We start from the raw sequence: 72,089 nt of genomic DNA, 5'->3' as shown, positions 1-72,089 counted from the left end.
GCTGTGCTGGGTGGGTAGCCTTCGGTCCCCATCACTCAGAATTTGAACCCCTTGAGGTTTGTATTACTGGGAGTTGGGGAACTGAGGATTTTTCTTTCAGCGCTGGACAGTCCTTTTTCCAATGTCCCCACTTCTTGCAATATGCACACTGGTCCTTCTCCATAGGAGAAGCTTTCTTGGATGACTTTTCCTGAGTAGCCTTCTTACTAGGTTGAGATATAACTCTTTCAGGTGGGCGCCTATCTCAAAACACTTTCCAGGCAACTTCTAGCAATTTATCTGTCTCGAACTCCTTCTATCTTCTGCAGCTTTCTTCTTATATCATTTGAAGCCTGACCCATAAACAACAAAACCAGATGTGCTTTACCATCATTTGATTCAGGGTCTAGATCTGTATATTTGGTGGCAGTTTCTCTTAGCCTGTTTAAAAAATCAGTGGGTGATTCATCATAATTTTGCCTCACATCATAAATCTTTGAGAGAGAAGGTGGGGAGAAGAAGAAGCACAAAGTTTGTTATGAGAGACTGCACTCACTCCTTCACATTCTGCCCTGAGACTGTGTTGTCTGGGCACGGATGGAGCAGAACAGAGCACTCCTTTGCTTTTTAGTTAGTTTATCTATATGAGGCAGAGAAGTTTTCCCTGGACTTGTTTTCCTTCCCTTTTCTTGGAACCGTTCAAACCTGCTCCGGCCTGGGACCCGGGGAAGCACAGAGAGCTTGATCTTTGTGGCCCACAGGGGCCTACTCTGGGCAGCAGCCTTTCCCAGTGCCAGAGGGACTGATAAGAGAGCAACCACCCACAGGAGAGACTTTCTGAATTTGTCATCTCTTCAGAGCAGTGAATGAGTTTTGTCATCCGGTATTGTTCATTTTTTGTGCTGGGGAGTGCTTTGCCTGTTAAATAAAAAGGATTTTTCCACTTCTCTCAGAGGAAATTTTTCCCAGACCAGTTGGTGGGAGAGGCTGTGTGGGTTTGCTTTCTGGGAGAGCCCCCTTTTGGGGGTTTTCTCCCAAATTTGCCCTAAACCAGGAGAAATATTGGCACCCAACGTGTGGCTCGAGGGAGTGGAAGAAACCCTGTTCTAATTGTATTTTGGTTGCAATTATTCTGTATTGGGATAAAGCAGTTAGTAGCCATGTTGTCTGAATTCATAATGTCTCTTGGGGTGGAGGCCTGAATGTGTTTCTGGTCCCTAGGTTTTTTTGAGGTCTTAATACCTCTATGGTCCCTAGGTTTATTTTCTTATCCAGAAATAGTTCTGATATTGTCCCTAATACATAGTTTTTGCAGTAGAGGAGCACAGACTAGAATAGCTATTGGGCTGGGCTTGGTGGTAATGACTTGTAGGAAGTTTATAAAGGTGCTGGGGTCTGTTCCAGGTATGTATGGTTCATGGTTATGGTTATGCACTGTCCTGGGTTGACTATATGATGCTTTTATCCCCAATTGTCTTGTTCTGTTTATGCTGAAAAATAAGTTTTGCACCTTTAAGACTTGTTCCAGAGAGTGAAGGGGGAAAATAAGAAGTGCGCAGTTTGTTTTCAGACACTGCACTCACTCCTACACATTCCTCCTCCTGAACTGTTGTTGTCTGCAGATGGACAGACAGTGGGACAGAGCTCTCCTTTGTTTTAGTTAGTTTTACCTAGCTGAGGCAAAGAAGTTCCCTAGACTGTAGTTTGGGGTTTTTTTCCTTTTTCTTTGGACCTGTTTAAACCTAGTCTAGACTGAACACCCAGAAGAGCACCGGCAGCTCACACCTGAGGCCCACCGGGCCAGGCCTGGGCCATGACATTTCCAGCACCGGAGGCACTGATAAAAGATTGAGTGAGCCAAGCTACAACCTGGAGAGGGGACTTCTCTGAGTTTGTCATCTTTTAAAGCAGCAAGAGGTTTTATTGTTTAATGTTGTTTAGGTTTTATTGTTTAATAAACAGGTTTTTCCACTTTTCTCCAAGGAAGTATTTTCTCCTGAACCAGTTAGGGGGAGGGGCCAATTGAATCTGCTTTTCTAGAGGAACCCCTTTGGGCATTCTCTCCCAAATCTGCCCTGAACCAGAACAAATACATTTAGTGGCACCCAACGCGTGGCCCGAGAAAGTGGAAAAAAACTTTATTGATTGCATGTTGGTTGTGCTTGCTCTGTAGTGGGTTAAAGAAAGCAGTCAGTAGCCATGTTGCTTGAATTCATAATGTCTCTTGGGGTGGAGGCCATCATGTGGTTCTAGTCTCTATGTTTTTTGAGGTTTCAATACCTTTCTGGTCGCTAGGATTATTGTCCCTAACATGTAGTTTTTACAGTAGAGGGGCACAGATTAGAATAGCTATTGTGCTGGGCTTGGTGATAATGATTTATAGGGCATTTTCAAGGGTACTAAAGTCTGTTCAAGATATGTATGGTTTATGGTTTCTTCGTTCTACCCTGCATCCCAGTTCTAGTAGTATGTTTTGGGAATTTATTAGTAATTGCACCTGGTTTGTTAGAGGAGGAGCAGGGAATGAGGTTTCCCAGCCTTTTCTTTCCTTCTTCTCCTTTGAATCTGTTAAGTCAATTTTTGAGAATCTTCAGTTTCCCCTGAATGTTAAAGAGACCATCTTTCTGGTATTTAGATTAAAGCTTCCTCTATACAGTCTGCAGCTTGTCTAGAATGAGTGCTGAGATGTCCAGAGGAGCTGATGAGACCCCTGACCCAGAAGAAGACCCAAGCATGGAATATCCTGAGTGGCGTGGAGAATGGGAAAATATGGGCCAAACCCTAAAAGAAGTTTCTGACTCTGTAGACTGGGATTTTACACATGAAGAAATTCAGAACCCAGCTGAGATGGGGAAATACCTGAAAGAGAAGTGCCATATGACCCTAAGGATAAAAAGATCATTGCAATAAGCTAGGCCCTGGCATATGCTTATTGCACACTGCTAGATACTGTAGGGCAGCAGATAGAGGAAAGGGGGGCAGGGAGATAAATCAACAATTACCCCAGTCACTCGGGCTGCAACCAACACCTCAGTAACAAAGCCAGTAGCTAAAACAGACAGTAAGCCTCAACCAATGGCTGTTGCTACTAGCAGGAGAAGCAGAAAGTGCACAGAGAAGACCAATCAACCAGTAGGTGATAATGATGCAGGAGAAGGACCCTCAACGCTTCCTGACCTAAAATCAGGAGTCAAAGTAACTGGCACATGATCAGAAGCCAATACTGAGTCCTTTTCCCTGAAGGACCTTTGTGACCTAAGGAACAATTAGACTCGATGACCTGATGAATCTCTAATTAGTTGGTTAGTCCATCTTTGGGATGCTGCAGGTGAGGCTATGTAGTGGTGGATGCTCCAAGTGTGGGGACACGAGGCTTGACTCCATTTTCATCAGAAGGCTGATTTATTATGTTATATATTATATTAAAATACTACATTACAACTATACTAAAAGAACAGAGAGAAGAAGATCAGAAGGCTACAAAGACCAAGAATAGAATAGGAATCAATAACAAAATCTTGTGACTGCTCACAGCCTTGGCACAGGTGGCTGTGATTGGTCACTAATTGAAAACAATCCACATGGACCAATGAAAGATGCACCTGTTGCCTTCCACAGCAGCAGATAGTTATTGTTTACATTTCTTTCCTGAGGCTCTCAACTCCTCAGGACAGGAAAAATCCTAGCAGAGGATTTTTCACTAAAATATCATGGCTACACAGCCCCATTTGGCCTGTGCACAAATCTGAAGGAGAATGGAGATTAACTCTAGACTGTCATGCCTTGAATGAAGTGACTCCACCACTAAGCGCTGTTGTGACAGAGATGTTGGAGCTCCAGTATGAGCTGGAGTCCAAGGCAGAAAATGGTATGCCACTATTCACATTGCCAATACATTTTTCTCCATTCCTTTGGCAGCAAAATGCAGGCCTTAGTTTGCCTTCATGAAGAGGGGAGTGCAGTATACCAGAAAGCAATTGCCCCAGGGGTGAAAGCACAGTCCTACCATCTGCCACTTGAAAAGGTTGAAGGTTAGGTGAAGCATGATTTTAAAAGGTTAATATTTCAGCTGAGGGTTAGAGGCAATTCAAAATGATTAGGATGTAAGTTAGGTAAATAGACAATAGGTTAATGATTATTAAATGTTCAAGATAGAGCTGATTGTTATAGTGTTTGCTATTGTGAGCTTGTTTATAGAAGAAAGTGGAGTAAGTGAACCATTATAAGAACATATTGAAACTAGTAGAACAATGGTTAGCACCTGGGCTTTATGTCAATCAATCACAAAGCAGGGGGCCTTGGATTGTTCCAGAGGGTCACAGAGACCCGATGAAGACATTCCTGACTTCATCCCTTAAGACCACTGACCCAATTCAAGACCACCAACTCAAGAGAAGAATTGAGCATGCATGAAGGACTAATAACCTCATTTTAATACAGAGAGAGGATGGGAGGTACTGGGGTTATGCATATGTATTGTATGTAAGATCTTGGGAAATAAATAGAGGGTTTAAGAACCTTGTAGAGCGCAGTCACGCTTTTTGGGGATGACTCCCCGTACTGCCTGCCGGTGTTAATAAACATACCACTTTCTAACTTTGATTAGTTAGAGAGTCTTTGTCCATGATCTTCGATTTTAACGACTCAATTGGCGAACCAGCTAGGAGGAGACTCTGCTCGGCTGTGAGACCAGCTTGGGTCACAGACCCCCCTTGGGGTGTCTCCAGGATATTCCTAGAAGAGTGGGCTCTGCTGCCTGTACTGTTCCTCCAGCAGCAGACAAGGACCCATGACTACTAAAACTCCGGACAAAACGGTATGTTTAAAAAATTGAAACAGTTTTAAATAGTGACCTGTAAGACATACATGTGTTCAGGAAAAGCCATTTGATAAGTTGTGGGAGATGTCCCACGTGCAACTTGTGCCTCTGGAGTGTGCTTGCAAGCTGAAGTTGCAGCTGGTATCTGGTCAGTGGTATTTGGTTGCCAGCAGAAAGATCTGTTGAACTGTTGTACTGGGTCAGGCAAGCTTGGGTTTGGTTGCTGGCAGAAGGGGATTTTGCCATTTGTTGTGCCATAGAGGGTTCAGTTTGCCAGCAATTTGGGGCTAGCAGTCATAAGGGCAAATCCTGGTCTAAGGTTGTTATAACTGTGTTGTGTGTGTGTGTTTTGGTTACAGGGGACGGCATTTACTGTAACACCCAGTGTTCATGTTAAAAGGGTCCGGACTCCAAGAGATTATAGAGGCAGTGTTTTGCTGTTTGGGTGTTTATGCCTGTGGAATTTGAAATATAGAAGTTGAGTGCTTTAGTATAGTGTTTTTGTGTTTCCCCCCTGGAATAATAAGATTGTGGTGCTGCCAGTTTGTTCGTGTGTGGGCTGAGTTGTGTTTTGGAGCTGTGGTGCCTTTTTAAGGCAGCACTGCTATCTTGGGTCAAAAGTTAAAAATGCAGTGCATGTTGAGTGTGAAACAGTAAAACTGGTCTGCTTAAAAGAGTTGATGAGTCTCTGAGAGCTGAGATGTGAACGTTTTGAAGTAGATTGGGGACAGATAAAGGACAGGACCAGTTTGATAAAGAATAGAAGCCTTTGATAAGAACTTACTTGTGATTTTAGGCGCAAAGGTTGTGTTTGTGGATGCTGATTGCTAGAATTATAATAGGGGTTGTTTTAGTCTGAGAATGCAATCTAGCCAGATGGATAAAGGGAACTTCTTTGCCTCAGTGGTTTGGGCTCAATTCGTGGGAGTTAGTGAACCCAGTAAACTGGTGGACAGGGGAAATGAGAGAATATATAGAGAATGTTTATATTGGGTGTCTGCTGGGAGTGGCTTTGGATTGGGAGCAACAGGCTGTGGAGAATTTAGAAAGCTAAGGAGGAGTGAATTGAATAGCTTGTATTTGTAGGTATTGTCCTGCAACTTTTGGTGCATTTAGAGGTTGGCATAGTGTGTGGGTGTTATTGCAGTGTAAGATTTGTGCAGGATGTTATTATTGTTCTTCTGCTAACTGGTACAGAGAGTGTGCCAAGTGTGAGCAGCTCCCTGACTGAGCTGATTTAGAACCAATGATTTTAAAGCTGGTGTGTGGAAAGTCACATTTAATACCTGAGCTGTGGGCTGTGTGAGAAGGAGACTGGGAAAGGACTGTACAAGTCTATGAAGCCAGGTTTGGGTGGAAGCGAGACAGGAAGCCAAGAAGAAGATAAAATAATTAAAATGATGGTTTTGTTAAGGAGAAGAGTGATGGGAACTAATCAGAGTAAAGAGATTCCTGAAAGTAGTCCTTTAGGGTATATCTTGGCACACTGATTGGAACTAGTAGGGTATGGTGGGGTAGACAATAAAAAGGCAATCTTGAAATTCTGTACACAGTGGTGGCCACTTTACAGGCTTGGAGAAGGGGCCAGGTGGCCCCCAGCTGGATTGTTACACTATGAGACTTTGTTAACACTTATGTTCTTGAGACGGGAGCAGAAATGGGAAGAAGTGATGTATGATGACATATTTTTCTCCCTCCAGAACCATCCTGAGCGGCAGAGAGACTGTGGAATTAGGGCACCCTCTGACCCCTTGGTATTTGCCCTGGAAAAAGATAATAAGGCTAGTAGAGGGAGGCTGAAACAATGTTGTAGTACATGTTCCATAAATCAATGCTGCACACATACGGACAAGGTGTACCCAGCTGAGTCACTGGAGCAAGACTTGGGGGATCTGTTTAAACCACCCCCTAGAAGGCAAGGGGCGCTAGGGGGGAAACAAATTTGAGACAGCTATTAACCTCAACTCCAATTCCAGCTCTTATCCCACCTCTTGACATCTCTGTCCAAACTCCAGCTCACATTCCATCCCCCACTCCAATTAAAGCTATTTCTATTTCAATTCCAGATCCAGCTCTAAACAAAGCTATTACTATTTCAACTCCAGCTCCAGTTTTAAGCTCAGCTGAATCAACTCTGGTTTTTATTTCAAGTTCAGCTCCAGCTTCTACTCCATCCCCCACTTCTACTACTCCACTTACTCCTAAATCTCTCCCACTATCCAACAGTGACAGCGAGGAAGAGGAGCCTTCTCCAAAGGGTCCTACAGCATCCCAGACTCGGAAACAAACCAGGGAAATTATACAAGCACCTTTGAATTGCAGAAAAAGAAAACAAAATGCACAACTTTGTAAAAGTTGTAAATCCGGTGTGTTTATTACAGTGCTGGATGCATGTGGGGATCATTCCCCCTTCAAAGACATAGGTACCTCTGGGAACTCCATATCCTTTTTTATCTCCCTTACTGATCCATATGCATGCAATTTCCCAATAGGTTCATACATATTCATTTTACTGATTTCGCGTTACATTTGCAGCTAGTTACACTTGCAGCTAGTTTTTTATCAGAAAGTACAGAAAGAACTCCTGGGTCATCTTGCCCTGCCTCCCGCAGTCTCTTCATCTGTTTGTCCTTCGGCTGAAGCAGTTTCTTCAAGCATGGGTTTTCTTCGAGAACAGGCAATCAGACCAAACAGCTATGTTTGCAAGTTACAGACTTCAAAGTTCAAGCCCCCCCCCCCAATCTCTAATTCAAAGATGAACATTTTACCTAAATCGAAATGGATTTCTACTCTGGATAATTTCCACTGTCTTATTCCCCCCCTTTCCTAAAAAAATAAGCAAATTCTTTTACTTAATGCAAATCCTTACGCTAATAAGTGTCGCTTAATGCTTTACCATTTGATAAGGAGGTTAACACAGCCACACACTGCAGTATTTTCCAGTTCCAAATTAGCAATATAAATAATAACCCTAAACTTACTCCAACTAATATTAACAAAACTACAGTGGGGTGACACAACTTATTAAAGATCCCATTTGCAGTTAGTGTCCACCCAAAGATTACATCCCACCAGTGATGATCTGCATTTTGTTTTATTTTTTTGCAGAATTATGGTTATTTCTTTTGTATCATGTTGGACATGGGTTTTTCTCCACTTTTTTTGATTTTCTTCAAGATCTCTAATAGGTAATTGTTTTACCAATGTGAGGTCCATTCCAATAGGAGTAGGTGATAGTCTGTGATACATTGTGTAATTGGTTTTAATCAGCTGGTGGGATGTCACTGGGGCCAAATACGAAAAATCACACCCAATAATTGTAGCAGGCACAGGGCCTGCACGGCCTCCTTGGCGATCAGAGGCCTAAGAGCTAGGAAACACCGAGTCAGCATGACTGGGCCTTAGAAGCCCCTCTCTTCCGCCTTTCGGACCCTGCTTATCTCCCTGTAAATCCATAGGTCACTTTCCCCTGACCCTTACTATTGGACAGTTTTCAAAACCCCTGTAGGGTATAAAAACCCCTAATTCTGCCCGGTTCGGCAGAAGAGCTGTCACTGGACCCTTCGCGGAGACCCGAATAAAAGAATCCTGCGGAACGTCATACAGCTTCTTCTCCTCTCTCCCCCTGCGTCTGCTGCCTCGGCACCTAGCAAGCTAAAGAGCTGGATATCACAAAAGAGCTGATTATCACTAAGAGCTGCAAATCACTCTATCTTGCCTAGGCTGCCTGAGCCCCCACTGAGCTATCCTGGCCGGCAGGCATTCCCTGCTGGGCTCCTGCCCTGAGGGTAATGACCCGGCCATAAATAATCTTAAAAAAATTACAAATACAAAAATTATAATGATTTTTACTAGACAAAATAACATTGTTGTTATCAATTTTTACAATAGCACAAGCAGTTCTCAAGCATACACAACCTTTACCAGTATATACAAGCACAGTTTTCTGATCAGTGACTGGATGAATCTCGAAGTGGCAAATACTTTGTTCAGTGTCAAGACACACATTCTAAGTTTACTCTTTGCCACTTTTCATTCACCTTTTGTGCCCACACCCCATGTTCTGAAGGGTAGAGCACCATTTTTTCATTATTTAATCCTAGGGCAATGATGGGGTGGATAACATAAACAGTGGCATTACGTATAGTAAGCACAAAGGCAGTGGCCACATTAGAAGCAGGATCATAGGAGAAATTTACCATAGTCCACCAGGTTTGAAACTTCCTTTCAAAATCAATAGCATTATCCCAGAGAATCTTTTGAATTTCAGCTGGAAAATCACCTTCACCCCCTTCCTGTATGATGAAAGTTGCTGTTGCCTGCATCCATAACTGTGCTTGTATACAACTGAAAGATAAATGAAATTACAAACTACCCCCGGCCACAATATACTCATTTTGCCCAAGTAAGTTTTAGTCTCAGTTCATGGTCTCCTGGTGTCACTCTCCAAGGAGCTTCTGGGGCCTTCTCCACTCGAGAGTGGTGGTCCAGGCATTATGCTCCTTGATCTTGATTGAGGTGAAGGTGGTGAGAAGCACCTGGAATGGTCCTTCCCACTGTGGTTCAGAAGTCTTTTCTGTAAGACACTTAACATATGCATAATCCCCAGGCTGTATGTTATGCATTGGTCCATCTAGCTCCCTGTTCCGAGTTCCAGCCACATGTTTCTCAATTTCTCTGAGCTGAGACAGACTGGAAATTTTCCAGAGTAGAAATCCGTTTTGATTTATGTGAAATGTGCATCTTTGAATTAAGTCTGTAGTTTGCAAACATAGCTGTTTAGTCTGACTGCCTGTTCTCGCAAAAACCCTATGCTCGAAGAAACTGCTTCAGCTGAAGGACAGAGATGAGGGAGGGCCCCTTGAACTCTGAAACAGATGGAGAGGCTGCTGCAGGAGACAGGGCAAGATGACCCAGGAGTTCTTTCTGATGAAAAAATAAAAACTAGTGGCAAATGTAACGTGAAATCAGTAAAATGAATATGTATGAACCTATTGTGAAATTGCATGCATATGGATTAGTAAGGGAGATAAAAAAGGATATGGAGTTCCCAGAGGTATGCACGTCCAGCGGTGTAATAAACATACCACCGGCTTTACAACTTTCACTAAAGTTGTGGAGTTTGTTTGTTTCCGCAAATCAGAGCTGTTTGATTAAAGCCACCATGTAGGTGGCCAATGTTACCTCCCCAATGTGGGTGGACATTCCCTTTTGTATTCCATATGGTTTTCCATAAAGCATTTCAAAGGGACTCTGCCTTTCTTTAGTTCTAGGTTTACTTCGAATTCACAACAGTGCTAGTGGAAGAGCTTGGGGCCAGGGCAGATTAACTTCCTGCCCCAGTCTTACAATTTGCTGCTTAATGAAATGATTCATTTTCTCCACTTTGCCATTCGATTGGGGGCGGTATGGAATGTGTAGTTCCCAATCTATGCCCAGGTGGCTACTAATCCGTCGCACTATTCTGGAAATGAAATGTAATCCTCTATTTGAGGATATTGTGGCTGGAACTCTGAAGTGTGGTATTATTTATTGTAATAATACCCTGGTCACCTCTCGAGCCTTGACAGCTCTGGTGGGGAACACTTCTGGCCACTCTGAAAATATATCTGTCAATACTAATAAATACCGATACCCCCCTTTCCTTGGGAGTTCTGAAAAGTCAATTTGCCACTGCTGTCCAGGCCCACGGCTCCTGCCAATCTGACCAAGTTTTGGTCTGGAGATATTTTTGGGGTTAGTCTGGAGGCAAAGATCACACTGTTGGGTCACTTGAGTAATAGAGGCATATAAGTTCCTGGCAATGATTCTTTCAATCAAGTAGGTGTTCGGGGCATCTATTCTCTAGTGTGCTTTCTGGTGCTCCTCCCTTACTAGTGACCATAACAAATGGGAAGGGATTGCCAGCTTCCCTTCAATGGCAGCCTACCCTTCTTGGTTGTATGTCCCTTTTTGATATTTGATTAGTTTTCTATCTTTTTTATTATATTCTGGCTTACCTGGAATTATCGCTCGGTCAATAGTTGCCTCACCTTTCACTGCTTCCTTTGCCTCTCTATCTGCTAGCTCATTTCCTTCTTCCAGTTCTGAGCTCACTCTCTGGTGTGCCTTAGTATGCATAACTGCTAACTTTTCAGGCAGCTGAACTGCTTCCAGCAGCTGGATTATCTCTTGCACATGTTTGATGTTCTTTCCTTGTGAGGTTAGCAGTCCCCTCTCTCTCCAGATGGTTCCATGTGCATGCACAACTCTGAATGCATACCTCGAGTCTGTATAGATCCTTTTGCCATTTCCAAGGCATGGGTCAGTGCAATTATCTTGGCCTTCTGCACAGAGGTGCCTGTTGGTAAGGGTCCGGATTCTTTTACGTCTCTGCATGTAGTCACTTTGTATCCAGCATGTCGCTTTCCATTGACAACAGCTACTCCAGTCAGTGAACCAGGTCTCTGCATCGTCCAAAGGAGTGTCCTTTAAGTCTGACAACTGGAGTAAGTAGCTTCAATGGTCTCCAGGGAATCACGGTGTACTGCTTCTCCTTGATTTCCACTGAGAAAGGAAGCTGGGTTGACAATATTAGTCACCACTATCTCTACATCATCTTTTTCTACAGTGATGGCCTGGAATTTCAGGAACCTCTGTGGTGAAAGCCAGTGGCCGCCCTTTACTTCCAGTACTGCGGACACTGTGTGGGACACTAGCACAGTCATTTTCTGTCCCAGGGTAAACTTGTGTTCCTCTTGAATATTCAGCACGACTGCTGCTACAGTTCTGAGGCAACCTGGCCATCCTTTGGCTGTTGCATCTAGTTGCTTGGAAAAGTAAGCAACTGCCCTCTGATATGGACCCAAGTCCTGAGCCAATGTTCCCAGGGAAATTCCCTGTTTTTTCATGGGAAAATAGAAATAATGGTTTACTTACATCTGGAAGTCCCAAAGCTGGGGCTGACAGGGGGGTACTCTTCAGCTGGTGAAAGGCCCCTGTGGCTTCCTTCGTCCACTGGAGATCTCTATTTCCATTGGCAATAAGAGCATAGAGGGGTCTGACAATCAGTCTGTAATTATAAACCCACAGCCAGCACTGCCCTGCCACGCCTAAGAAGGTTCAGAGTTCCTTTATTGTCTGGGGTTTCGGGGTTTGGCATATGGCTTCCTTGTGTGCCTGCCCTAAAGTCCCTTGCCCAGAACTGACCTCGTACCCCAGGTAGATTACTTTCTGTTTCACTACCTGTGCCTTTTTCTTTGTATCCTTGGAGCCCTAGGAAATTCAAAAGGCTTACCATCCAGGCCACACATGCTTCCCTTGTCCGAGTGGCTACTAGAAGATCATCCATGTACTACAATAGCCTTCCTTCTTCCTGTGGAGCTTCCCAGGATTCCAGATATTTTGCAAGTTGTTCCCCAAACACAGTAGGGGAATTTTGAAGCCTTGAAGGCATTGAGGCATCACAATCCATTTGAGCTGGGTTTTGGCCCGCTTTTAGGGCTTTCCCATTCAAATGCAAACATTTTCTGGCTAGCTTCATGGATAGGGAGGCAAAAGAAGGCATCTTTCATATCTAAAACAGTAAACTAGGTTAGTTCAAGTGCCAAACATGTTATCAAGGTGTATGGGTTTGCCACCACTGGGTGCAGAGCTGTGGGATTCACATTCTCTGAACCTGAGAGAAGCAGTGAAAGGAGCACAGAAGAGAATGATCAAAACAATTCTTATCTCATTTGCTGCTCCTGTGTTTGTGCTAAGTGGAATGTATCATGGTAAATTGTTTACCCAAAAGGATTTGGTAATTGGATTCTGGTGTGAGTGTTTTGTTTTCTTGACCAATCTCTGCAAGCTGTGTCCTGAGAGTCGGTCAGGAGACAGTCATGAGATTTGGTGGAGTGCTTGTTCAGTTTCAGTTTAGATGTAGTGTAATATAGTGTAATATAGTATAATAAAGTAATTAACTTGCCTTCTGATATCATGGAGTCCTGCTCAGCATTCTTCCCACATGGGGAATTGCCTGCTTTTATGATACAGATCAGGCTTTTACTGCCTGACCCTAGCTGGTTGTTTTCCTTAACTTGCACAGCACATGTCTTCTCTGCCCTCCCTGGTATGTTAGAGGTTCATACCCCAGGAAACACCGGATCCATTACTTTCTTGTTAATTTTATCCTTATTTTCAATTTCAGTTTCACTAATTCTTAAAATTAAGTCTAGTATGTCTACAAATTGTTGATCCTTTACCAAAATAATTTCCCCATCTTTAAATGTGATCTTTGCTTCCACTTCCAGCTGCTCCAATAAGTTTTTACCCAACAGGGTCTTTGGAGAGTTGGGCATATACAAAACCTATGAATATTTTGATGGCTTGCAAAATATGCTTTTTCAGATAGGCCAATTGCACCCTTACCATAACATAATCATCTCTTATAGGTATCGAGGCTTTATTTAATACTGAGTATGTTGCCCCCATGTCTACTAAAAACTCCATTTTCTTAGTTCCCATCTTTCTACTCCATCCCAACTCTTTGCCTTAATTCAAAGTGTTGGGGTATAAAATAGGCTGAGCACACTCAACTTTAATTATTTCTGCTGGGTTTATTAAATTACTTGAAACTCTCTTTTCTAATAATTCAAACATCCTGTTACTTCTTTGCTTCTCGGGACTGATTGCTACTAAAATCCTTATAGCTCTCTGAGTAGCCTTTGTTTCCTTAGAATAACACAAATGACAAAGTGCCTGTCCTGGTTTCCTCCACCTAAACTCTGCTTTACGAAATCTTAGTATTTTCCATTTCTCTTCCCGCATAATCTAATTAAAGCATTGTTTCCACTGGCACTCACTTCGCTGCCTTGCAAAGGCTGTGCCTGTTACAGCAAAAACTTTTATATGCCCACAAACACAGATGCCCCCCCCATCTCAAATTCACAAGAGTCAGGGCTTAAATTCCTGTGGGAGGGGAATTCCTGGAATTCCTTTAATTCGTTTTACCACAGTTAAACATAAATCACCATACTGTAGTTCTGTGCAAAATGCTACACTTGTTGAAAACAAAATCCTAAAATCTCCACAAACACAACCATACAATCCTGAGAATCAAATTGCCACAATGCGGGGGAGGAACCACACAAACTCACCGCGAAAGGGGGTGGACATGAGCTGGCAATGTACGCTTGTTGCCAAGAAAGCCAATTGTATCCTGGGTTACATCCAAAGCAGTGTAGCCAGCAGGGCGAGGGAGGTGATTCTGTCCCTCTTCTACTCCATTCTGGTGAGACCCCACCTGGAGTGCTGCATCCAGCTCTGGAGTCCCCAGTGCAGTAAGGGCATGGACCCATTGGAGTGGATCCAGAGGAAGGCCACCAAGTAGATTAGAGGGATGCAGCACTTTTCCTGTGAGGAAAGGCTGAGACAATTTGGATTATTCAACCTGGAAAAGAGATGTCTATCTTGTACTGAGGAGCCCAGAACTGGACACAGCACTCTAGATGCGCCTCACCAGGGCTGAGTAGAGGGGCAAAATCATCTCCCTCAGCCTGCTGGCAATGCTCTTCCTAATGCATGCCAGGATACCATTGGCCTTCTTGGCCACAAGGGCACACTGCTGACTCATGGACTGCTTATTGTCCATCAGGACCCCCAGGTCCTTCTCCACAGAGCTGCTTTCCAGCAGGCCAGCTCACAGCCTGTACTGTTGCATGGGGTTATTCATCCCCAGGTATAGGACTCTGTACATGCATTTGTTGAATTTCAGACAGTTCTTTTCTGCCTGTCTCTTCAACATGTTGAGGTCCTTCTGAAGGGCTGCGCAGCCCTTTGGGGTATTGGCCACTCCTCCCAGTTTTGTGTCATCAGCGAACTTGCTGAGAAAGCATCTGCCCCTTTGTCCAAGTCATTGATGAATAACTTAAACAATAATGGGCCTGGTATTGAACCTATTGAACCTGGAGGCTATTGGCAGGCCTCCAACTAGGCCCTGTGCCACAAATTACAACCCTCTGGAATCTCCTATTCAGACTGTTCTCAATCCACCTCACTGTCTACTCATCCAGTCCATACTTTCCAAATTTGCCTATGAGTATGCTGTGTTTTGACAGTGTCAAAAACCTGGCTGAAGTTGAGGTAGACAATACATGTTGGGAAGGATGAAAGTTTGACAAGAAAGTCTCACAGATATGTATGCTTAGCAGAAAGATTTTTGAATGTAGAAGCTGAGGAAGGAATAGAGATGGAAGCAAGTTTTCATATAGAAGAAAAGAATTGCTGAGCCAGTCTTACTGGATAACCAAGGAGGCAAAGGGTATGTTAGTTAGAAGGGGGTTTTTATGACTTAGAACAAAGGATAAACCCACCTCAAAAAGAAGATGTTTTTACCAAGCAGAAAGATAGCACAGGCAAACAAGTCAGCAAATGTTGCAAGTAGAAAAAAGGTCTCAGAATTTTCCACTGCAAGAAAACTGAAAAACAACTTCTAGCTTAAACTGTAATGTACTAACATTTAGTGATTGGAGAATACTAACATGAATATGGTAATTGTAGTAGTTATGATAGGCTATAGATAAAAGTTAAGGTATAGATTGGTTCTACTGTATTAAGATGCTCAGCAAAGAAAAGTATATAATGCATTTGCAACCTAAACTAAGGGTCTCCAGGCCTGCCTGCAGCTGCAGCTGACAGCTGTAGGCACAGGCTCTGTCGTCCACGACCCTGGACTGCTGTAACATCTTGCATGTAATAAAGTGCGTTTTGGAAGAGCCGCCTGGAGTCCTGCATCTCTCATTTAGGCTCTTACAAATACCCACTGCTCTCCCCTCATCCATCCATGTAGTTGTTTCATTGTAGAAGGTAATCATGTTGGTCATGCATGATTGCCCTTTAGTGAGTCCATGGTGACTACTCCTGATCACCTTCTTGTCATCCATCTGGAGAGATGGCTCCAGAATGAGGCACTTCATCACCTTTCTAGGAATTGATGTGAGGCTGACTGGATGGTAGTTCCCTGGGTCCTCCTTGCCCTTTTTGAAGACTGGAGTGACATTTGCTTTTTTCCAGTCATTAGGCACCTCTCCTGATCACCATGACCTTCCAAAGATGATAATGAGTGGCCTAGCTATGATGTCCACCAGTTCGCTCAGCACTCTTGAATGCATCCTGTCAGGGCCCATGGACTTGTGGATGTCAAGTTTGCCTAGGTGTTCTCTGACCCAATATTCCTTGACCAAGGGGAAGTCTTCCTTCCAAGATTCCTTTACCCTGCTCTCCTGGGACAGAGATCCCTGAGGGCTGGTCTTGTCAGTGAAGACTGATGCAAAGAAGGTATTCAGTAACTCTGCTTTCTCTGCATCCTCTGTTACCAGGGTCCTGCCTCCATTTAGTAACAGGTCCATATTGTCATTTGTTTTCCTTTTGTTATTCATGTACTTGAAGCAGCCCTTCTTGCTGTCCTTGACATCACTGACCAGATTTAATTCCAGATGGGTATTTGCCTTCTTTGTCTCATTTCTACTTACTCTGACAACCTCTCTATATTCAGTCCAAGTGACCTGTCCCTGCTTCTATCTCCTGTGTGTTTCCTGCTTACACTTTTGTAATGACAGGGGTTCTTTATTTATCCACGCAGGTCTCTTGCCCCTTATTTCTTTGCCTGGAGGAAGTGATCCTTGAATACCAACCAACTCTCTTGGACCTCTTTTCCCTGCAGGGCCTGTTCCCATGTGTCATGGCATGAGTGGAAACTTCAGACAAGCCCTCCCTTAGCCTCAGATTTGGCAAGAGTTTAAATTTAAGGAATCACTCTGGCCTAATGATGTGTTCTAATGATGGCAAATCAGATTTATTTATAAAAAATGAGTTATTTAATTAACAGACAAGAGGTAACGGATGAAAGATCTTAATCAGAATTACTACACAGATTAAAACTAAAGAACTACCAGTAGATTACAGCATAACATAAAACAGTACATGATATCAAGGTACCTGTATTAAAGCTAACAAAGGAAATAGTATTGATTAGGAGTTCAAAGTAACTTGCCACCAAAATGACCATAGTGCATACAGAGTCCTTTCACTTAACCTCTGGAGAGTAACTGTAAATCAGGCATCCCTACTCCTGGGAGAAAGTCCACACGTTTCCAGGAAAATGTATAGATTTCCGCTTTGTGAAAGTCTAGTGTGGCTTTTATAGTTTGTAAAGTCAGATGTTTGTCAGTCAGAAATCCAGCTCATCTTTCCAGATGTTACTTCAACAGTAAGATGTTTATTGGCAGTTGGGAGATGCCAGACCGTTGTTAACTCCATGGCACCAAAATAACTCACTACAAGACAGCTTGTCCTGTTTGAGTCATCTGACCTGTTAACAAACAACAGATAAGCTGTTGGGGGCGGGGGGGGGGGGGGGGGGTGAGATGCCCTGCTACACTGTGGGATTCTTCCAAGAAGCTCCCTGAAAAGGCTAAAGTTAGCTCTCCTGAAGTCCATGGTTACAGTATTACTTGCTGCCTTGTGTTGTGGCTTGAACACTGGCCAGATGCCAGGCACCCATGAAAGTGACTCAGCCACTCCCCTCTGGATCTGGACAGAGGAGAGAAATTATAACGGAGGATTCATGAGTTGACATAAGGACCAGGAGAGATCACTTACCAAATACTGTCAAAGGCAAAACAGGCTCAACTTAGAGATACAACTTGAATTTATTACTAACAAAATCAGAGCAGTATAATGAGAAGTAAAATAAGACCCTTAAAAACACCTTCCCCCACCCCTCCCTCCTTCCCAGCTCTATCTCCTATCCCAGTGGTGCACGGAGACAGGGAACGGGGGTTATGGTCAGTCCATCACCCATAGCTTCTCCCACTGCTCAGGGAGAGAAGTCGTTCTCCTGCTCCATTGTGGGGTCCCTCCCATGGGAGACAGTTCTCCGCAAACTTCTCTCATGTGAGTCCATCCCATGGGCAGCAGTCCTCCTCAAACTGCTCCAACATGGGTCATTCTTCCATGGGGTCCAGTCCTTCAAGGACGGGCTGCTCCAGCATGGGAGCAGGGCCCCTCTCTCCACAAGTCTCCCACAGGATCACAGCCTCCTCCCAAGCATCCACCCACTCTGGCGTGGGACTCCTCCACGGGCTGCGGTTGGACATCTGCTTCCCTGTGGACCTCCATGGGCTGCAGGGGGACAGCCTGCTTTGCCATGGTCAGCACCACAGCCTGCAGAGGAATCTCAGCTCCGATACCTGGAGCACTTCTGTCCCCTCCTTCACTGACCTTTGTGTCTGCATAGTTGTTCTTTTTGGTATTCACATGCCCTCTGAACAGAGAGAAGCTGTGAGACAAGCAGAGAAGAAAGAAAACATAATTATTATCCCGCTTGCTGTGCCAAAGTAGAATGCAATATGGAGATTGTTTATCCAAAGTGAGGATGTTTTGTTCCTTTGGCCTATCAGGGCCAAGAAGCATGTGTGTGTTAGACTGTCACGAGTCAGTCACGAGAGAATCAGAGATGAGTGCAGTTCTGTGCAGTTGTGAGCAAGGGTGAGTGCAAGGCAGATTCACTTTAGATGCAATGTATTTTGTATAGCATAATAAAGTAATTCTTTAGCCTTCTGATAAGACAGAGTCCTCCTTATCATTCTCTCCCCTTCGTCGGGGGTCACCTGTGCTTTGATAGTTCTTCTTACATGTTCCCACCCCACTCTTCTCTGGCTGCAGTTACAACTGTGCAATAACTTTTTTTCCTTTCCTCTTAAATGTATTATCACAGAGGGGTTACCACCATTTCTAATTGGCCCAGCCTTTACCAGCCACATGTCCATCTTCAGAGCCACCAGGAATTGACTCTTCTGAACATGGAGGAAGCTTTTAGCAGCTTTTCATAGAAGGCACTCCTGTAGCCCTCCTGCTACCAAAACCAAGCCATGCAAACCCAATACACCCTTCATGACAACAGTCCAGTCATATGAGCTATCCCACCACGTCTCTAACTGCAATGAGATCAAAGCCCTGTGACTGCACACAGATCTCTAGTTCCTCCTGTTTGTTCCCCATACTGTGTGCATAGGTGTACAGGCAGTTTATAGAAGTGGAATTTTGTGTCAATATCCCAGTAGGGTGCAAGGAATTCCCCATAGTCCTGTCTTGTGATTACATCTTTGGCTGCTTGCACTTGCTGGAGGTATCCCCTCTTAAGCATTCTTTTGCTACTTGGGTGAACACTATAGTTCTCCCCCTCCCACATCTTATCCCTGCCAAGCCTGGCTGTGTCCCTGTTCCCCTTCAAATCTAGTTTAAAGCTCTCTCAACAATCCCTGCTAACTCCTGAGCCAGGATCCTTTTATCCATTTGAGACAGGTGGACATAATTTGTTGCCAGCAGGCTCAGTGTCGTATAAACTAACCCATGATCAAAACCCCCAAAATTCTGCTGGTAACACCAGTCTCAAAGCCAGGTATTCATCTGCATGATTTTCCCATTTCTTGCCCCACCATTCCCTGCAAATGGCGGGACAGAAGAGAACACAACTTGTGCTTCAGATCCCTTGACCTGCTGTTTCAGGGCCCCTGAGGTCACTCTTGATTGTCTGCAGCCTTCTTGTTGCGACTTGGTCAGTACACACCTGGAAAACCAGTAGGGAGTAATAGTCAGTGGGCTGTACCAGGCTGGGAAGTTTCTAGGTGATGTCTCTCACCGAGACCCTAGGGGCACAGCACATCTCCCTATGGGTTGGGTGTAGCCATGATATTTTAGTGAAAAATCCTCTGCTAGGATTTTTCCTGTCCTAAGGAGCTGAGAGCCTCAGGAAAGAAATGTAAACAATAACTGCTGCTGTGGAAGGCCACAGGTGCATCTTTCATTGGTCCATGTGGATTGTTTTCAATTAGTGACCAATCACAGCCACCTGTGCCAAGGCTGTGAGCAGTCACAGGATTTTGTTATTGATTCCTATTCTATTCTTGTCTTGGTAGTCTTCTGATCTTCTTCTCTCTGTTCTTTTAGTATAGTTTTAATGTAGTATTTTAGTATAATATATAACATAATAAATCAGCCTTCTGATTGTTATGAATAGAAAGTTGTATTTTTTTTAAAGTTTCAGAGTTAAAAAAAAACCAAGCCAGACCGAGTCAGCCTCCTTTAGTTTCGCTGCCGAAGGAAAGCTTTTCAAATACCTGTTAATGGCAGGTGATTAACTGATTGTTTCCCTGATGCTGGCTGCATGCCAAGAAGATACCAAGGGAAACCCTCCAGGGTAAAGAGATGAACAGTGACACCAGAGACAACATGCAAATGAGAAACGCAGTGCACCCTGGATTTTTACAGTTTTACAGTTTTTATAAGAAAAACCCCTAAAATCACGAGCCAACAAGTGACTTAAAGTGACGTCTAAGGATGGGAGAATTGTCCCGTACCTGCTTGTATCTTTTTATTTCTCACCCTAACCTGAAAAGAAACTGATGAAAGAGACCCCCCGGGTTTCTAAACCAACAAACTAAGGACTCAACGACTCTCCCGTGAGGACAGAGTCCCCAGTTCTGTCTGCAGACCAGCGGACAAAACTGCATCATCCTCCTGCTTCGTGCCACGCCTGGGAGCAACGGCGGCGAGGGCGCAACCCGTCGATTTCTTCCCACCTGAGCTGATTCTTCTTAAAAAAGGCATTAAAAAGGAGAAAGATCTCCTGCCCATTTATTTCATGATGAAAATGGAGTCAAGCCTCGTGTCCTCGCACAAGGGGTCTCAGCCTAAACAAGAATTGGTGACCCCTGGACATGTGGAATTGATGGTCACCCCAGGAGTGACCACAGAGTCCAGCCTGGAGCTGAAGAAACGAGACCCTGAAGATGGGCAGAGTTCACAGCCAAGGCAAACAGGAGAACCTGTTGGACTTTCCTGGACATTGTGTCCACAGACCGCAGAGCAGCAGAGCTGCACAGCTGGATCCACAAGGACACTGTCTAAAGGTACTGTTATTTTTTCCCTTCCTGAAGATCCTGCCATTCGCAGAAGGTGGGAGGAAAGTTGGGAAAATGTACCTTCGGAAGCTCAGGTTCAGTTTACTGAGTCAGAGGAGAAAGTTATTAAACTCTGGCACAGATGGGGACGCGAGGACGCAGTTAATAGCCTGTGGGAGAGACTGTGTTGTGAGTTTTTCAGATGGGCAAAATTTCATAGATTTTTTACAAATGTGGCATACTCCCTCGATTTAGATCTTTGGGAGTTCATGACGGCTGCTGTTGAGTGGACAGTGCACCAGGGTGTTAAATGCCTGATGATGTATACAGTGTCCCGATTCGTCTTCTGTGTTTTGAGAAAAAGGGAGGCTGCAGGGGACGTCGTGGCCTGGCGCGGTCACGCTCCATTCCCACCAGGTTCGGCACGAGAGGAGCCTCTCAAAGAAGACGAACCGCAGGTTCGCAGGCCCCGCACATCGCCCACGGCTGAGCAAAAGATTTCCTCTGCTCCCTTGGAGCATGAGCAGGCAGAGCTGCCTTTCCCCCCCACTCTTTCTCTTGGGGGGGATGGGGAGCCGGCCCCGCCACTTTCCGGGCCGGCCCCGCCCGCTTCGCCGCGGCATTCTCCGCTTCTCCCACTGCAAGGGGGCGTGGACCCAGTTCCGCCGCCTCCCGGGCCGGCGGCTCCACCTCACCGGGCCCCGCGGGAGGTGCCGGACCCCGCGGCTCCGCCTCAGCCAATCCCGCGGGAGGCACCGTTCCCCGCGGCTCCGCCTCAGCCAGCCCCGTGGGAGGTGCTGGACCCTGCGGCTCCGCCCACGGCCCTGCCGCCGCTCGGGCCAGCTCCGCCGGCTCTGATGACTGCGCCTGCGCTGCAGTGTCCGGACCCCGAAGGAGACTCGGCTGCTGCGCCCAGCCCGGCGGGGGATGTGCCCGCGCCGCCCATGCCGAGCCCGCCGCTCCCTGCCGACCCAATTGCAGTGCAAGAGCATGCCGAGAATGGTGCTGAGCCCACGGGACCGCCTCAAGAGCCGACACCAGCGCCCGTGCTGCCCGCACCGCCCACCCCAGCTGTCCCGCCAGTTTCCGAAGCTCCGTCATTCGCATCAGACCCTGCGAAGAGCTTGTCCTTCCGTGGAGGTGGCATGGCCCACCAGCTGACCGCAGGAGCAGTTCAGCTGGCTGTGTTCAAAATCAGTGTGGTTCGCGGGTCATTTCACGTGTGGTCGGGGGCTTCTCCCTGGGGGTTGGGGTGCCTGCCTTCCCCCGAGCGCCCCAGTGGCGTGGGGCAGTTGGCTCCTGTGGTATCTGCCTCTGGTTCCCAGCCCGGAGGGGATGGTGGGGCCGAGAGGCAGAAAGCAGGAGCAGTTGCGTTTGCACTGCGGGAGCAAGAGACACAGAGCAAAGCAAGCATTGCTCGCTTGCTCTGGGGACAAGAAACCCTCAGATCTGGGATGAAAATTCCTGAGAATGCTTCTCTTCCCCAGCTGCCGGTGTGCACCGGTGGTGCTTCTGGGAAGAGGAAGTGTTTGGTCATTTCTGCTCTCAAGACGCTGGCAGCATGGTCCTGCCAGGTTGTGAGCACACAGAGCCCGCCTCACGGGCTGGTTCTGGGCCGTTTGGTTCATTTCCCTGGGCCGGGGCCTCCGCCCCGTCCCGTGCTGGGTTTGGGGATTTGCTTTCCCCACAGGGACCTGGGCCACCGTTCTGTGGGCCAGGTCTGGGGTCTCTGGTCCGCCCACCAGGACCAGGGCCACCCAAGGGTCCTAGAGACCCTCTGCTGCTGCTGCTCTTCTTTTGGAAAAAAAAAATTAATAAAGAAAAGTGGAAAGAGCTAGCAGCTCAAAAGTATTGAAAACCCAAAAATTAGCCTCAGCCCAAGTGGTTCAATGAAGGGCTGTGGCCAGGGCATTCCAGAAATTCTCTCTGAATTGTTTGATGACTGTCAATGAATTGTTTGATAATTCTTGTTCTCTTTAGCAGTTCTTTGTTTCAGAATTCTGCAAGCCTGTTTCAGGACCAAAGGGGACTTCCAGAGATGTCAAAGACGAACATCTTCAGTCCATGGACTCTGTCCTGAAACTCAGCTGTTTGGACTTGAAACAATGAACTTTCTTTGCATGAGTTTTTGCATTTTCTTATTTTTTAAGATTGTTTTAGTGATATGATAGAATTTGATGTTTGATAAGTGAAGAATTTCCCTGAATGTTCTACAGGTGAAGAATTTCCCTGACCATTCCACATCAGCAGTTGATTGAGATTTTGATTGGCAACAGATGAACCTCAAGAGGTGTTTGTTCTCTCTTCTGCAAGGGCCCAGTAGAAGAGATTACAAACATTCATTTTTCTATTTAATTTAATAAATTTAAAAGGGTGAAATGTAGCCATGATATATTATGAAAAATCCTCTGCTAGGATTTTTCCTGTCCTGAGGAGCTGAGAGCCTCAGGAAAGAAATGTAAACAATAACTATCTGCTGCTGTGGAAAGCCACAGGTGCATCTTTCATTGGTCCATGTGGATTGTTTTCAATTAGTGACCAATCACAGCCACCTGTGCCAAGGCTGTGAGCAGTCACAGGATTTTGTTATTGATTCCTATTCTATTCTTGTCTTGGTAGCCTTCTGATCTTCTTCTCTCTGTTCTTTTAGTATAGTTTTAATGTAGTATTTTAATATAATATATAACATAATAAATCAGCCTTCTGATCAAAATGGAGTCAAGCCTCGTGTCCTCACACAAGGGGATGCCTAAACAAGAGGTTGGGTCCAGTTGGCATATCAGGCCCTCAATTCCTTTTAAAAAGGAGTTACTGATGACTACTATCTTACTTTTTTCTTAACTGTGGACGTCATGATGCCCTAAGTGACCTCTCCAAGCTGGATGGACCTTTATCTACTTCCTCATTTCCCTGGTCCTCAAATTCCAGGGCCTCATATTTATTGTGTAAGGGCACCTGGGGAAGTGAGGCAGGTTGGGAGGGGATTTGTCTGCCACCCGGAGCAGTAACCCCATTTCTATTCCCCTCTGTCTCTAAGGTCCCCTCCGTCTGCCTAGTGGTAAGAGGGTAGGGGATCCATTGATTCTTGTGAAGTGGATGGCAGGTCTGTTTGTCTGAGACTTGGTAGAGTGAGGCTTCACCAGTCAATCTCTTCTTCAGAGTCCCTAATACTTCTTAGTCTTTTTACTTCACCTCTCAGTTTGGCCACTAGGCTAAGTAGACTGTTGACCTGATTGTACCTCACACAGCTGTTCTTTCTGCTGCCCTCTGAGAGCAGCACCAGGCTCTGGAACTCCCTGAAACCTGAGATGTGGACCCCTGCATGCTTTCATGGGCATTCTGTCTGAGTTGCCACATCCTTTCTGGTATGCACAGAGGAAACAACTTTTGTCCGAGTGTACACCATACCTGACCTCTCTTTGCAAGGGTGATGACCACTAACTGAGCTAACTGAGCTGGTAACACCTCAGCAACCTTCCTGCTCTGCCTGCTTGCATGAACGTCCACGCTCCTGGTCACTCTTGCTCCCTGGGGGTGGCTTATCTATGAGGGGCTGGGGCACCTCTCTCTGCTCTGGTATCAAGGTCTTGCTGGGTAGGAAAGCTCACCTTCCTCCCTCGGCACGATCCTGAGCTCCAGAGCACATCTGTCCGTGCAAATTGCCTTGGAGTCTTCACTGACACTGGTCACACATTTTCATGTACTTTTAAAAGGGCAGAGTTAAAAGGTGGCCACATACTTAAATATAATGCATCTGTGTCAGAAGGTACATTTATGGTTTTTCATGTACTAGAAATCAAACTTTGATTTATTTAACTTACAATAAAAAACCATCTGATTGAAAGCAGTATTGACAAAACTGCTACATGAATGATTAAAATATTAAGCTTATGGACACTTCTTCTCTCAAAACCTAAAATTTCTAACAAAAGAAAGAGAAAAGGAGGAAAAGCTATCCACGCCTTTGCCTAGTGCTCCTCCCATACAGAGAAACTCCTTAAAACTGCAAAAATATTGTCAAAACCCAGGCCATCCCTCTGGATACCCTGCATGTCTCAAAGCCCTGGCAGGGGTTCGGAGACCCTGGCAGGAAGCCAAAGACACCTGGGAATTCGATCTCAACCCATGGAGCAAATTACCAACCTTATATGAAGAATTACAAGTCACAAAAGTTTAAGTAGCATAACAGTAGTTGTTACAGGGTGAAAGGTGGAATTTTGAAGAATTTGACTATGGGGGTCTAGGGGGACAAGATGGAGGGATTTGGGCATTGTCCTGTCCTTCTTCCTTCTTCTTCCGAGCCTCCATTTTGTTGGTGATGGTGGCACTTTGGGATTGGTTTAGAATAGAAAGTCACTGTCTAACATAGGTGATAGGTATTGGGACACAACTGTAAATATCGAATACGTAGTTTGTAGTATAAAAGACAACACCAGCCCCGTGGGCGGGGAGTGTGCCTCAGACCGACCTGTAGAACAGACCTTGTCAGGCCAGACAGAAAATGTTTTAGATAAGAAATAATAAACAGCCTTGAGAACGACAGCCAAAGACTTCTGATTTCTTCCTGGACAGCTGGGTTGGGGAAAAAAGACTTTTCACACCTCGGGATCATCTCTCAACCAGAGAGAAAACCCTGAGAAAATATCTCTATTTGTCTCCTATCAGAAAGTAGTGTTGGGGAAACTAGACCAGGGATTTGAACTGCAAGAGGCCATAGTAAGTGATAAATTAAAAACTGTTTTCCTCAGAGATACTGGAACACAATCATTCATGGTTAAAGCAGAATCATGTCCCGAAGTCATCCCTCTGACACACCAGAAAATATTAGTGAATTGATTAAATGGAGTAGTAGTTCCTTACCCAATAGTTAAGGTATGATTGGAATTTCCTTTTTTCACTCATAGTCATCCCTGCGCCCCCTCCCCCCAGTAGTGAATGATGCTAAGAAACCTAAATATAATGTGTACAGATATTCTGTGAGGCAAAAGCTGGATACAGGGCAAAACTAAACAGGCTTTTGAAACAACTGAAAAAGAAAAAAATGCTTGTTACCTTTTTCAGCATCAAATGATTAGGGGATATGAAATAAGTCCTCATGTCCAGTTGGCAAATTGATTATGTTAAACCTTTCCTTCAAATACCTGAGAAGTGATGTTATATCCTTACTGAAGTTGAAATAATATTGGGCTCAGAGAATGTTTTTCCATGCAGGAAAGTTGATGGTCTAACTACTGTGGCAGGATTTAATGGATAGTTTTCTGACACTCCCATGCCTTCTGCTGTGCAGTCTGACAATGGCTCTCATTTAAAAAATAAAATTGTACAAGAGTGGTGTGAACATAATGGAGTTGCCCGAGTATTCCACCTGCCCTACAGACTCCAAAGTAATGGCGTGGTTGAGAGATGGAATGATCTACTAAAATGAACTCTAGAGCTAAATTTATATACAGAAAAACAAAGTAAAGCCCTACCTGAAGCTGTCTGATGCTTAAATAACTGACAGACACCCACCAGATGCCCAGTGGAATGAGCTCATTTTTCTGGTCTCCAAACAACAAAACTTTTAAAACCCCTGCTGTCAGCCTGTTGCTTTTCTCAGGGTGATGCTGTTCTTGACTGGAACAATAATCATGTCATTCAGTTCATGAACATTATCTCTCAAATGGGTAATGAATCAAAATTTTGGTACTGTTTATACCATTCTCAGTCTTTACATGCTAATTCTGCATGGTTAGCTGAATCTGTTCCTGAAACATCTTGGTATCAATCTAAACTGGTATACTTACTTCCCAAGCCTCCAACTTATAAAGCCCAAACTTTCAAGGCACATTCATATGATAAAACCCCATGGTACATTACAATGTCCAAACACATAAATACAGTGTGGGAGAAACAAGCCTTTGTGACTAAGTACTAACAACAATTGGACCACCTGTAACTGGCATACCATGACAAGCTCTACATATGCAAATTCCTTTTCATACTATTTGAACAAACCACACTTGCCTACTCAAATTTCATCATCCTGACAATGAAAAGGAGACTTATCAATGGTGTGAGGAATATTTTCCTCGATATCCTTACGAAATCAAATTGGTGGCCTACCATTCTAGCATGTGGATAGTTCTGGCTCTGTAGCAGAAACACGTATAAAAGTCTTCCACCACAATGGAAAAGAAGTACTTGAACCATAGCACATCTTTCTTCCTGTGCATTTCAAACCAAAAATGTAACTATTCTCTTTTCACACAACCATTAGCCTGTATGCCATAAGCATTTTGTGATTAAACCCCTGGTAAAAACACCTATTTACACCTATATCACAATTAGCTATTCAAAACCATTAGGCCATAGACTATCTTCTAGCATCACAAGGAGGTGTATGTGAACTGCCAAACACCATTTGTTTTTATACTAATGAATCTAAACAAATCAAATATCATATAAACATAATTCAAAGACTGATGCCTTGAGAGGCTACCTAGAACAAAGGCTAGACAGAGTTAAAGGATAAAGTAGGTATTTATTAAAAAGGCCTTCAAAGGAAACACCTTGAGCACTACAAGAACCTGGCCGAGGCTACACCCAAAATGGATAACAGGTCACGAGTTTTCACACTTTTATAAGTTTGGTCCATTTGCATATTGGGGTTAATTGTCCAATTACAGCTTCAGGTAATGAAGTCACATTCTCCCAGATTGCTCCCCCCAATTCACTTTTGTTTATACTTTTGGGGCCTGAGGCTGCAATGGTGACCTTGGTTCACAGGCTGGAAAAGGATTGTTTTGTCTAACTAAACTGTGAAGAGAACTTGCTAACACTCTATATAAAGTTCAGAGTTGTATACTAATGCAGTACAGAATCTGAAAAATATGAGAGCTAAAACTTAAGGCATCAAGGCAAGTTCATACCTTTCACCAAATAACTCGAGCAACTCTTGTCAGAAGGTCTATGAACTTCCTGATTTTGGCAGTGGTCTTGGTTACCTTACTTCAGACCATGGGCCTGTCATATTCTGTTAATATTAGCTATTACTATGGCTGTTGGAATTATGTTATTTTGTATTATATCTTGCTTTAAATCTTTATGCATATTGGTTTCTAAAAATTAATGTTTTATAGTCTCCTTCCTCCTCGAATGAACAGCCTTCAGACAACAAGCAGCCCATTACTGCCGTGGAGTCCTCTTTATGACCCAATTACTAAGTTGCAGGTCATGGGCAAGAGGTGATGGTGCCACCACCACTGGTGTCCTTCCCTGTTTGTGATGGTGTTGGGGGTGGGGTGTGACTGGTGCCCCCTGGTAATATGGTTAGCATAACTAATGTCATTTTATAAGGCAAACAGACATTCTCTGTGACCAACCTGGTTACATATTAGCCCCCTTTCTCCTCATTATCAGGCCCTGAAGGTCCTGTGAACCAAGCAGATGAATCAGATTTATTCTTTCCCACCCTACTGGCCTCAAGATTCCTGGGTGCCAGGCTAACTACTCCCCTCCTTACTGGCCTTGAAAGCCCTGGGCACCCAGATAACCAGGTGTTGTTGGTGACTCCGTCACAGAATAGGGAAGCATAACAGAGCAATTACAAGTTCTAAGTGGGAACTTGGACCAGAACTGCTGCTCGTTAGTGAGACCTGTGACCTCCCAGTGGCCAGGGGTGCCTCCACTGTCACCTGCTTCCTCCAAGGATTGAGTGACAAGTGTTCTTTTGTATGTTTTTCAAATCTAGATTATGATTGTTATGTTGATATAGTAAACCAAGTATTAAGATGTGACCTGATCTGCAGAGGGTCCAGGTGATTAGAAACCATAAGCTAAGTGGTGCTATAAAATTCTGTACTACTCTTGCCAGATGAAAAATTGTCTACACCTGGTGAGATAATGCAATGCTTATTCTTCAGAAAACACTGGTCCGTGGAACTGCACAATGTCCATTGTGTAAGAAGAACTGGAAAGCAACCAGACCACTCGTGCCAGTTTTACCAGTTCACTGGGTAGTCAATTATGACTTTGAGGTCACTAACCACCTTCACTGGGTAGTCAAGTATGACTTTAGGGTCACTGACCACCAGGGACCACCAAAGAGACCTCAAAGACAGAAGAACGCATGCGTAAAGGGGAGGGAATGTATGTCAATGATTTCAGGGAAATAGTTATCATATGTATGTTTATTTTGGGAAAATCAATGAATATGTATGTAAAATATCATATCTAAACAGGAACTTTCCTGTACTCAGCATGCGTGACTTTAGGAGGAGCTATCCCCTCATGCATCCAGCCAAATAAAGAATGCCTGCTTTCTAATGCTACATTGGTGTTAAGGTGTTTTTATTTTTACTGATTTTTTGGTAACACTATGCTACTTTATAAAATTGTACTACACTGATTCTGCTTATAGGAATCTTGTATTATTCTGATTTATAAATTATATTCTATACTAATAATAAAATCCTGTTAAGTAAAATAAATCTTCAACTGTAACTATGACTTAGTGCTGTCATCATTCTGCCAAAGATCCCTGAAAAAACCTGTCTGTCCCCTTGGTTTCAGGTGACACCATGTGATCTAGATACATTTATCGATGTCTACTGTAGCATATCACTCATTAGTTATGCTATTAAATCTCTGCAAGAAAAAAAATCCATGCTAATCAATACAGTAACTTTCAAGTTCAGTGGAAGGTATGATATATATTTTTTATAAAATTAAAAACAGATATACGGATATACCAGAAATACTAGAGCAATTTAAACAATAAGGTAGCATTAGAAGACTTTTGCATTGAAATTTACTGCAAAACTATTTGCTAGTTAAGACTTTTGACGTACTAAGTTCCTGTTTCATTAACATTTTCTAAAGCTCTAAGCACTTAGGCTCATGCAGTCATGTAAAAGTCAAGCTACCTTTTTTATGGCAGACTAATGCTTCAACACTGGCATGAAGTTTCCTAAGTTGCTGATCCAGATTCTCAAATTGCTCCTGTTTTTCTTCAAACCACTGACAAAAGAGGAAAAGGTCTAGCATTATAATTTAGATTACCAACAGCATTCCTTCTTTTAAAGAAGCAAATGATTCATTTATTGCTAGGATGGTCAATTGATACAGCTAAGAATCCAAGCCAATAAAGCAGATTACTATCATATTTTCTATGTCTACAGCTTTAAAATGCAATTCTTGAGCTTCATTAATTTGATTCATTCATTATTTAAGTTTAAAAAATGAGGTCTTACTGCATCTGATTCATTCATCTTAATTGTCATTTTGTTGATAGCATCAACAGCCTTGTTTACTATCCTCAATATTCCTGCTCCACTCAGAGCCTGGGTGTTAACCACTCTAGGTAGCTGGAAATTAATGACAAATAAGGGCAAATTGGTTAAAAGGCTGAAGGTTTAACTGGGTGCAAGGGGGAGAAAAGGGTAAACTATTTTCTGTACTCCTATGTGTTACAATTTAGTGAAATCCAATTTCTCAGTTTTACTATTTTTACATTCTCAGAGGAAAACTTAACAATACAAACTATTTACTTTACTTCTACACCTTTATATTTAAATGGAACAAACAACATTCTTTTCAGAAGTTATGAACTGGCCAAAGGCCATAACTAGTCAGCTATATACTACAAAGAACAAACTGCCACTATAGCAACAGAAAAGCTTAGATTTATAATTACATACAGAAATTCTGTAAACCACTTCATTATAATGCACGATTCACACTGCATACAGTTCATAGAAAGTTGATGTCTTTTTGCATTTAAATATAGGCCAGGTTTCAAAACCTACCTCATGAGTATTGAGAGAACTGTGCATTTTGAGGTACTTAGAAATCCTCATTAATAAGTTAACAAACTTGAAATCTATATTATTCTTTGTTAACATTAGTCTGAATATATCAGTCCATTTACCCTTCATATCTGATATTTTGTGTCAGCAGCATTGACACTTTTAAGTTATCTATCAATTATGCTTCTGTCAGTAATGAGGCCTCTGTGACTTATTAGCATAGCTAAGATACTGACTGACATTGGCCAAAAGACAATCCGCTATTACAGCAAATCAACTCTGTACATTTATAGATGTGTTTTTGGAGACATAACAGACAACCACAATATATTTCATTTTGTGAAAGGGGCCAGATTGATAGTACTGGTGACTGAAGTCCTCAGAACGTCTAGTGGGGCCAGCAGCACTGCATGCCTGTTCATGTTATGCCAATAAACATCAAGCTTGACTTCTAGAGGCAAGAACTGCTTCCAAACCAGTTAAATTCATTATTTTAATTAACTCTCAGTAGCACTGATTATGGAATTTTATTCTGTGTATGATGAGCTGCACACAGAACCAGAAAGACCAACTCACTTGGCAGAAGTCATTGAACAGCAGATAGCTTTCGGTCACTACTAATCTAAGATTTATCAAAGGCAGAGGGAGCAGGCTTTGTACACAATTACCTAAGTAGCCTTTTGTCACTTTGTCCCATGAACGGTACAATCCAATTTGATTTCATATTAGTTTAGGAGATTAGGTCTCAATACAAAGAGTGCATTACTTGGTACATTACCACATCTGGGAACAAATAAAGAACTTAAAAGACTGTAAATACCTCAGAACTTTCCAAGAATAGCCTTAAATCTGGATCTTGCAAAAAGGTAGGGTGTTTTACTGTTCTTTGTAGATACCTATGATTTTAAAAAGTTCAGATATTAGATAACAAAATGGACTTTATGTGCCTGAAAGCATTGGAAAGTATCCTTTAGCTAAAGAATGGGTACAATGCAGGCAGCATGTAACTTTTTTTATTATCTAACGAGGTTTGAACAGTTGTAGTCATCTCTAGAGACAAGTTGTTGGCAGTGGTTTCTAACCTAGTTTGTTTATATGAAATTTAAGGTGTCATAATCTGCCATAAATCTATGTTGCACAGTATTAAAATACTATACCTGATATTTTTAACACCTTGGTGAAGGCTTCCTGTTCTAACAACAACCAATTTAAATGAACTATTTATTCATTGACTAGACAGCCTTCTACCTGTATTAGTTCTAAAGGACTCATCCACTCAGAAGTTAAATTAGTGTAAGTCTTTCAGCAATTTTTTGCATTTCTGCTTGGATCTAAAAAACATTGATTGTACAAATGAGTTGAAGATGGAAATTTCTACATTTCTAATTCACTAAAAACTGCTGCAAGTTTGTCTAAAGTGTTTTTAATATTATATATTAACAGAAAGTGTCTGACATTTAGAAGAATGCTTTACAGAAACTTAATACCTCAAAATACCATGGCAGGATGGGAAAGTATTCAATATTGCCAATTAAGATGCAATAACAGAACATCATTACCAGCATTTGTATTTTTTGCAGAGCTTTAGGTTTGCTCAAGCCTCAGCTGTAAAGTACCAAAACTGACCCAGTACAGGCACAAATTGCTTGGAAACTGTCCTGGAAAGTTATATAGACTGGGACTTAACTGAAAGTTGGAGTACATCGATATTGTTAACACACTGTATTGTCTCTATCCTTCATTAGATATGGCCACCAGATCCTTATTTTCTTTCCTAAAGAAGCTAAGAGTTGTAGCAAAACTTTTTCATACATTAGATTGCTCAACCTTTCCTTGCTTGTTATGATAGTTAATTGTAGGCACACAGTTTGTGTAAATTGGGAGTAGAGCTGTGGCCGAGCCTCATCTCTAATGGGTTACAACTGTGTAGGACAGGTGACCAGTATTGAAGGTAATGAGACATGGAGTGCCCAGGTGTACTGACCAATCACAAAAGGGTACAGAGGGCACACAGGTGTAATACATGTAAGATGAAGGGTATAAAAGTTTGTACTGAAGAACAATGAAGTCTGGATGCTCAGAACTTTCTTTGTTGTCAATTGTACCTCCACCGTCAGTCAATAACAAGTACTATCTGACATGGCAAATAGTTTTTTCTTTTGAACTTTGCTACTAGAGAATAGCACTTACTGCAAGGGTAATAACTAACATTTTCACTGGAGACAGCTACAGGTATGCTTGAAGACACCTGTCAGGCTTCTAATACTTAAGTTCACTATTCTAAGGCATAGGCTTCAATGAATTTAAAAAAAGGGCAAATTGCTTTTCACCCACTTTCCCCATGATATCAAAAGGGTTAATTCAATTTTTCCTGTTTCCATGAAACTTTAAGCAGAGAAAAAAGGCATGCAAAAGCTGCTTTCAGCAAGAACTGTTGGAAGATCAGAAGAAGACATCTGGCTCAAGAATGCTATGACAGACAAAACAAAGGACTGAATCTCTGGGAACTTGGGATGGGATTTATGGTAATGGGTAAACTGTAATATGTATTTAGAGATTGTATATAAGCCACACACTTGTAGAATCATGTGTCCACATGGGGTTAGAATGTCCTTTGTGAACCTCAGGCCTGAATAAATGATGCTCTCTTTTAATGCCAAACTGATTTTTACCTTTTTGCTTTGGTATATTCTTTATATATTCTTCATATATATTTGTAGCTCTGTAGCCGATTATTGTATAACTATATAGATTAATAGCTAGCATTTCACCAACTCTGTTAGACAGAAAGACAAAACACATTCCTAAAGACCCTAATCCTAATCTTGCTTCCTCTGAGAACCAAGGTTAAACCAGCTTCTTGAGACACTTCCATAAACAAAGTTTTGTTAGTATCTAAAAGGGATGTACAGAAGAGGGTTGAACCAAGGGAGGAATTACCTCATCACCTGTGTCTCTAATTGGGGATTCTTGCTAGTTATGCTAATTTGGTAAACTCAGAAAATTGTACCCACTTTATATCATGGGGCGTACCTTCAGTGAATTTTCAGTGTGTATCTCAGCATGTTGTGCACCAGAAAGGATTCTTTATAAAGGTAACCACATTTTATCACATAACTGTGTCTGACACTAACACAACTTCAGTGTTGGAGACTTTTATTCCAATATTTCAAACATTTGGCAGTGGGAGGAGCTATCACCCCATGCATCCAGCAGAATAAAGAATGCCTGCTTCTTAATGCTACATTGGTGTTAAGGAGTTTTTTTATTTTACAGAATTATTGGTAACAGTTTTGGCCACCCAGGTGAAACATACTCCTGAATTTCAAGGGATCTGAGCCGTCATCAAGGGATTTTCAGAGAGAACCTTTGATCCCTGGTAAGAAGGAAATTGGAGCAAGACCCCTGGTAAGGTAAAGGCATTCTTTATTTTAAAGGTGTTAACTGTTAACCTGCCTGTAAGGTGCAGCAAAAGCTATGCAGGTTTCAGTTTAAAGGTAGCTAAGGTGGGAACAGGGAAGGGTTAGAGTCCCTTCTAGGAGTTCCTAAATGGTAATTGGTTATAATGTGAAACAAAACCTCAAAAGAGGCATCACAGATGTCACCATGGGAATGTATCTTGAAACATCAGAAAAAAATTAAGGGTGATCCCCTTACACGAGAAAAACTAAAAAATATTGTACTCAGTGGTGACCACTTTATACATTGGAAAATCAAGAGAAGTGGCATAAGGATGGAACATTACAGTATACCATATTGCAATTAATGTTGTTTTGCAGAAGGGAGAATAAGTGGGATGATGTTCCCTGTGTTGACTAGTTTTTCACCCTAAGAAATCATCCAGAGTGGCTGTCCTGGGGTGATTTTATGATGCTTGTATCCCCATTCGTCTGTTTAGCCCAGAAATAAGTTTTGAACCTTTAAGACTAGTTCTGAGAGCGAAGGGGGGGGGGGGGAGAGAGAAAAAGCAGTCAGTTTGTTTTCAGAAACTGCACTCACTCCTACACGTTCCTTCTCCTAGACTGTGTTGTCTGTGGATGGACAAACAGCAGGACAGAGCTCTCCTTTGCTTCTCAGTTAGTTTTTAGCTAGCTGAGGCAGAAAAGTTCCCTAGGCCGTGGTTTTTCCTTTTCTTGGAACTGTTCAAACCTGCTCTGGACTAAAGACCCAGAAAAACACCAAGAGCTCACACCTGTGGCCCACTGGGCCTGGCTTAGGCCGCAGCATTTACAGCACCCGAGGGACTGATAACTGTCTGAGTTAGCCGAGCTACAACCCACGAAGGGGATTTTCTGAGTTTATCATCTCTTCAGAGCGGCAAGAAGTTTTATTGTTAAATATTGTTAATTTTTTTTTTTTTTTTTTGGTGCTGGTGAATGCTTTGCCTGTTAAATAAACAGATTATTTTCAACTTTTCTCCAAGGATATATTTTCCTGAATCAGTTGGTGGAGGGGCCATTTGAATCTGCTTTCTAGAGGGACCCCTTTAGAGGTTTTCTCCCAAATTTGCCCTAAACCAAGACAAATATGTTTTTTGGCGCCCAAAGTAGGGCTTGAGAAAGTGGAAAAAACCTGTACTGATTGCATTTTAGTTGTACTTACTCTCTATTGGGATAAAGCAGTCAGTAATGTTGCTTGAATTCATAATGTCTCTCAGGGTGGAGACCTTCATGTGTTTCTGGTCCCTAGGCTTTTCTGAGGTTTTAATACCTTTCTGGTCCCTAAGTTTATTTTCTTATCCAGAAATATCTCAAATATTGTCCCTAACATGTAGTTTTTACAGTAGAGGGGAACAGATTAGAATAGCTGTTGTGTTGGGCTCGGTGATAATGATTTATAGGGAGTTGACAAAGGTACTGGAGTCTGTTCAAGATATGTATGGTTTATGGTTTCTTCGTCCTACCCCTACGTCCCAGTAGCATGCTTTAGAAGTTTATTAGTAATTGCACCCAGTTTGTTAGAGGAAGAGCAGGGGATGAGGCTTTTCAGCCTTTCCTTTCCTTCTTCTCCTTTGAATCTGTTACATCAGTTTTTGAGAATATTCAATTTCCCCTATATGCCAAAGATACCACCTTCCTGGTATTTCAGCCGGTAAGCTTCATCTATACAGTCTACAGCTTCTCTAGAATGAGGGCTGAAATTTCTAGATGAGTCTTGTTTAGGCAAGGACCCCTTGTGTGAGGACACGAGGCTTGACTCCATTTTGATCAGAAGGCTGATTTATTATGTTATATATTATATTAAAATACTACATTAAAACTATACTAAAAGAACAGAGAGAAGAAGATCAGAAGGCTACCAAGACAAGAATAGAATAGGAATCAATAACAAAATCCTGTGACTGCTCACAGCCTTGGCACAGGTGGCTGTGATTGGTCACTAATTGAAAACAATCCACATGGACCAATGAAAGATGCACCTGTGGCCTTCCACAGCAGCAGATAGTTATTGTTTACATTTCTTTCCTGAGGCTCTCAGCTCCTCAGGACAGGAAAAATCCTAGCAGAGGATTTTTCACTAAAATATCATGGCTACAGATGAGCTGATGAGACCCCTGACCCAGAAGAAGACCCAGGAGTGGAAAATCCTGAGTGGTGTAGAGAATGAGAGAGAATGGGTCAAATCCTGAAATAATTTTCTGATCCCCCAGCCTGGAAAATTTCTCATAAACAAATTCAGAACCAAGATGAGGTGGGGAAATATCTGGAAGAGAACTGCCATAATGACTCTAAATAGAAAAAAAACATTGCAATAAGCTGAGCCCTGGCATATGCTTATTGCACACTACAAAATACTGTAGGGCAACAGACAGAGGAAGGGGGGCAGGGGGATAAATCAGCAGCTACTCCAGTCATTGAGTCTAGAGCAAACACCCCAGCTACTCAGGCTGTAGCTAAACCAGACAGTGAGCCTCAACCAATGGTTGTTGCTCCTACCACAAGAGGTGGAAAACATACAACCAAAACCGATCAGCCAGTAGACAATGATGTACCAGGGGAAGGACCCTCAAAGCCAATGACTGACACAAAATCACAAGTCACTATTGAGTCCTTTTCCCTGAAGGACCTTCATGGCCTAAGAAAAGATTACACTTGATGACCTGATGAATCTATAACTAGTTAGTCCATGTTTAAGATGCTGCAGGTGAGGCTACAATTCTGGACGGTACTGAAGTGAGGCATTTTGGATCCCTGTCACGTGACCCAATTATTGGCCAAAAAATTATGAGGGGAGCTAACCCTCACAGTCTCTAGGCATGGGTCCTGGGAAGTGTGGCACAAAGATATCGATGTTCAGATGATCTCTATATGCCGCAAACCCAGTAAAAGACCATAGAACAAAGGATTCAATGCTTGAAAGAAATTGCAGTGGCAGAGATTGTCTTCCCAGATTACCTAAACACTGTAAATCTGGACTTAGTGCCATGTACAGCCACGATGTAGCGAAAACTTGTACAACTTGGGCCACAAGAATACGCTTCTGCTTTAGCCATAATGAAGCGGGATGACAGGGATGAGACCGTGCTTGATATGGCAAAGAAGCTCCGAGCATATGCAGATGCTGTACATGGCCCAACACATGCCAGAATCGCAGCAGTGGAAACACGTCTGCAGAAATTATAAGATAAGATAGAGGAGAATCACAAGAAACTCAGAGAAGATATTAGAGAAGAGATGAAAGAGGGCTTTCTCCAAATCTCAGCAGTACAAATCAGAAATTCTAGTACCAAACACAAACGTTCCCCAGAGAGGGAGAGAAGGTACACCCCATGAGCTGAGCTGTGGTTCTTCCTGCATGGTTTTGGAGAAAATATGAGGAGGTGGGATAGAAAATCTACTGCTGCTCTGGCACAACAGGTGCTTGAATTGAAGGTCAGCAAGATTCAGAGAGGAAGTTCCACCAAAAAGGAAGCAGCTCCAGTAGCCCATAGCTGAACTGCCAGGTATGATGATGGTATGTCCGATCCCCTTGAAAAATCCTCAAAGACATACACCCAGGGAAAGAAGGATAGCCAGGACTAGAGGGGCCCTGCCTCTAGCCAGGTAGAGGCTAGGGAAAACCATGTCTTTTGGACTGTGTGGATTTGTTGGCCTGGCACATGAGAACCACAAAAATATGAGGCCTTGCTCGACACTGGTGCACAGTGCACATTAATTCCATCAAGACATTTGGGGGCAGAACCTGTTTCTATTGCTGGTGTGACAAGGAGATCACAAGATTTTACTTTAGTAGTAGGTGATGCGAGCCTAACAAGAAATGAGTGGAAGAAACACCCTATTGTGACTGGCCCAGAGGCCCCATGCATTTTGGCCATAGACTTCCTCCAAAGCAGATATTTCAAAGACCCAAAAGGACTTAGGTGGGCATTTGGGATAGCGGCTGTAGTGACAAAGCGTGTCCAGCAACTGAACATCTTGCCTGGACTATCAGAGAACCCATCTACAGTAAGACACCTACAAGTAAAAAAGCAACGAGTACCAATTGCCACCTCGACAATGCATCGCTGACAGGACAGAACAATTCAAGATGCCATGATCCCCATCCACAAAATTATCCGTGAGCTAGAAAGCCAGCCAAAAAGTAGTCAGCAAAACCCACTCACCCTTCAACAAGCCCATTTGGCCTGTGCGCAAATCTGAAAGAGAATAGAGATTGACTGTAGACTATCGTGCCTTGAATGAAGTGACTCTGCTGAGCGCTGCTGTGCCAAACATGTTAGAGCTCCAATACAAGCTAGAGTCTAAAGCTATTAACATTGCCAATGCATTTTTTCCCATTCCTTTAGCAACAAAATACAAGCCTCGGTTTGCCTTCACATAGAGGGGAGTGCAGTACACCTAGAACCAATTACCCCAGTGGTGGAAGCACAATCCTACCATCTGCTATAGACTGATCCAAAATGCACTAGAAAAAGGTGATGCTCCAAAACATCTGCAGTACATCAATGACATCATTGTGTGCAGGAGCACAACAACAGAGGTGTTTGAGAAAGGAAAGAAAATCATCCAGGTTCTCCTGAAAGCCAGTTTTGCCATCAAAAAGAGCAAAGTTTAGGGACGTGCTCAAGAGATCCAATTCCTGAAAATAAAGTGGCAAGACAGCGTCAGATTCCCACTGAGGTCATCAACAAGATCACAGCAATGTCTCCACCAACCAACAAGAAAGAAACACAAGCTTTCCTAGGCACTGTAGGCTTTTAGAAAATGCATATTCCTGAGTACAGCCAGATTGTGAGCCCTCTACCTAATCACCCACAAGAAAAACAGTTTCCAGTGGGGCCCTAAACAGCAACAAACCTTTGCCCAGATTAAGCAAGAGATCACTCATGGAGTAGCCCTCAGTCCAGTCAGGGCAGGACCAGATGTAAAGAACATGCTCTACTCTACAGCCAAAACCCATAGTCTGTCCTAAAGCCTTTAGCAGAAGGTACCTAGTAAGACTCACAGTCGACCAGTACGATTTTAGAGTCAAAGCTACAGAGGGTCTGAAGCCAACTACACTCCAACAGAGAAGGAAATTTTAGCAGCCTATGAAGGAGTCCAGGTCACCTCAGAAGTAATAAGCACTAAAGCACAATTCCTCCTAGCACCCCGACTACCAGTGCTAGAGTAGATGTTCAAAGCAAAGGCTCCCTGTACCCACCATACCACCAATACCACATAAAGCAAGTAGATTGCCCTCATCACACAGCATTCCTGTATTAGAAAACTGAATCTCCCTCGGATTTTAGAGATAATTACAAATTAGCCTGAAAGTGAAAACTTTAGTCTCGCTGATGAAGAGGAACAAGAAGTGACATAGGCTGAAGAAACTCCACCATACAACCAACTGCCAACAGAAGAAACACATTATGCTCTTTTTACTAATAGTTCTTATTGCATTGTAAGAATAAAACGAAAGTAGAAAGCAACCATATAGAGCCCCACACAACAGGTTGCAGAAGATACTAAAGAAAGTAGATCAAGTCAACTTGCTGAACTCAGAGCTGTTCAACTAGCCCTAGACATTGTTAAAAGAGACAAGTAGCCAAAGCTCTATCTCTACACTGATTCATAGATAGTAGCCAATACTCTGTGGGGATGGCTGGAGAAGTCGAAAAGTCTAATTAGCAGCGTAAGAGAAAACCAATTTAGACTGCTGAAAAGTAAAAAGACATTGCTACCAGAATAAAGAAACTACCTGTAAAAGTCTGCCATGTAGATGCCCATGTCCCCAAGAGTAGAGCTAATGAAGACCACCAAAACAATCAGCAGGTAGATCAAGCTGCAAAGATAGAGGTGTCAAAGATAGACTTAGATTAGCAACACAAGAGACAGTTATTCCTAGCTAGATAGGCTCATGATGCCTCAAGTCATCAAAATAAATATGCCACCTATAAGCAGGCACGAGACCGAGGAGTAGATCTAACCATGAACGATATTTCTCAAGTTATCCATGACTGTGAAATGTGTGCTGCCATCAAGCAGGCCAAGCAGTTAAAACCCCTATAGTATAGTGGGCGGTGGTCCAATTATAAGTATGGGATGGCCTAGCAGATTGATTATATCACACTGCCTCAAACCCACCAAGGCAAGCACTGTGTGCTCACAATAGTTGAAGCCACCACTGGATGGCTAGAGACCTACCCTGTGCCTCACGCTACAGCCCATAACACCATCCTAAACCTTGAAAAGCAAGTTCTTTAGAGGCATAGTACCCCTGAGAGGATTGAATCAAATAATGAGACTCATTTCAGAAACAACCTTATCAACACCTGAGCTAAAGAACATGGCATTAAGTGGGTGTACCATATCCCCTACCATGCACCAGCTGCAAGCAAAGTGGAGAGGTACAATGGACTCTTAAAAACCACCTTAAATACAGTAAATGAGAGATCTTTCAAAAAACTGGGAGCAACATCTAACAAAGGCTGCCTAGTTAGTTAACACCCGAAGTTCCACCAACCGAGCAGGCCCTACCCAAACTAAGCAGCTGCATACAGTAGACAAAGTCCCAATAGTACATGTAAGAAGTTTGTTTAAAAAACCCGTTTAAATCAATTCTGCCTTGAGTACAGACAAACCCATTCATAAAATTATCTTTGCTCAGGGACCAGGTTGCACATAGTAAATAATGCAAAGAGATGGAATGACACGATGTGTACCTCAGGGAGAACTGATAATTGAGAACCATGTATAAATATTAACTATTTGCTGAATGTCACTACCATTGTCTATATATGGTTATATACTGTGTGTATATATATATATATATATATGTATATATAATGTATGTGTTTGTAGAGTTAAAATATAAGTTTTAGTAGTAAGCTGACAATATAGAGATAAGGGGTTGTCCTGGGTTGACTATATGATGCTTTTATCCCAAATCATCTGTTCTGTTTATGCTAAATAATAAGTTTTGCACTTTTAAGACTTGTTCCAGAGAGTGAAAGGGAGAGAGAAGTGCAGAGTTTGTTTTCAAACACTACACTCACTCCTCCACATTCCTACTCCTAGACTGTTATTGACTGCGAATAGACAGACAGCAAGACAGAGCTCTCCTTTGTTTTAGTTAGTTTTACCTAGCTGAAGCAAAAAAGTTCCCTAGACTATGATTTTTTCCCTTTTCTTTAGACCTGTTTAAACCTACTCTAGACTAAACACCTAGAAGAGCACCAGCAACTCACACCTAAAGCCCACCGGGCCAGGCCTGGGCCGTGACATTTCCAGTGCCGGAGGGACTGATAAGAGACTGAGTGAGCCAAGCTGCAACCCAGGGAAGGGACTTTTCTGAGTTTGTCATCTCTTTTGAAGCAGCAAGAAGTTTTATTGTTTAATATTGTTTCAGTTTTATTGTTTAATAAACAGTTTTTTCCACTTTTCTCCAAGGAGGTATTTTTTCCCAAACCAGTTAGGAGAGAGGCCAATTGAATCTGCTTTTCTAGAAGAACCCCTTTAGGGGTTCTCTCCCAAATTTGCCCTAAACCAGGACAGGGGTGGAATGTCCTGGGGTGACTTTATGATGCTTGTATCCCCATTCATCTCTTTAGCCCAGAAATAAGTTTTGAACCTTTAAGACTAGTTCTAAGAGCGAAGGGGGGGGGGGGGGGGGGGGGGGAGAAAAAGCACTCTGTTTTCAGAAACTGCACTCCTACACATTCCTTCTCCTAGACTGTGTTGTCTGTGGACAAACAGCAGGACAGAGCTCTCCTTTGCTTTTTAGTTAGTGTTTAGCTAGCTGAGGCAGAAAAGTTCCCTAGACTGTGGTTTTTCCTTTTCTTGGAACTGTTCAAACCTGCTGTGAAAAACACCAATCACTTGTTTTAAAATTTTAAAATTTAGTAGTAATAAAATGGTTATAAAAATAGTAATACAAATTAGAGCAATAAGAATTTGGACAATCAGAGTTAGGACAATAAAAGGACAATAAAACAAAGAATACGAATGTTCCGGATGCTTTCCTAAAAAAAAGCATGGCTCGCTAACAAAGGATTAGCTCCTAAAAGAAATAGCCTGTTGCATATTCATACATCTCATACATGATTCAAAAACTCTTTTCAAACAAAGGGTGTTTTGTGGTTATGGTCGACTTCCCCCCCTTCATCTTGTAAATCGTGGTCAGACTCCATGGAGTCTGCAAGGAGACTAGTTCTTCACAATAAAGAGGCAATAATTCTTTCTCTTTGGGATTTTAGTGTCTTGTTGCTGTTATCTCTATGAGAAGAATTTCTTGATTATCTCATCTCTTTCTTGAGCTAGTTAAAAGGTATTTTACATCACATAGTTTCTATTTTAACATTATGTTATAACCAAAACTATATTTAACACACTACTTAAGAAAATTAATGCAGCATAACTTTCTAACATAACACATATAATATTCATTTTAATATTTGTGAAAAGCCAATCATAAAAGATACGTTTTTCACACCTGCTCTAAAGACCCAGAACAGCACTGAGAGCTCACACTTGTGGCCCACTGGGCCTGGCCTGGGCCACAGCATTTCCAGCACCAGAGGGACTAATAACAAAGTTAGGTAAACTACAACCCACAAAGAGAACTTTCTGAGTTTATCATCTCTTCAGAGCAGCGAGAGGTTTTATTATTTAATATTGTTAATTTTTTTGTGCTAGTGAATGCTTTGCCTATTAAATAAACAATTTTTTCCACTTTTCTCCAAAGAAATATTTTCCCAAACTAGTTGGTTGGAATCTGCTTTCTAGAGGAACCCCTTTACTGGTTTTCTCCCAAATTTACCCTAAACCAAGACAGTGGCAGAAGGAATGTGGGAGGACCCCACAAGATTGATTAATTTTAACATTTGAAAAGGAAAAGAAAGGGAAAAGGTTGAAGCAATGGTGTTCTGCATGCAGCATATGACAGAAGTTTTTTAAGTGTGGGCAAGAGGAGGAGGAGGATTTAGAGCTGATGGTTACTCTGTGGCAAAGAATGGGGGTGGGGAATGATGAATCATTGGGAAATATGTTTAGACCTGAGTACATTGTGGGAAAGTGGACTGGAATGGAGAGAATGTTTTAGTGGATCAGAGGATTTTAGTCCGATTGTGAGATGCAATGGAAGGCAGAAAGGAAATTATGTTGGGGGAGATGCCATGGAAGTTCTTATGGATCCCCCACAGCAGGCAGTCAGGAATCATGGTCCAGTAACCCCATATCATTCTTGCACTATTCAAACCCAAAAGTTTCTCATTTTCTCATACACAGATGGCACATCCCTAGAAGGGTCAAAGTCAAGCCACCAGACACTTTTGGCAATATTCCAAGACCTCCGAGCCCCCCCAAGGGTTCTCTCAGTAACTCTGGACATCCGGAGTGATGTGCTGAGTTCCCACATCTCCCCCTTCTGTTTGCACCAAAAGCACTTCTTTTGCAACTTGACTCATGACACGCCGTATACATAAAAAGATGCACGGTACTAAAAGCATGAGAACTATGAGAACTATTAAAACCTGAAACTCTATTCTTAAAAACTCTTTCTATAAAGGAGAAAGGTCAAAAAACTTCACTATGTCATCAATCTAAGACTTGATGATTTTGTTAAGTTTCTTTATGCTATCTTCTATTTTTTGGATATTTTTGTGAATTGACTTTGAATGATTAGAGAGGTTCATGCAACACATTCCCTCAAACTCTTTACATCTATGTCTATGAGTGAGCAACAGATAATCGATCGCTGCTCTGTTTTGTAGAGTTGCTTGTCTTACACTGTCTACGTCTTGCAACATGTCGCTTAGTGTAAGAGCGACCGATTGAGCGTGTTTGTTCAACCAACAACTCATGTGGTCTAATTGAGTTAAGGCCACCCTCGATGCTGTCTGAGGTGAGAAAATTGCTGTCGCAATTCTCCTTGCTTTGTCTCAAGTGTACACTTCATCATTACAATTTGCACCATAATGTTGTAAAGATTTTTTTCTTTATGTTTTTGTTTTCTCTGCAATTTCGAATTTGGTGACAACATTGAAATCTTTCCAATCTGCATGGACTTCCTTTGGTATTCTTAGGAATACCGTGCCAAATTCTGTCCTTGCAAATAAAAAAGAATCTTCTTAGCAATTGCATTGGAACTTGGAGTGACCCTCTGGTTGTCGTCATAGTGTTTTTGCACTAAGCTGATGCATTTTTATAAAATTTATGATTTGGAGTGACATCGATGGTTTTGTTTCTTTTTGCTGTATCTGAAACTTCAAATTTCATGCATATGTTTATTGTCATGGATCCGAAAATCTCCAATTCTTGAGGTTCAGTAGAAGCTACAGGAAGAAGATGTGTCCAAGCACACCACTCATTCACAGGATCTTTAACGACCTGCGAAATCTCAACTGGAGTGTGTTTTGGAATCGGCTATTCGCTCACTGGCAACCTAATCATGCATGCTGAGAGTGGTCTCCTTGGTCTGGAGTGCGTCAGGCAGATACTGTCTAAGTTCGCTTCTTGGGCTAAAGCTTCCCAAACATTTTTCTTTGGTTGATCAACAGGTAAATTTGCCTTGTTGTTCAGAGTGATAGACAATGAAATGAAACACATGAGCATTGGGAAGCTCATGACTTCACCTTTGTGAACAAACATTACCATCTTTCTATGCAAAACTCTAAAGAAAAAAACCCTAAAGTTTTTTATTCTTTTGTTTCTTCTAAATTGTTGTTTGCAGCTTGAATTTCCTCTTCTGTCTGAGTGCTCATCTCTCTGTTTCTGGGATCAGTGCTCTCTTGTTCTTGTGTTCAAAATGGCTTCACGTGCTGCGCCGACACCCACTTTGGATTTTGCCTTGTGGAAACACAAGCGAAACTCTTGCCCTAAGTGATTAGTTTGAAAGGACCTTCTATTTGTCTTGACTCTGGGTTTCTGATCAAAACCAAAGGATTCTCCCTTAGTTTTGCCTGTGAGCTGTTTGAAAAATGTCTCAAGATTGGTGGATTGGGCTCTGAAGATGAACTGTTTAGAAAATTCAAGACATACAATGCTTTGTTTAATTTCATGTGAGGTGTCGCCTCTGGCTCCCCCCTCCTCTGTCTATCTAGAAGGGATTTTAAGGTATGGTGTGTTCTTTCAATGATTGCTTGACCTGTAGGTGAATGCGGAATACCAAATGTGTGTTTCACACCCCACCTTTTCAGCAATTTGTCGAGCACTCTGCCTGTATATGTTGGACCATTGTCTGTTTTTATTTTTTGAGGTATGCCTAATGACACGAATGCTTGCAGGAAATGTCGACAAGCGTGATCTGCTGTTTCCTCTGCATGTGCTGAAGCAAAAAATGTGTCTACTGAAACATGAACATTTTTGAGCCTCCCAAATAATGGATATTTTGTGACGTTCACTTGCCACAGTTGAAGACTTTGCAGTCCTCGTGGATTGACTGTTCCTGTGGAAGCAGGTGGCTGCACAAGTTGACAATCTGGACAAGCACTAATGATTTCTCTCGCCTGAGTTTTTGTGAGATGAAAGGATTCCATCAGCGCTTGTGCATTCTGATGAAAAAACGCATGACTTAGTCTTGCTTGCTCAAAAATGTCTGGAAGTGTTTGTGAAATGGGCATTGTCAACTTGTTTGCTCGAGCATTCCCTTCTGCTAAAAATCTTGGAAGTGTTGTGTGAGCTCTGATGTGTGTGATGAAATATTTGTGCTCCCTACTTTCTAACAATGTTTTCATGCTCGCCAGATATGAATATAAAACTTCGTTGCTGGCCTCTTTCAAAAGTGAACTTTCTAATCGTCTGACCACACCCGCGACATATGTGGAATCTCTGACCAAATTGAGAGGTTGCTTGAACAACTGAAATGCTAGAATGACAGCTGCCAATTCCACAATTTGTGGAGAGTCTTGAATTGTCTTCACGTCTGAGTCCTATTCCCCTGTTGTTGAGTTCATCTATGTGATCACCGACTTGTGTGTCTTCCCTGAGCCATTAGTGAACACTGTGATCCCGTCCAGAGGTTCTTTACTTATTCTTGGTTTTGCTCTGTAACATATTTGTGACTGCAACACTCTGTGTTGCAGAAAATGAATTGTGCAAGTTTCTGGAAAGGCTAACAATGCAATTATCAAATCTTTTGATTTCTGCATCACCTATTCGAGATAATCTTTCTTTAAAGGTAAATGGATGATTGAGAATTCTTGTCTGGCCATTGCCAGCAACTTTGTTCTTCTCTTGATGATGATCTGTGCTGCCATTTACAAATCTGTGAGAATTGTTTTTGAAGGCCTGTATGGTAAGAAAATCCATTCTATGATTATTAAAGAGTTTGAGATGAATTCCATTGGATGATCAAACCGTGGAACAGTGTTTTCTTTCCCAGCACTGCTAACTCAAAAGGTAACGATTCAACGAACCGATGTGCTTGTTCCTTCTGAATAGCATCTGTGATTTTTTCCAATTCCTTCTTTGCTTCTCGCATGAGTGTCCTGGGAGATAGAATGTCTGTGTCCCCTCTCAAAAGACTGAGCAACGCTGGAATGTCGCTGTTTGTGATTCCTAAAATTGGTCTCATCCAGTTGATTTCTCCTAAAAGTTGTTGTAAATCATGCAATTTGTTGACTTTTGTGCTGACCTCCATCTTCTGGGGTCTTATCATTTTTTCTGAGATTTTCCACCCTAGGTATTTCCAAAGTGCGACTTCTTGAATTTTTGAGACACTAATTTCCAAACTTGCCTTTTGCACTTCTGCAATCACACAGTCATGAGACTTTTGCAGCTCCTGTTGTGTTGATGCTGCAATGAGCAAATCATCCATATAATGAATGATTTTTACCTTCGGGAATGTCTTCCGCGCTGGTGACAAAGCTCGTGCCACATACTATTGACAGATTGTCGGCAAGTTCTTCAGGCCTTGAGGAAGTACCACCTAATGGTACTGCTGCAGAGGTGTTTCCTTGTTGATACTTGGAACAGAAAAGGCAAGCCTTGGCGCATCATCTGGATGAAGCGGAATACTGAAAAAACAATCCTTGAGGTCAATGATCACGAGCAGCCAATCTCTGGGAATCATCGAAACTGACAGAAGTCCCAACTGAAGAGGTCCCATGTCTTCAATGACTCTGTTGATCTTCTTGAGATCATGCAACAGCCTCAATTTGCCTGATAACTTCTTTTTGATGATGAACACTGGAGAATTCTAAGGGCTGTTTGTTGGTTTGATGTGTCTCTTCTGCAATTGTTTTTGGACTAGGTTCTTCAATGCACTCAACTTTTCTCGTTCAAGGGGCCACTGATCTACCCAAACTGGATCATCCGTTCTCCAAGTCAGCTTCAGTGTGGCGAGTGCAGCAGTGACTCCGACTAAAAATCCACCTCGATCTTTGTGCTCCATTGTGCCAAAAGATCCCTTTCCCAAACTATGATTGGCTTTTGTACAACAAAGGGATGAATGATTGCGGTCTTGTTTCCCGGTCTTGTAACAACAATGGAATTCTCACTCTGCAGACACAGAGAAGCTCCCCCTATGCCTGAGAGAGATCCCAAGGGCACAATTAAGTTCCAATCACGGGGCCAAAAAATGTATGATATTACTGTGACATCTGCTCCTGTGTCAAGCATTCTTCTGACCGCTATTGTTTTGTCTCCACAAGTCAACTGACATGTGAGTGTGGGTCGATCTCGACTTATGTGTTTTATCCATGTGGTGTGTATTTTAGTATGCTCCTTCAATGGATGTTTTTCTTCGTCGAAAATTGACATGACTTGCTCAATAACGTGTGGTGGCAAGGCGAAAGCTCTCGTGACCTGAGTGTTTTCCGCCACGCTCAATGGTGGACGGAGAGCTCTTGCCAAAACTGTTAGCTCTGTATTTTTGTTTGCTGAAACAACTGACGGATAAACAATGAGTCTAAGGATGCTACTTTTGTCTTGTCCTACTATTAAAAAATCCTGCTTCTTGTATGAATTTCCATGGACACTTGTTGGTATCTCCGCATGACTTTCATCTAAGAAGCATACTAATTTGGAAGCTGCCAATGTGCACTGTGCCCCTGGTGGAAGGAGGTCTGGGTCGCCGGAGAATCAGCTGAGGACTTTGCTGAGGATGTCTGCTTGATGTTCTCCGATGATTGTCTTGCTTGCTGTTGTGTCATCGTTATCACTTGTGTCGTTGCGCGCTGGCGATCTGTCTGCGATCTGTCTCCTTTTCTCATTTCCCGGATACGGTAAAAGATTTCCTTCAACATCCGTCTGAGAATAACATTCTTTTACAGAGTGCCTTCTTCTTCTGCACCGTGCGCAGAGTGGTTTTTGCGGTTTTGGTGCCTGTACTTGTGCGTGTACCTGTGGACAATTTTTCTCCATGTGTCTAAATGCTCCACACTTGTAGCATTGTCCTCCTGATGGATTGTTCTTCTTCTGGATGGCTGCAAGAACTTTGTCTATTATTTCATTTTGCTGTTGAAACATTTTCTCTAGCACCTTTTCTTCTGATTGTTTTCTTGAGTGTTCTTTCATCTGTTCTTCCCATTCTCCTCTCAACTCGTCCTTCACGATTGACACAACATGCTGAGGTGTTCCCACTTTGCTGCATGCCTCTACCATCCCTACCAAGGATGGTCATCCTGGCAGTGCGATGATGACTCGTTGGCAATCTGGGTTGGCATTGCCAAAAGCTAGACTTTCCAAAAGAGGTTGCTTCGCACCCTCGATTGTCACCTGTCGATCCACAGCTTGCGAGAGTCGATCTATAAATGATGAATATGGTTCTGTGGGACCTTGCCTGATGGTTGAGAATGGAACATCTGAAACTCTTGCTGGAACAATTTGTAAGATTGCTTTTCACACCGCTTCCTTGATGTCATTCAACACTCGCCTCGGAAGTCGTACTGCTTGCTCCGCTGGATTGTCGTCTGGAGGATTCTCTGCCAACCGTGCTTTGGTGAGGTTTGCGTTTGGCTCACCTTGATAACTGTTCCTCAACTCTGTGAGATACCTTCGCCATCTTCTTTCCCAGATGAGATTCTGTGTGTCTGTGAGGATCATTGACACAAGGCTTCGAATATCATATGGTGTAAGGTTATACATGTTAAATGTCTCCTTCAGGAGTTGTTTGAAATATTGTGAATCTAGCCCATTGTGCTGAATGGCCCTTGCTAAGTCTTTGATTACATTGTGACCCTCCTTTCCTACCTTGGATTCTGGCCCTGTGCATCATATGTCACTGGCATTGTCAGATCTCCTGATCTTTGTAGCAAATCCTTCTCTTCGAACAACGCTTTCTTGATTTGTTTTCAATTTATCGTCTCCACTGGTTGTTGTTCTTCCTCTGGAAACTTTTTTGGCAACTGCATGAACAGTGGAGTCTTTGAGGTCATCAGTGATTCCCTGGTACACATTCTTTGACTTGAGGTTTTTGGCTTCGCTTTCAAGTCTGAAAGAGGAATTTGAAATTCTTGTGGCTGTGTCTTCCTTGCTGCATCAAACGAACGTAGAAAGCTTTTTGCTGCTTCTGCTGCCGAAAACATCTATGCTGGAATTCTCTTTGATGCTGTGATTTATATCATGTCTTCTCCTTGTAATTGTGCTTTATGTGATGTATCTTCGAATTTTGAAGTCGACGGATAATTCATTTGTTGTGTTGTTGTTGTTTTCTTTGATGTGGTTTTCTTTTTATATATTGTTGGTAAAAACTGCTGCATTGTTGCAGTGTCGCCACGAGATGGCACTGTGGCTCTGCCGACTAGGTCTGGTATGTTTTGCATTTTGGTCATCCCCCCACTAGGTGGCGCTGTCATCTGCTTGGACAACTGTGATGACGTCACAAACTTGATTGGCTCCTCAGCCGTGTCGATTGAGTGCAGCAGTTCTGATCGTTGGAACCAAGTTTGCATGAATTTTGACTGTGCTAGCAATGGAGGTTGAATACATGACCGCCTCCCTGGGATGGGAGAGGTTTGAACCACAGGGATTGGAATCGGGAAAACTGGAACCGGAGAAGGGGTAGAGCCCCGGGATGTGGAACCCCGAGAACGGCCCCTCCTCGCCTGAGACGTCACAGAGGATCTGACCTGCTCCCGACCATGCTTCGTCTGCATTTTCTGTGTGTGCGTTCTCTTGGGAATGCTTCTTGTCTCCCCTAGACTAACGTCACTGTCCCCGTCCCGCTCCGCCTCTGATGTTTCTTCCCTAGTGTCTGTTTTTGACTCCCTCTCCTCCTCCTTTGACGCTGTATCCATGCCCCCTGCCCGTGCGTACAGCCCTCGCCCCGCCTGTGCCTGCATTCACTCCGCGATGCGAGCGTATGGCCGCGGCTTGACTTCCGGGTCCTGCATCATCACCATGCATCTCTTACATCTACCTACGAGTGCTGCTTGGAGCCCTGCAGCTGCTCCGAGCTTACTGCTCGTGTCTGACGTGGACACTATAATTTGAGAGCCCTTCCCGGACGTCTCGCGTGTCCCGCCCCCCACGCACATCTTTGGCACCGTGTCAGCTGAGATCGCTGCCGCCCCCAGTGCTGCACTAGCAAAATTTGCACCAAAACTTGTGTCTCCCACTGCTTCTGTGCCCCCCCGCCGACTACGACCACCACCGCTGTGCAGCCGCGCCCGTTGCGAGAAAGCGTTTCCCTGTCCCCTTCCAATCTCCCTTCGACCCCCCTTCCCGACTCCACCACTTCTCTCGTCCCATCTCCCCCTGGCTCTCATGGATCAAGAGAGATTGCCTCCACAGGACATCTTGACTCCTCAGTTTCGCTGGGTGAAAACTTTAATTTGTCTGGGATTGGGATCATATTTGCATCTGAATCGGAGCCTGAGCCCCCTTTAGTTTCTGGGGTTTCAGGGTGTTTTGGAGGTCTCTTGGATTTTCGGGGTGATGGGGCTGGAAGCAGTGACATTCCTCCCTGCTCCCCTCCCTTGGGAGCTGTCTCCCCTAGGCCAACTGGGACTAGAGCCAATCTTTGCTCTGAGCCTTGCTCTTTCTCCCCTGCCACTGTGGGAGTTGTAACAAGTAATTGGCTGGCTGATCTCCGAGACTTAGCCGAGATAGCCTTTAACATGGTCTTTGCCGGAGACAGCAGTTTTAAAGCCGTCTCATCCTTTTTTGTAGCTAAGAGATATATATGTCTGTTAACTTCCTGCCAGAAACTTAATTCAAACAACAAACGGGTCTCTAAAAATGGATAATTAAATCTCACCCACAGCAGTAATTCCTTGAGCTCTTTCTTAGAAATCCCCTCTGCGTACACCTCTGTCACGCCTTGTAAGGCTGACAAAAGCTCTAATTGTTCCTGTGAATATGTGTTCTCCATGTTCTTAGTTTTTGATCTTCTCACCGAATTTGTGTCATCAGAGCAGTCCGAAGGCTCCTGATTCCTGTTCAGCAGGTCGCAGGAGATGGATTCAGAGGCGCCTTTCTGATTCTGATCTGGGCTGTTCTGGTACGAGCTTTCTTCGGCAGAAGTGGAGTGCGATTTTCTCTGTGGCTGCTGCTTCTTCAGACTCTTCTGGCTGCCTTCCCAAGGAATTATCAGCGCTCTTCTGGGAACGAGTCTAGCTCTGGGAACTGCCCGCCTGGGAGCTGCCCGCTCGGGTGCTGCCCACCTGGGTGCTCTCTTTTGCATCTGACTGCTTGCTGCTCACTCTTCAGTGCCCACTGCTTGGAGCTCACCCTTTGGAGACCACTGCTTGGAGCCCACCCAGGGATGCCAGGTATAGGGGTTCGAAAAACTACGTATAATATGTTTACCTTTTATTCCCAATACCTTTCACCCTTATTAATAAAGTGCACCTTCACCATGAACCAATCTGCAAGTGCCAGTATCACCGCAGAAAATGGATGACAAGAAGAAGAAAGAAGAACTTAGGAACACGCCCTGATTCCTCCATCTTGTCTCCATAACCACCTTGTACCAAAACTCTAAAATCTATGTTTCACCCTGTGAATATATCATTCTTGCACTATTCAAACCCAAAGGTTTCTCATTTCCTCATACACAGATGGCACATCCCTAGAAGGGTCAAAGTCAAGCCACCAGACACTTTTGGCAACATTCCAAGACCTCCGAGCCCCCCCAAGGGTTCTCTCAGTAACTCTGGACATCCGGAGTGGTGTGCTGAGTTCCCACAGTGCATGAGGGAAGAGTGACTGTTGTCACTGGACTTGTACAAAACATTTGACACTGCCCTGCATGACATCCTTGTCTTTAAACTGGAGAGATATGAATTTGATGGAAGGACCACTTGGTGGATAATAATTAACTGAATGGTTGCACTCAGCTGTGGTCAATGGCTCGATGTCCATGTGGAGACCAGTGACAAGTGGTGTTCCTCAGGGGTCCATATTGGGACTGGCACTATTTAACATCTTTGTCAGCAACATGGAGAATGGAATTGAGTGCACTCTCAGCAAGGTTGCCAATAACACCAAGCTGAGTGTTACAGTCAACATGCTGAAATGAAGGGATGACATCCAGAGGGACCCTGATAGGCTTGATGGGTGGGCCTGTGCAAACTTCATTAAGTTCAACAAGGTGAAGTGCAAGTTCCTGCACATGGGTCAGGGCAATCCCAAGCACGAGTACAGACTGGGCAGAGAATGGATTGAAAGCAGCTCTGAGAAGAAGGTCTGGGATGTGTTGGTGGATGAAAAGCTTGACATGACCTGGCAATGCACGCTTGTGGCCCAGCAAACCAATCATATCTTTTTAAGCATGGCTAGCAGGTTGAGGGAGGGGATTCTCCCCCTCTACTCTGCCCTGGTGAGACCCAACCTGGAGTATTGCATCCAGGTCTGAAGTATTCAGCACCAGGAATGACATGGACCTGTTGGAGCAGGTCCAGAGGGCCACAAAGATGATCAGAGGGCTGGAGCACCTCTTCTGTAAAAACAGGCTGATAGAATTGGGCTTGTTCAGCCTGGATAAGTGAATGCACTGGGAAGACCCTATAGAAGCCTTCCAGTACCAAATGGGGCATACAAAAGAGCTGAAGAAGGACTTTTTACAAGGGCATGTAGTGACAGGACAGGGGAGAATGGCTTCAAACTGAAGGAGGGTAGGTTTAGATTAGATATTAGGAAGAAATTCTTTACTGTGAGGGTGGTGAGGCACTGGAACAGGTTGCCCAGAGAAGCTGTGGAAGCCCCTGCAGCAGGATGCTCTGCCTGGAGTGGAGGTTAAATAATTCAAACAATACCCTATTTGCAAAGCTTCCAGTGGTGAGTGGAGAAGGGGGTTCATGCTGCTTTTGGTGTTGAAGAATGTTGAAACTAGTCTGACTCATCAATCCCGAAGTTAAACAACCTGATAGCGAGGTGAAGATATGGCAGACTTGGCAAAGTTCCTAATAAAGGAGCAAACAAGTGATACTACTGAAAACTTACCTAAAGTTGCTGACCTGACACAGATAGCCTGGAGACTAATGACTGACAGTCCAGTACTTCATACTATAAAAGCCCAGTCCCACTTTCTAACTGACAGGGTCTTCTAACATATCTCTTATTGAACTGTGTGTGGAGATTTCTCCCTTGAGTGGGGACATCCCTCAAGTTTACTCCTTGAGGCTGAGTGAAAGAGATTTGCCCACGCTCCCTAAGTATGGGTGAGCAACATCAATCTCTCTCGGGTTTCCTGCTGTCCGGATGACCCGAGAGTCCCTTTTTCCCAGACCGCTGGCCAAAGAAAGAGTCAGGATTCTTTGGCTCGTGTTCACAAGGTTGTTTATTATCTATTATCAAAAATATTTTCTCTCAGACCCGCAGAGGTCTGATCTCCAGGTCTGTCAAGGGCACACTGCACTGCCCTGAGGTGGTGCTATCTCTTTATACTGAAAACTATATGTACTTTATTTACAGTTATTTTCCAATACCTATCATCTATGTTAGACTGTCTACTTCTACTCTAGACCAATCTAAATGTGCCACCATCACCAAGAAGACGGAGGCTAGAAAGAAGAAGGAAGGACAGGGAACACCCAAATTCCTCCATCTTGGGACTCCAAACCCTGTTCAAAAATCCCAAAATTCTACTTTTCACCCTGTGACAACTACTATTATGCTACTTAAACTTTTGTGACTTGTAATTTTTCATACAAAGTTGGTAATTTGCTCCATGGGTCAAAATCAATGTCACAGGTGCCTTTGGCTGCATGCCAGGGTTTCAGAGCCCCCTGCCAGGGGCTGTAGCCATCCAGGACAGTCAGAGAGACGTCCTGGGTTCCGACAAATCTCCATTTAATAAATCTTTTTGCTATCTCTATCTTTAATATAATAATTTGCTACCTTTAATATAATTGCTTTAAGAATAGTGCACTATAGTGTACTAGTAGTTATAGCTACTGTACTAGTAGCTATAGTTACTATAATATGTAGTAAATAATTCTGATTAAGATCTTTTATTTAAACATTATCATAATAAGCAAATTATTTTTATATAAATATATCTGGGTTGGCATTGTAAATCCTGTGGGACAAAGTTGTATAAAGGTTCAATTACACCTATACAATCTGACATAAACCATTGACCAAGTATGGGACTAGGATTGGATCCAGCCACACCCAGACTCCTCTCTGAGAAAGAGTTTAGAAAGCAAAGGGTTTTTTTATGCACCTTGTGACTCTAATAAAGGTTTCTCTAACAAACTTTGTCTGAAGCTCCCACTCTGCTCACGAGAATGCCCCATCCCTGGAGGTGTTCAAGGCCAGGCTGGATGGGGCTTTGAGCAACCTGGTCTAGTAGAAAGTGTCCCTGCCCATGGCTGGGAGGGTGGAACTTAATGATCTTTAAGGTCCCTTCCAACCATTCTGTGATTCCACTATTCTATAGTTTCAACTAACTAAAGGTTTCTTTCATCCTTCCCCCTGCCCAACAGTCAATGTTATATTAAATGGTTTCACTGAAGTGATTTAATGCCTTAAAATTACAATGTTTAAGTAAGTTGAAGAAAGTTTTTCTTACTGGATCTCTGCAACCTCAGTTTTAACAAGTGACCTGTTTGAAAAAAGGTAACTATAATTTTCCCTATATATTTCCTATTAACGTATTCCATTTCTACACAAAAGTTGTGAAGCTGCATACAGACTCCAGAATCCACCTAAGTACAAATGGTTCAGATCCCAGTTACAGACCCCATGTAATATATTAAAATTCCTTTTGATGCTAAACAAGTTTTAGTTAGATACATACATTACCTTTCTAATGCTGCTCTTCTTTTTTTCTACAAATTCAGCAGATGAAGAATCTTCCTTGCCTACTTTGACCTTGGTCATGCCTTTGAAGAAAAGTGCATCATGTTGATGTTATGTTATCATAAAGAAATCATTAATCTAACTGATATGACTGGAAGATTAAGCTCAGATAATCTTAAGCCAAATTACAATGAAAACACCATATAGTAATACAAAGAATACAAACACTGTATGCTGCACACTTTTGTGGGAAACAGAACTATGAAATATGCAATTTCCTGTAATACATCTGTTATGATCAAAGGTTTTTAGTAACTAGTTTAATATGCCTTTATGAAGACAATCTAAATAAATGTGACAGTTTCACTAGCCACTTGTGCTCTGAAGAAAACAGTTACTACAATAAAGCAGAACAAGAAATTAAGGCTTAGTTTATAAGTATATTGCTTGGTATGCTCATAATTCTATTTTGATTCTATTATTTTTTATTTCTAAAAAGAAATGTGGAGGATTTTTTTTTGTTTGGGTTGTTTTTTAGAGTTCCTTTTAAATTAATGCATTGGGTATAAATGGCAAGGCTTTGGGTGGGGGGAGGGTCAGGCCTTGCAGGGGTGATATCTATGGAAGGAGGCCAAATTCTATCCTATGTTGGTCACAGCTGGTTCCATTCAGCTTAACAATGGACCCACCACATGCCAAAGCTGACCCAGAGAAGTTTGTGGTGCCTCTATATAAACACAGAAACAAGGGCAGAGCAGTAGGGGCAAGTCCATGCTGGAGCAGGTACATCCCTGAAGGGTTTGCAGCCTGTGGAAGAACCCATGCCGCAGCAGAGGAAACAAGTAGAAGGGAAGAGCAGTGGAAGATAAGGGTAAGGAACAAGGAGTGGCAGAAAGAAGCCCCTATTTCTCAATCCCAACCTCCTGCACCATTTGTGGCCTCACTGAAAAGGGACTGAGTGTAAGATGCACCAATAATAGGGGAAGTAAAGACTATGAAGGGAGAACAAGAAGTGTCTGGCCTGAAGTTAAGCTGGAGAAAGACAGAGGGAATGTGTTTTCTATAAGTGTTTGTCTTCTTTTTTTTATCCCCCCCCCCTCCCCCCCCCATGTCCTGGTTCCAGCCCAGATCAGAGGGAGGGGGCATGGCCAAGAAACTGTGTTATTCAATACCATCTTATGTCATTGCCAGGTGTGGGGGTAAGGGACTCCCTCTCACTTCCAAGAAGAAAGGACATTCCTTTCTGGTTGGAGGAAAGCGTGGTGGGCAGAGGTTCTGTCTACCATTTTTTTCCTTGTATTGGGCTTGGTGAATCACTGTCATGATTTAAGCCCAGCTGGAGATTAAGCACCACACAGCCACTCACTCAACCCCCCCGCTCTCTCCCCCAACCCTGGTGGAATGGGGAGGAGAATCAAAGTAAAACTAAAAAGTAAAAGAACAGCTTAATAATTGAAAATAAAGCAAAATAAAATACACTAATAATAGGAAATAATAATAATAATAAGGGAAAAACAAGTGATGCACAATGCAATTTCTCACTACCCACTGACTGATTGCCAAACCCCCCTTCCCAAACCCAGATTGGCCACCCTTCCGGGTAACTTCCCCCAGTTTATATACTGAGCATGATGTTCTATGGTGTGGAACATCCCTTTGGTCAGTTTGGGTCACCTGTCCTGGCTATGTTTCCTCCCAGTTTGTGTTTTTTGTGTACCTCCTCACTGGCAGAGTATAAGACAAGAAAAAAAAAGTCCTTGACTCAGCATAAACATGGCTAAGCAAAAGCCAAAACATCAGTGGGTTATCAACACCATTCTCATTCTGAATCCAAAAGAGCACTGTACCAGCTACTGAGGCTGAAATCAGGACAATCAACCTCTCTTTGTACACTTTTGTTATTAGTATTGTTTCTGTTACTACTAGTTTTCTTATCTCGTTGCATTTCCAGTAAGTTTCCAGTAAATTGTTCTTATCTCAATCTGTGATCTTTGCCTTTTGTGCTTCACATGTGAGGGGGAGGGGAAGCAAGTGCTGGTGCAGTTTCAGTGGGAGCACTAAATTGGTGAATTCCATTCCTAAACCACTGACAGCCTTAATTGGTGCCCAATATGGTGCAGGGAGGGTTGAGATAACAACAGATCTGACCAGAGCAAGTTGAAAACAAATTTGATCTAAGCATTTGCCATAATTAAATATGGAGCCACTGGTTGCAATGTTGTTTGGTCTGTTCATGTGGGTGTGGTACCTAATCCTGTATATATTCCCATATGTGCTCCTCACGGGGAGCTGTTCCAGAGCGGGGAGAAGAATCAGCATTATTTTGTTGCTGTACTGTGGGATATCAGTTTATCACATGATAACTTCAAGAGAAATGAGGGTATGTTGGGATGTGTATTCAGTGTTGCTCTCCTGCTCTGGCCTCGGGTGCTATCTGGGAATTTATTAATAATCATACCCAGCCTGTGTGGGGAATGGGAGGATGATTTTCCCCAGCCTTTCACTCCCTTTTCTTCCTTGAGGCATGTAACAACAGCTTTTGAGAATTTTGAAATCCCTTTGGATGTTAAGGAATGTGTGTTCTTGTTGGAGGTAATCTATAGGGAAACAAATAATAAGCAGTCCCCTGTCAATCCAGATGAGGTCCAGTGTACAGAATCCATGTGGCAGAAGTTTGTGTGGAGCACACCATCGTTGTATGCCGACTCACTGGCATAGATGTCAATGAAAGAAAGAAAACAAAGAGTGCATCAGGTGACTACCCAACTCTGGCAATATGAAGATCATCTTTTTCCTCCCTACTGAGATGCCCCTTGGCTGTAGAAAGACTATCAAAGCCTGCAGACAGACTTGAAAGACTGGAGCAAACTAGAGAGGAAATGTCCCATACCCCTCCAGTACATACCAGTCTCTGCTATTGGGAGCAAGCGCCCTCCTTATCAAGATAACCTGTGGTTTTACCTGCATGACCATGGAGAGGACATAAGGAAGTGCAATGGAAAACCCACCTCTGCCCTAGCATCATGGGTACACAAGTCGAGAGGAAGAACAACCACTGCATGAAATTCTTCAAGGATTAATGCCACTCCAGTTTCCAGTGGGCAAGTCCTCAAGCAGAATAGAAGGGATGATGTTATGTCCGATTCTTTTGAAGGGACCTCCAGTTCATATTTACAAGAAGTGAGCAATGACTACTATGACCAGGACTGGAGAGGCCCTGCCTCCAGCCAGGTGGAGGAAAGAGACAATTGGACCTATTGGACTGTGGGGATCTGATGGCCTGACACGAGACCCACAAGAGTATAAGGCTTTAATTGACACTGCCGCACAATGTGCCATCATCAATACTGCTAAATGTATTTTTCTCCACTCCTTTAGCAACAGAGTGCAGGACACAGGTTGCTTTCACATGGAGGGGCATCCAGTACACCTGGAACTGACTACCCCAAGGGTGGAAACACAGCCCCACTATTTGCCATGGACTGATCCAGACTGCACTGGAAAAAAGGGCGAGGCTTCAGAACACTTGCAGTATATTGATGACATAATCACATGGGGCAACACAGCAGAGGAAGTTTTGAGAAAAGGGAGAAGATAATTCAAATCCTCCTGAAGGCAAATTTTGCAATAAAGCAAAGTAAGGTCAAGGGACCTGCCCAGGAAATTCAAGTTTTACGAGTAAAATGGCAAGATGGACATTGTCAGATTCCAATGGACATGGACAACAAAATAGCAGCTATGTCCCACCAACCAGCAAGAGACAAACACAGGCTTTCCTAGGTGCTGTGGGTTTTTGGAGGATGCCAATTCCAGATTACAAGTAGATTGTACACCCTATCATGTGACCAGGAAGAAGAATGATTTTAAGTGGGCCCTGAACAACAAGCTTTTGAACAAATTAAGCAGGAGATTGTTCATGCAGTAGCCCTTGGGCCAGTCAGGACAGGACAAGATGTGAAAATGTGCTCTACACTGCAAGCTGGGGAGAATGGTCCTTTCTGGAGCATCTGGTTAAAAGTACCTGGGGAGACTTGAAGATGACCCCTGGGGTTCTGGAGTTGGGAATACAAAGGATTCGAGGCCTGTTACACCCTGTGGTGGTTTAACACCAGCGGGAAATTGAACTCCAAATAAGCTACTCCCCTTCCCCTGCCCCTTCTGGTAAGGGAGGGACAAAAGCAGAGATTATGGATTGAAATAACAATTTACTGAAAGCAAAAAGCAACAGAATAAGAAACTCATGGTAACAACAGCAGTATTAATAACAAAAATATACAAAAAGAGAAGGTGTTTTACCCACAAAAAAGGTGTTCGCCACTGGGAACTGAAAAAGTTGGTGGATGCTTACTGTAGGCCATGTCTACATGGCTTCCCCAGAGAAAGATAAGATGGAGACCATTCCCACATGCCACACTACTTGGCTGTCGGGAACAAAGGCAAGATGGCGAGGGCGCTCCCATGGCTAACAACGAAAAACAATAATGAATAAAACTCCCCCAAAGGTATGTCATCTGAGTCAGGTTGTGCTGCCATTTTGCTGGGCTCAGTTCCACACTGGTGCCTGTGCTGCTGCCTCCACCACTCCACTATGTTGGATGTCAGTCCCATGGGTCGCTGCCATGCTCCCTTTTGCTTGGCTCAGCTGGATGGGACTCAACTCCACTCCTGTCAGCTGGGCTCCCCTTGGCTGGACTAGGGGCCACACCCCTGGCCCACTCCCTGCTGGCAGACTCCCCACTTGTGCTGCTGTTCAACACATGTCAATTTGTGTTTTGCTGTTTTCCCTTCATCACCATATCCTGTAGCCATGCTCCATAAAAACTGGAAAGGGGACTGGTGGGGCAGCAGAAGGACCCAGGTCCACAGGGGCCGATCCTGACAGTCCCTCCACTGGAGAAAGAGAGCAAGACAAAAATGGCACCCACTTCCATGGGGTGGGCTCATTTTCATCCTGAAACTATGCCCCCCAGTGATAATGTAAGTGGTATAGAATAGCAATTTAGATGCACCCACACTGCACTAAACTCCCCCCCCCTCCCCCGCAACCAGGACACACCTCAATTGAAAAAGAAACATTGGCATCTTAGGAAAGGGGTTTGAGCTGCTTCAGAAGTAATTTGCACCAAAGCACAGCTCCTCCTGGCACCCTGACTGCCAGCTGGATGTTCAAAGGGAAAGTCCCCTCCACATAAATGCCACTGATGCTATGTGGAGTAAGTGGGTCTTGCTGGTCACACAGCAAGCTCAAATAAGAAAGCCCACTAGCCCAAGGATCTTTAAAGTCATCATGAACTGGCCCAAAGGTGAAAGTTTCAGACTATTGCCATCATTAGAGGAGGAAAACATGACACGTGCTGAGGAAGCCCCACCATATAATGAGCTACTGGACAGTGAAAGACCATATGTCCTCTTCACTGATGGTTCCTGCTGTATTGTAGGGATACATCGAAAATGGAAAGCTGCCATATGAAGTCCTATGTGGCGAGTTGCAGAAGCTCGAAGGACAAGGTGGATCAAGTAAGGTTGCAGAGCTGAAAGCCATCCAGTTGGCTTTAGATATGCCTGAACGAGAGAAATGGCCAGTGCTCTACCTCTACACTGACTCATGGATGGTAACAAATGCTCGGGGGGGGGGGGGAGGTAGACTGATGGAAAAAGATCAATTGGCAGCACGGAGGAAAACCCATCTGGGCTACTGAATTGTGGCAAGAAACAGCTGCCTGGATGGAAAAGTTGGCTGTAAAACTATGTCATGTAGACACACACGTACCTAAGAGTCGGGCTACTGAAGAACGTTGTAACAACAGACAGGTGGATTGAACTGCCAGGATTTGTGTCTCAGATAGATCTAGACTGTCATCATAAGGGTGAATTATTTATGGCTCAGTAGGCTCATGAAGCCTCAGGTCATCAGGGAAGAGATGCAACATACAGATATGCTTGTGATCGAGGGGGAGACTTAACCATGGACACCATCTCCCAGGTTATCCCTAACTAAAATGTGCTGCAATCAAGCAGGCCTAAGCGAGTAAAGCCCCTCTGGTATGGTGGATAATGGTCAAAATATATATAAATATGGGGAGGCCTGACAGATTGGTTACATCACACTCACAGAAACACACCAAGGCAAGAGCTACGTGCTTACAGTGATGGAAACAAACACTGGATGGCTGGAGATGTATCCTGTGCCTCATACCACTGTCTGGAACACCATTCTGGGCCTTGAAAAGCAAGTCCTGTGGTGACATTGAACCCCAGAAAAAAAATAAACTTGGACAACGGGACTCATTTCAAAAATAGCCTCATAGACACCTGGGCCAGAGAGCACAATATTGAGTGGGTATATCATATTCCCTATCATGCACCAGCCTCGGGGAAAATTTAATGGTACAATGGACTGTTAAAAACCACATTGAAAACAATGAGTGGTGTGACCTTCAAACATTGGAATCTACATTTAGCAAAGTCCACCTGGTTAGTTAACATTAGAGGCTCTACCAATTGAACTGGCCCTGCCCAATCAAAACTACCATGTATCGTAGAGGGGGATAAAGTCCCCTTGGTGCATATGAGAAATGAGTTAGAGAAGACACTTTGGATTAGTCCCACCTCAAGCAAAGACAAACCCATCCATGGGATTTTTTTTCTCAAGGACCTGGGTGCACTTGGTGGGTAATGCAGTGGGATGGGGAAACATGATGTGTAACACAAGGGCATTTGATTTTTGTCTGAGAACAGTCTGTAATGTTGAATTGTATAATATTGGTTGCTGAATGACACTGCCACTGTTTGTCATAACTACTATGGACAATGAACATAGACTGCTCCAGATACATCATCATGAGCTCCTGATGCAGCTTGCAACCAGCTGACAGCATACCAGCCCTCCTGCCCTGAAAGACATTAAGGACATATAGAACCCACAGTCATGACCTAAATGAACTCATCAGACATCTTGGAAGGATTGCCATTGACTATGGAAATAATACTTGTGCTTGTGTATATATATGTGTGTGTGTGTGGTGGGGAAAAGGGACTCTCTCTTGCCTCTGAGAAGAAAGGGTGTTCCTTTCCAGTCAAAGGAAAGCCTTGGGCAGAGAGTTTGTCTGCCATTGTTTTTCATTGTCCCAGACTTGGTGAGTATTTTGCATGTAAATCACCCTCTCTTTGTACACTTTTGTTATTAGTATTGCTGCTGTTACTCTTAATTTCCTTATATCATTGCTTTTCCCAGTAAATTGTTCTTATTTCAACCCATGATCTTTGCCTTTTTTGCTTCTAACTGGAGGGGAGGGGAAGCAAGTGCTGGTGTGGTTTCGGTGGGAGCACTAAATTGGGGAATACCATTCCTAAACCATGACACCCCAATACCCAAATTAGTAATTAATTCTTAAAACTTAAGTTGAATACTTCAAGTCAAGTCTGTTTTGCACACAACAGCCAAAAGATGTCCATAGAGGAAAATCACTGCTTCAGTTTCTATTTGGCAGAGTAGAAGGGCTGATCTTACTTCTGACCCTAAAGAAGGGACTTCTGGTTTGCAGTTACAAATTAAGTAATAAATACTCCAACCAGAAATAAATGGGCCCTGCCTCCAGCCAATTGAAGGAAAGTGACAACTGGGTTTACTGGACTGTGTGTGTTCAGTGGCCTTGCACACCAGACTCAAAGCAGTATAAGGCTGTGGTTGACACCAGTGTACCCTAATGCCATCAGGTTACAAAGGAGCACAACCCATCTGTATTTCTGGAGTGATAGGGGAATCCAAACAACTGTCTGTGTTGGAGGCTAAGGTAAGCCTAACTGGGAATGAGTGGCAAAAGCATCCTATTGTGACTGGCCAGGAAGGTACATGCATCCTTGGCATAGACTATCTCAGGAGAGGGTACTTCAAGGTGGGCTTTTGGTATAACTGCCTTGAGTATGGAGAAGAATAAACAACTATCTACCCTGCCTGGCCTCTTGGAAGAGCCCTCAGTTGTGGGCTTGCTGTATGATGCCAGTGTTTTATGGTGCTGTATGTCACCACTTCTAGGGCTGCCATATGTCAAAGATATTACAGCAAGAATCACACAAACCAATGAAGCATGAATCTCATGAGAAAGCAGGCAAGTACAGCAGTGATGCAACCAGAGCTTGTTTTGTTACACAACACTTCAACATGACACACCATCCTGCCTGTTTTGACTGACCACCATAACAGCCAGACCCCAAAGTCATAGAGTAAATGAACTCAACAGACATTTTTATTGTAATTTTATGGACATTTTACAGGGATGGCCCATAGACTAAGGGAATGATGTCTGTGTATATCAAAGGGTGGTAGTTAATAATGAATGGGACAATGTGGGACCTGAGCATGATGTAAACAGTATGAAATAAGGGGTGGAGATGGCACTGGGTCTGGCTAGGATGGAGTCAATTTTCTTCGTAGCAGTTCATATGGTGCTATGTTTTGAATTTGTGATGAAAACAGTGTTGATAACACTGGGATGTTTTAATTCTTGTGGAGCAAGGCTTTGTCCTCGATTGCAAGGCAATGTGTATTCTATTTGCCATCTGTTAGAGGTGTGACATTTATCTCCTGTTAATTGGGCAGTTTTCTTTATCTCTTCCACAAACCAATCCTCCCTCCTGGACATCTGCTGTTAATGGGCTATCGAATATCACTGCATGGCTGATGAAAATTACAGCATCCCATGTGTGTGCCCAGAGGGAGGAGCCAAGCATTCTGAACTGGATATAATCTGAGATTTTTGTAAACCAGCACAGCCTTTCCACTGGATTCCCAGAGGAGCAGCTGCCTCTTCCACTGTATCTTCAGATGAAGACTACACCCTTCTACAGGATCACTGCTTCAACAGATGCACATCTGCCACTCCAGAAGGACTGCATTCACCATTTCAATTGGACTGCTACCAGCACCCTCACCCACAGGGTGTCAGGTCCTATTCTGACTCTGTCAGTGTTGTTTTGTTTTACTGTATTGAGTTGTTTTTATTATTTTTTCTTCCCTAATAAAGAAATTTTATTCCTGCTCCCATATCTTTGCCTGAGAGCCCTCCTTAATTTCAAATTTATAACAATTTGGAGGGAGGGGGTTTACATTTTCCATTTTAGGGGGGGATCCTGCCTTCCTTAGCAGACACCTGTCTTTTCAAACCAAGACAGATTTACACAGAGTCATGGCCTCCTCTGTTACACACTGCCCTGCCTGTGAATAGGCTGGGGGTGCACAAGAAGTTGGGAGGGGAAACAGCTCAGACAGCTGACCCCAACTGACCAAAGGGATATTCTGTACCATATGACATCACTTAGCAATAAAAACAGGTGAGGGGGTGGGGTGTGTGTTTCCAGGGCTGCTGTTACTCAGGGACTGGCTGTGCATTGGTCAGATGGTAGCGAGCAATTTGGTTTTTTTGCATCGCTTTACCTAGGTTTTGATTTTATTTATGTGTTAATTTTTTTTTCTCTTCCTTTTTGTATTGTCTTTATCATCTCAACCCATGAGTTTTTTCACTCTTACCCTTCTGATTCTCTTGTCAGGGGGAGCGAGTGAGCAGCTGTGTGGTGCTTAGCTGCCTACCAGGATTAAATCCTGAAAGCAGGACGTTTCATATTAAGACATCAGACTTAAAAAGTAAAATACAATAAACATGTGAGTGGTGTAAATGCATGTCATCTACTTTAAACTGTTTTGTCAGCTCTCTGCTTCAAGATGCTTCATTTTAAATCAGCCTAGACAACTATATTTTTCCTTCTCTCCAAAATTATAAACATGTGGACTATACACTTTTAGATGGGACTAAATACTGCTCAAGAAGTGAAAGTTTGGCAGTTCAAGTTTAAAGTGGGAGCTTTGTGGTCTTTGGAGAAAGGTCCAACAGTCTGTGAGTATTCCCAACTTATCCATAGCCAAAGAAAGTCTCTCAATTTGGACCTTAAGTTACACCCAGAGCTTGCTTACATAACAGTAAGTCCCACCATTTTGCCACGTTCCATGTATATTTATTGTGCAAGCACAATTGGTATTGAAATATTTCATTTATATTATAGTACTGAAATTACAGGCATACATTCAACCTTGCAGAAAGTAGACTTACCTACAATACTTTTTTCTGGAGCGGGATGCACAATATGACCAATATGGGTGTACTTCATTGCTAATTTGCTGTGCAAGCCAAGGAAATCGCTGAATCTTCTTTTAACAGAGAATTCATTTTTGTGAAACATGGAAAGAGATGCCTAAAAAAAGAGTAATTTTAGTTATGACTTACTGATACATTTACTCAGCTGTGATATAAAGTTATTTGCAAATATATTTGTTGCACTAGTTACCTTTGTTGTTACTCTGTAAGCCATATAAGCATTCATGCCACCCCCTGTAATAAAATTAAAATACCTAAGGTAAGTTATTTTAATCCCTCCACACTTTTTTTTTCCAAAATACACATTAAATATCTTTTTATTTGCATGCTATAAACATCAAAAGATAATTGAATAAGGAATTATACTAACATTGCAGAAGTCTCTAAGAGGTAAGACAGCCTAACATGATTTAATAGGTTCAAGTAACTTACCAATTTTCTCTGGGTCTGATACATTGATATCTATATCAAACAAATCTCCATTTGCTTCCTCTTCAATCTAGAAAAAATGTATGTAATTTTTAATAAGTTAATGTGCATTAATGCAACATATTGGTACAAAGATAAGGATATATGTGAAGGAAGAGTCAGTGTATCTCAGTGACTAAAAAGCTCTTCTAGATCTACCATCCAATTTAAAGTGAACATAATTTCACATCTTGGTTTTTAATTTTGAGTCTTCCTGAAAATATTTCAGTGTGGCAACTTCAGACTTGTTGGCCTCAGAGCTTTAGTAAACATTTATCTTGGGGAAATGCTCATTTTATCTCCCCCAATCCCAGCAGGCACAGAGGTTCTAAAATGCTCTCATTTGCAATGTTTCTATAAGCTTCTAATCAAAAGACAGCTATATTTCACATTATTAATGGTATCTGAGGTTGAAGAGTTAGGGATGAAAAAAGGGACATTTATGGAATTTTTAGATACTTCCCTGAGCTGTGTGATAACAAAATTTCCTAATCTTTTGTGCAATATACATAAGTTTAATAGAACAGAAGTAGTTAAGAAAGACCATGACAGAACAATGTGTCAAGGCTGAGAAGGAAAAAAATCTGAATGAAATGCCAACTTAGGGAATCTGGGAAAGCAGCCATCAAGTCCCAAGCCAGTCTTATTTGCCAAACCTCACTCATCAGTGACGTTTTCTAGGAGCATATTCTAGAATGAATGGTATTTGCCAATGCAGACTTTGAATGGAATAACAAATGTAAATAGCAAATTAAGTGCTAAAATTATGAACAGCCTTATCTGTTTGTTAGTATGCAGAATAATGCTAACAACAGTTTCCTCAATTTCCTTATTAACAGCAGCTTCAGAAATCTGAGTTTAAACCTGTAACATGCTAGTATGAATTAATACACATCTTTAACACATAGCTCAACACCTGTTCCCTTCACACACTTTTGCAATACCTGTCCTGTAGGAATTGAGCATGTTACTCCTCATACTACAGATCTCTCATCACCTAAGCAATAAACACACATTATTTGATGAGTCAAATACATATTAAACAAAAATATAAACAGAATAGTTGTTCTCCCGCATACTTACCTTTAACAAGGAATGTTCCAGTAGTTAGGAACTGCATTAAAAAAACCAAAACCTGCAAATAGCAAACACATGCCACACACGCACAAAGACATTTCCATAGTCATCAAAATATAACTTAAAAATTTTCTCTGTACCTATTAAAAATCACAGGGGTTGTTACACTTTTCAAATCCATTCTAGGAGCTACTAATGTAGTAGGTGTTACAGGAGTGATTCCAGGAGTAGGTTCTGGTGAAAGTACTGGATCCCTCACTGGACTGTCCAATGAAACAACTTCTGTGGCTTCTAGATAAAGATTTTGAGTTCACAAAAAAGATTTTTTATAGAGATAGATGTACACCATAAAATATACCAAGCATTAAGAAGTGATAATACGTAAGTTTAATAAAATAATTTATAAACAATATCCATTTCTTGCTCAGATAATTTAAATATGTCAGTAAAACTAGAGGTGACATCCGAGCTTCTAGTGAACAATAGGTTTAAGTAAAATTAAGTAGACAATTTTCTTTTCTCTGCTGCCACATAGTCTTTTGCAGTAGTCACAAACTGCTAAGTCATTCATTTCTATATATGATGAAAACAAATGACATTTTTTCCACCACAGACAGCTTTTTTTTAGCGCCTATGTCAAATGTAGTTTTTGCACTCTGAACAACGACTGGTTAAGTCATATAGGCATATTGAGCATAAATGTTATACATATACACCCTCTACCAAAAGCCCACAACTCATAAAATACAAATATTAGTAGATGAGGAATTCTGACCAGCAGCAGGCCCAGAGCCTGCAAGGCCTCCTTGGAGGTCAGAAGCCTGAGCTAGGAAATGCCAAGACCTGATGACTGGGCCTTAGAAGCCCCTCTCTTCTGCCTTTCAGACCCTGCTTATCTCTCTGTAAGCCTATAGGTCACTTTCCCCTGACCCTTACTATTGGACAATTTCCAAAACCCCTGTAGGGTATATAAACCCCTAATTCTGCCTGGTTTGGCAGAAGAGCTGTCATTGAGAACCTTCGTGGGGGACACCAATAAAGAATTCCTGCGAAACCTTAAACAGCGCTTCTCCTCTCTCTCCCTGTGTCTGCTGCAGCGGCACCAGCAAGCTAAAGAGCTGAAATCACAAAGAGCTGATAATCACTAAGAGCCAGAAATCACTTAAGCTTGCTTGGCTGCCTGCAGCTGGGAACTGCTTGGGAATTCGACCGCTGTGCTGAGCCCCACTGAACTATCCTGGCCACGGCAACCCACCGGGCACAGCCCGGCTGGAAACTGCCACGATACTGACCAGTAAAATTAACTACTTATTTTTACTTTCTTCAGATTGTAGATAGTTCATCTATATTTAAAGAGTATGTATATCTCTGCTCTGCTAAACCCTTTATGCTTTCTTTCCTCCACTACTTGATTTTGACCACCAGCAAACCATACATTTCAAATAGAATATTTTAGTTGGAAGTGACCTATAATGATGTGTTGGTTTTGCACAGCCTGGTTTTTAGTAGCAGGAGGTCACAGACGTGGCTTCTATGAGAAGCTGCTAGAAGCTTCCATCACGTATGGCAGAGGCAGTCCCTGATGGCTCTGAAGATGAACATGCCGCTGGCAAAGCCTGGGCCAATTAGAGATTATGGTAATGCCTGTGATAACATATTTAAGAAGAAAATCAAAACAAAGGGAGGCACAGTGTTTTTTTTCTAGGCAGAGAAGAGGAGGAGGTGAGAACATGTGAGAGAAACAACATGAAGACACCAAGGTCAGTGATGAAGGCGGGGGAGGAGGTGTTCCAGGCACCGGAGCTGAGATTCCTCTGCAAGCCTTGGCGATGACCTTGTGTCTTGGTTTGAAAGACAGGTGTCTGCCAAGGGAAGTGGGAACCTCCCTTGAAATGGAGAATATGACCCCCTTCCCTCTGAATTGTTATACTTTTGAAATTAAGGGGCTTTCAGGCAAAGATATACGAAAAGCAATAACAGTTCTTTATTACTATGTATGTGGATAACAAGGCAAACAAACAACAACAATGGCAGCAACAACAAACAAAAACAAAAACCCAGTAACAGCCTCCTCTTAGCTGTCAGGCACTTTCCCCTTTGGTGTAGCTACAGTAACAGCTGGCAGGGGTGCTGATGGCTCCCTGGCTGGGCAGGGCAGGTGCGATGATTCTCCCGCGGCTGCAGGGGGCACTGTGGTGCCAATTCAGTGGTCTTGATGCATGTGGTAATGGTGGGCTCAGCCGGTGGAAGGGATAGAAAAGGGGCTTCTGCTACAAACCCTCAAAGGCAGCCGATCCTGGTGCCCTTCTGGATAGCAAAAGAAGCTGTAGAAGGGACCTAAGAAGCAGCAAGCTGGAATGGCAGGGATGAGCAAAATCGGAGTGGTAGATGAGATGTATTCAGAAACTCCGCAGCTGTAGCTGGAAACACTGGCAGGCAGCGAGGGCAGGGCTACAGCGTAGCAAAAACTTGGAGCAGTGGCAAAGAAACAGTGGGGGCTGAGCAGCGGCAGCCCAGCTCCTGAAAACAGCAGGGAGAGGTTCCCTGGGAGGGGGAAAGGGCTTGGGATTCTGGGATTTCCCATGAGGCACACAAGTAGATGGTGAAAGTCCATTTTTTAGTGAGGTAGGGTATTAATAATGTTATAATAATGTTATAGATTAGCAATGCAATGGGTGACTCACAATTAAAGAGAGACTATTAAGTATATGTTAGGAGAAGTTTTGTAGATGTATAGTTATGTTTCCCCTCTCCTTTGCATTGTTATCACAGGATGGCCTCAATAGTAGGGGCATTTGGGAGGGTCAGCTTGTTACTATGGTTGCACCTGACCTCCAATCAAGATGTAAGAAAGTGACTTCCACCACTGGATAGCGAAAAAGGAGTCAATTGACAAGACTTTGGGAGGGGCTAGAGGTATAAAGGGCGGAACATTCATTTTGTGGATGAGCAGATGGTGATGGAACCCTTTGCTCCTGGCGCTGTATTTTTCCTTATTCAGTCTTCTGTCGTATTTTTGATAAGGTTTTAATAAACCTTTTAAATTTTTTGAAAGTGAGTATTGTTTCTCACAATAAGGTCCCAGTTCAGTGGCTACTCTCATGAACAAAGGCTCACTAACGGCAGAAGAAGGACAGGGCTGGGCTCCAGCAGCAGCAGCAGTGAATACTCCCCCCAGTAAGCAGCAACTCGACCATCGTCCTCCAAAGCTTGAGAGCTAGGAGCTGTGCCCAGCCCCCTTTTCCCCAGCCCTATTCTTGTGGTATCTCAGCCCCTCCAAGAGAAATCCCCCAGCTAAGGGAGTAGTCAGCTGCACCCTTTCCATGGCAACTTCATTTGTCTCAAGTATCCAGTCGTTAGTGTCTCTTAGCAATATATGGGAGAAAATTCCCTGAGAGAAAGAAACAAAAGGAAAAATCCTAAACTCCAACACCATGGTGAAGCAGGCTGTCCCCCTGCAGCCCAAGGAGGTCCACAGGGAATGCAGAGATCCACCCGCAGACTGTGGGGGAGGTGCTCATGCTGGAGCAGGTAGATGCCTGGAGGAGGCTGTGATCCGGTGGGGGACTGGAGAGAGGGGACCCTGACTGCGTCTCACGCCCCAAGCCGCCACCCCCTCCCCGCTGAGCTAGTGGTGCTGCAGACAAGAGCGCTGGGCCCTGGCGCCTCTGTCCTACATGCTGGTGAGTGCCACAGGGCAGGCACTGCGCCCTTGCATGTCCCCGTTCCACATCTGCTCGGTCCCATGCTGGTGGGTCGTGGAGAAGCCCCTGCACAACTGAGCCTGCCACCACCCCCGGCAGTGTCAAGCGTGAAGTGCCCCACGCACCCTGAACCGCCACACCCAGTGCCAGTATCTCACCACTCACGGCCCCCACTGTCTGCGGCCACGCCACCAGTGGCTCCACACCTCCAAATCCCCCAGTGTACGAGGGCAGCCCTCACTGCCAGCAGGCCACACCAGTGAACCAGTGGCCCTGGGCTCCAGGGCCTCTGACTGACATGGTTAACCCCGTTGGGTCACTACCACCCCTCCCCCGCACAACAGAAACAACCCTTGATCTCTGGCAGCACCAAGCACAAACTACGCTTTGCACGCCCCAAACGGCCACACCCAGCAGCAGTTCCTGCTGCCAGCGGTCTTTGCCAGTAGCCTCTTCGTTGCCTGCAGCCCTCCGCCACCTTCGGGAAACCCCGTGCATGCAGCTCTCCACTCCTGAGTGGCGGCACCGGCCCCACAGAGCTGGGCACTCTTCAACTAGCCCCACTGGGCTCCATTGCCCAGCATCCCTGAACTGCCCCTGCAGTCCTTCCACCCAGGAAGCCTCGGACCACTGAGCCAGCCCTGGATGCCCCCGAGCCCAGCGATCCTCAGTTGCCGTGACTAGCTTGCCCCTCTTGAGCTTTGGCTGGTAAGCTCCTGGAAGTTATTCCGCTGATTGTGCACCAGAAACTTACAGCACTGAGCGTGCCGCTGCTCCATGTGGAACAGCGACACGGTCCTCCCCCCTGCCCTGTCATGCTGGTAGGCTGGGGAGGTAGCCGCAACTACTCGCCTCGACATGAGCATTGTTTCTACTGAATGGTGACTTTTGCCATTACTCTAACACTGTGGCTCTCAACCTAGTGTCCTCCAAGTGCTCTTGAGCCCTTATAAATCCTTCAATCTCATGTGTCCTGCCAGTTTTGGAGTTCCTGCTTTCCTCTTCTACACGTCCTGCCTGCAGCATTTCTGCCTTTCTTTTACACACATCCTGCCGGTCCCAGGGTCCCCCCTTTCTTCCCTACATGCGTCCTGCCGTTCTTTTTCTTCTGACTGTCCAATATCTAAAGCTCCAACAGACCAGGACAAGTCCCATGTATTGTCTGGAGATGACTTTTAGACATTGGGTTAACGGAAATTACAATCTGGCCAAAAATAGTTATGAGGATCTTCTTAACCTGAAAGAGAAATAGCACTTTTCCAGTGTTAAAGTTGAGTGGAAAACAACTGTTCTGTGTTATACTTAATCTTAGTGTAACACAGAGAAAAAAATAGGAGGTTGCAAAAGAAAGGAGGAAAACACAGCACTCCCTTAAGCTGAGTCTCGTACTTGGCCTCTGTGTTTTTTCAAGAACAATTACCTAAAGAAACAGCAATTTTTGTCTAAAATCTCTTCAGCATTGTGGATTCGAAGTAGGCAGCCCAAGACTTTTAGCTAAAGGAGTTCAAAGCATGACAGACATGTTCTAACAGGACTCTGCTTGCAGGAAACAGAAGAATATAACATGTTTGGTAA

At 43.4% G+C, this 72,089-nt stretch overlaps 1 pseudogene; it reads right to left on the bottom strand.

Annotated features, from left to right (window-relative positions):
• Positions 1 to 29,607: 29,607 nt before the first annotated feature.
• LOC135289184 (sorting nexin-2-like) lies at positions 29,608 to 67,114 on the bottom strand (annotated as a pseudogene).
• Between the last annotated feature and the right edge of the window lie 4,975 nt (positions 67,115 to 72,089).

Source organism: Passer domesticus, chromosome W, assembly GCF_036417665.1.
Source record: "Passer domesticus isolate bPasDom1 chromosome W, bPasDom1.hap1, whole genome shotgun sequence".
NCBI classification, from domain to species: Eukaryota; Metazoa; Chordata; class Aves; order Passeriformes; family Passeridae; genus Passer; species Passer domesticus.
Note: the sequence above shows the minus strand (reverse complement) of the source record. Positions and strands in the feature narration are given on the sequence as shown.